This window comes from Rhinolophus ferrumequinum, chromosome 14 (genome assembly GCF_004115265.2).
Source record: "Rhinolophus ferrumequinum isolate MPI-CBG mRhiFer1 chromosome 14, mRhiFer1_v1.p, whole genome shotgun sequence".
Taxonomy (NCBI): Eukaryota; Metazoa; Chordata; class Mammalia; order Chiroptera; family Rhinolophidae; genus Rhinolophus; species Rhinolophus ferrumequinum.
In genome coordinates this window covers 69671699-69743787 of record NC_046297.1, presented here as the reverse complement: position 1 = coordinate 69743787, position 72089 = coordinate 69671699, and positions in this window count along the sequence as shown.

The window sequence follows — 72089 nt, the reverse complement described above, 5'->3', positions numbered from 1 at the left end:
ACACAATTACTTCTGGTCGGAGGACTTTGTGTGATGCCACTTATTTCACAGTGGTTGACTCTGGCTTTAAGATCCAGAATGGGGTGAGAGTCTGTGTGGGTTTTTTGTTTTATATATGTATGTATATATTATATTTTGCTAATTATTAACAAAACTGTGATCTCCAAACGTTGGGGCAGGGTTCTCTGTGTCCATTCAATCTGGCTTCTTTATTCTGTGATTCAAATCTCATCCATCTTCATCAAATTATGTGTGCTTCACATAATAAATAATTGAGAAATATATGTCAAAATTTTCGACTATGATCGGTGTTTCTTTATTTTGTCTGTCTCCAGTACCACATACAGAGGGTGCCAAAAAGTGTATACACATTTTAAGAAAGGAAAAAAAAACTATTAAAATTGTCATACTCAATATACACCAAAAACAAAAGCTGAATACAAGTCACGTTTGACTTCTGCAATTACAGGAATTGCTCAAAGTGGTTCCCATCAGCGTCCAGACACTTCTGATGACGGTGAACTACTGCTTGAGCAACACTGACCAAAGTGTCCACTTGGAAACACTTTTTGGCACCCCCAGTATTTTGAGGCTATTTTATCAGGACCGTATAAGTATGGGATTGTATTTAACCATCTGTGTTCCTAACTCTTCTTCTGGTCTTAAAGCATATTTTGTATGACATTTAAAAACTAAGTCAGCCTTATTTTAGTAATTATTTGTGTGGTATATCTTTTTTCACATTTTTACATTTAGTATGTCTAGATTATATTTCTTGTAAACAAAACATAGCTGTGGTTATTTTTTAATCCATTTGAAAATGTTTTAATTAAAATGTTGGTCTATTTATATTATTTAGAGTATCTTGACTGATTTTTGTAATTTTCATTTTGTTTATAATTCTCCTACTATTTTAAATTGAGCTTTGTCTTTCCCTGTTTTGAACTGATTAGTTGTATTTGTTTTCTTATTTATTTTATTTTATTTTTTTCAGTGACAGTTGACATTCAGTATTGTTTTATATTAGTTTCAGGTGTACAGCTAGGGTTAGACATTTATATAATTATTTTATTGGTTTTTAAATTATATTTTATTCATTCTCTTTCAAGTGTTGCCATTGGATTTTTACACCATGTCATTAATCTCACTCTTCCTAACAAGAAAATATTTTATTACTCCCATCATTATTTACACATGATAGTTGTTCAGAATTTTATTTTGACTCATTTTATCAACCACAAATTTAACAGTATGGCCATTGTTATTAGTATTACTTTATTCAGACAGTGCTTGTTTATATTTACTCATGTCTGCAAAAATTTTTGCTTAAGAGCTAGGATCTCGCTTCTTAGATCTTTCTTTCAGGTTTTTAAAAAATGTTTTCCAAAATAAATAATTTACTAACATGTTATTAAGGCTAAACTCTCTGTATTCATTTGTCCTTTTGCTTGAAAATACCTTTATTTATAGAGTTTTGTTGAATACCTAATTTTAAGTTGACAGTCATTTTCTCTTAGTGCTTTGAAGATGCTCTTTAATCATGTTTTCTGGCTTTTCTTTGTCTTCTTATTTCTTCCTGTTCTATTATTTTTCTTTTTCTTTTTTCTTTTTTTTTTTTTTTTTTGGCTATTGAGAAGTTGCTATGACTCTAATTATCATTCCTTCAGAAATGATCTATCTTTTCTCTCTGGCTACTTGTAAGGTTGCCAGTTGGATTGTGGTAGTCTGCTATTTCATGGCAACGTGTCCAGGGTTGGATTTCTTTTTATTTATCCTACTCAGTAAGCCTCGTGTTTTTTGTATTTATGGTTTCATGGTATTCAAAGGTAGAAAAAAGTCAGCAATGATAACCATAAAAGCTACATCTTTGTTGTTCAATTTCTGCTTCTAGGATCACGATTAGATATAAGCTGTTATTAGTTATTCAGTTATTCATATGAATAGATGTTATTCATATTCTATCCTTAATGTCTTTTAATTCTTTACTCTTTTCATCTCCTCATCTCATTAAGCATTCTTGAGAATTTCTTCAGGTCCACACGCTAGATACGGACTCCAGCTTCTACTGTGTGTGTTTCATCTGTTCCTTAGCCGCCTTCTGCTGTGTCCTCTGCATTTTCTCACTCATCCTCTTGTCACCTGACTGAAAACGTACAATAGCAAAAGACTATACTTAAAAAGTTAAAATGAGGGTCCTACCTACTTTTGCATGAGATTGGAAAAGAGGAACTGAGGTGGGGTCCTGGTTGTTGCTGCAGGCAAGCAGGACCATGGAAACATGAGGATAACGTGTGACATTTTACTGTCCTTCTTCCATCTTCCTGAGTGCTGACAACCAGTGGCAATGGTGTGATAAGCCTGCCGGAGGTGATATTGGGTTAGAGTCCTTGGGGAGTTACTGTATGCTTTCTCTCCTGGGTAGGACCTTTTCTCAAAGCTTCAAGAATGATAGCGTAGTGTCTTCTTTTTGTCAACTACCCATATTTGTCCTTGAATGGTTCATATCTTTGTTTTGGAAGTCGAAATGGGGATCAAGGGCCAATGATAACTTCTTTTGAGAGAGCTGTGCTTCAGACGGGGTGTTTCCCCCCCCCCCCCCCAGGAAACTGCTCACACCTTCAGACCTTGCTCTTTCACATATGGACGATCTGGGCTGTGCTCTGAGAGTCCTTCAGCCAGGTAGGCTGGTGGTTACCTACTTATCCCTTCATTCAGATATTGGTTGACGCACAGGTTGCCCCAAATCCTCTTTCAAAGTAAAGCAAATTATATTGATTGAGAAATCATTCTTAACTTTTAAAGTTTATAATGTGGCACTTATATAACGATACATGATGCTTTGTTGTCGAATTTTGTTTCCTTTTTATTTCCCTGAGTTGGAGAGGGTGTGGTTGGAAACACGATTGTGCTGTGCTTATGAAAAGGGTTGACAGCTGTTGAAATTTCCCCAGAGAGATGCTTATATTATAAAGAGGACGATGCCAGGGAGAGAGAAATGAAGAGAACGATAGAAACCAAAGGGTAACAAGAAAGATTTGCTGATATGTGCAATATGAATAGAAAAGTCACCTATTTCACAAAGTGTCTTTGGGTAAAATTTGGGAAACAGACATGTACAAGTAAAATCTGCCCACCCCGTTACTTATTAACCTACTAGATATAGAATACCCTCTACAATGCCAACATGTGGAACTAATGGATAAAATATACAGTATGTAGATCACCTTAGAAGTTCAGCATTCCTCAGTGAGAAGGATCATTTGATACCATCTCTGAACACACTTCTATAAATCAAGTAGTTGATACCAGCAGCATCAAGGCTGTCCTGGATTTGAGGAACCCAGAGTCCCAGAGTGGGGGTCAGCTGGGTTACACACGACATCAAAGTGCCACATGATGACAGATGGCTTCAAATAAAATATAAATACTTATTAAGATAACAATGTATCTTAGTTGTTATCAAACCCTAATTCCAACTCACATAGACAGTATGTATAATTTAGAGAAAGGATAAACAGTGTAAATACCTAGACTCCTGTCTCATTAGAAATTCTAAGTCACCACATAATCAAACTCCAGTTTTCTCCAGGTTAATTCTACTCCAAATCTCTCAACTTGGAAGTAGAGCGTCCTAGCCCACGAAGCCGTATAATGCGGAGGTTTGAGAAATGAAATCTGCTTATTATGTGTTAAGGACAAGTATAGATCTAGGAGATAAAGCTATGTGTCTCTAGGATCAGCTGGATAGCAGCTGCTTTCTTCTTTCAGAAAATGTGTTTCTTCTAGTGGAAACATTGTAAAAGGATTCATGAGTTGGATTCTCTGAGCTTGGGTACAAAAATGCCTTGGTTTTATTTTACAACCTCCCAAGTCTCTGCCCTAAACCCAGTTCCCTCCATATCTCTTTCATCTCTGATAGCCCATTAGATTTTCTCTATTCATGTAATTTTCATTCCTTAGAACAAAGTACAGTTGGTTCAGGAGAAAATGTGTTGAGAAAGTAGCTTGCCTATAAATCCATTTGCTGCACAATAATTAACTTGAACAAACTCCAAAAATATGCTTTAATAACTTCTCAGATCCCAATTAGGGCCAAATAAATGGCTTCCATTTATGGCAGAGCCAATCTGATTAGGTTTCATGTTTGGTGAGCTACAAGCATGCAAAATACCCACCCTGAGGGGCACCAAGCAAAGTCCAAATCATCAGATTTATTTAACCACATATGCATATTTATAAATTGCAACAGACTTTTCTAATTAATTTTGCATCATGCTAATGATTTTTTTTGTAACAACTGATTATATCAGGGAGAATCACAGCCAAATGGAGGGCCATTTGCAGTCACTGTTAGTTTGGAGAGAAATGAAAGGAAACAATAAAGAAAACAACTTTCAGGGACATGGCTCCTGAGAGGTAATTACTGATTTCACCAAATGTCTACTGAAACAATCGAATCAATAACCATCGTTGAGCGAGACCCACAGCATTGGCCATTGAACGGCTGTGTTCACTTGCAACTGAAATGCCTTCTGCTGAAGAAAATGATTGCCTCAAGGTCTGTGTCAAGGATAGACATCCAAGAGAATGAAATGGCCCTACATTTTGAGAAAGGAAAACTATAAAGGCAGATGATCAGGCATGAGGTGTTGTGGACAGGGCACTGGGTTTACAGGGAGGGGACCTGGGTCTTGGTACATTCTGCCTCTTACCAGGAGTGATTCTTAACTGGCCAACTGGATGTACTGACCTAGGTCCAAGAAAGATGAGGTGGGGCTCACAGGAAAGGACAGCATTGGATGGAGGAAGTTGATGTTCATTCTTAGCAAAGGTAGACGTGAGTCATTAGAGAGTTGAGTCAAAATAGGATGGTGTTAAACGGAAGATCTGCTGAAGATAAGGGCATGGAGATGTGCATGTGGAGAATAGAGGCAGGTCAGAGCTTCCACTGGAGTCTACTAGTCATACTTTTATGTTAGACAAGGGGCTGTAAGAAGCTCCTGCAAGGCCTGGCGTTTATCCTTTTAGTCAAGTTGTTCAAGGAGGTACATAAGTGGTACCCAAAGCCTTCCTGCCTGAGCAGCTCCATGTGTCTTCATATCCGTAGCTAAGACAGCCCAAGGGTCGGCAGCTCACCGAGAAGATGTTAAATTCTCCGGCCACAACTCCTCACAGTTGATGTAGAGCATTCAATCAGTGACGCTTTTGTGCTTCTCTTGGTTCTACAAAAAGATATGGGCCAGACCTCCCATTAGAAAAACTTCCCGACTGCTCAGTGAGAGCAGAAGGCTCCGGCGTCCAAGCTGTATTTTCCAAAGCTCCTCTAACCAAATGCCAGGACCTGGGAACCCAGAATGTTCGCAACTGTGTCCCTAGAGGGCGCTGCAGAGCAGGACCTAACAGGAGTTAAGCGCAGTCATTCAGGCTGCGAAACGGATGTAAGTGGGATATGTTCCCCAAGTCACGTGTTTCTCAGGACCCAGTCTCATCAAGAGGGCTTTCCCTAGAGGCTGAGGAGGAAACGGTGAAAAGGCAGAGACACAAACTTGAAGATGGGTTTGGTGAATGTGTACGTTAACATTTCTTGGCTGCCTGCTGTAGTAACCCGCTTCAGTTTGTGTAAGATCTAAAGAGAACCGATTCGAGAGGGAAAGGCGATGTGTCACGGTTTGCAAGGGCAGGGCTGTCGCTGGGCCTGGGGCACGGGCTGAGTGAGGGACCTGTGCCGTGTTGGGTTTTAGTCTCTTCTCTCAGATCAGCACCCCCACTGCCATGTTCTCCAATCAACACGGCAGGGAGTAGCTGCCCGTCACTCATCAGCCGCCAATATCCACTCAGCAGGGCATTGAGAGCGGCTGAAGTCTTTCAGTCCTGATTTCTGATTGATTGTCTTTGGAGCCCGTCCTGGATTATCCAGTGTGGGGTGTGGGGAGGAAGCAGGGCCACACTCTTTGTGTGTGTGTGTTGGGGGGGCTCAATAACCACGGAGGACCATGGAGGAGATCAAGTGGGGTGAGGGCAGGCCTGCTAAACAACTGGTTTTCACTACGCGTAGAGTTAATAACACTAGAAGGGGTGCTTATTAACCAGAAAAATAGATAAAAAGACACAGGGCATAACCAACGCTAGTGGAAGAGAAAAACAACTGGACACGTGCAGGTGAGCCCCTCCGCGGCAGTGAGGGGCGGCTCTGAGCAGCTCGGCTGTCTCATCGTGGACACCTCCCAAGCGTTCTGCAGAGTTCCAACTGGAACTGCTTGGGGCCCAGTGGATGCACGTGGCATGAATGTATGAATTATCGGAAAGTGGAGGTAGCTTGAGGCTGCTGCTCGAAGGAAAACTTTCTCAATGGAAGGGTGATTAGTTTATTTGTAGAGCAGCATTTCAGGAAGGCTAACTAAGTATGGAGACGCCCCCGGGGAAGCCCCCGTCTACCCTGATTGGATGTGAAGCAGGCCAGGTGCTCTGTTTAAGTAGCAAGAGGGTGTCTGACGCTTGAATCAGCACCCAACCCCAGGCCTGGGGAAGAACTTGGATCTGTAATTGTGGACTTGGCAGACCCATCTGGTAACAAGGGTCATTTTCTTTTCTGAGATGCGTTCTCCCTATTCAATCCCTTCTTTAGTTCAGTGTAAGTTTTCTGCACCTGTTTTACTTGGTCGGATTGTTGGGTCTCAGGTCACATCAGTTGTTTTCAATTACCGTCTGGTGATTCCTAGAATTGCTGTGGGTGAACTAGCTTGCTTGTGTATTTATTTATTTATGTAAATGTACATTTGCTGTTTCATGTGTTTTCACCTTGGTCAGCATTCGTGTGTACTGCATTCTTTGAAGGGCTATATACATTAGTAGGGACCATGCTGATGGCAAAACATACTACCAGATATCAAGGGGGCGGGACTAGGGGAAGGGAGAGAAGGACAGAGGAACTACTGTGAGATTCCCACACCTCCTGTTCTTTCCATGCACAGCTGCTCCTGGACTCAAGATTGAGACGGCAGGTGTCTCCTGCACGCCATTTTCAGTTCTGATTTGAATTGTCAACCATTTAATGAATGTTCCTTTTGAGTACCTATGTAGTAGGTACCAGCCACTGTTTAGTCATCTTGGGGGGCCGGGAAGGGTTGTCACTATCATCTGCCCTTGGCAGAGGAGCAAGTGAAGACTCAGAGAGGCTAAGTAATCTAGTCAGGTCATCAAGCTATCTGAGGAAGCGCTGATACCCGGCTTTGTGAAAGCCGAGCTCTACCTCCACATCGCGGACCGACACTTAAAATGAGTACTCACCTTCCACCGAGTGGTTCCCAGAACTAGCTGATGCTAGAAACTTCTCTTTGTGGAGTGGTTCCTTCACCTCCTCGCTGTAATGGCAACCTGGTTCTCCTCAGAACTGAGTTTTTTGTTCTAGCATCTCAAGTACTGGGACTCTTACACTCCATACACACAGGTGTAGGGGGGTGTCTGTACCCTGCCTGCTCCCCATAGCTGCTTTCAATGACCTTTTTTTCTCCCTCCCTAAAACAGAATAAAGCAATCCATCAAGCAAGTGAACAAACAAAAGAGACACTCTGTAGAACAGATACAAATGATGCCCATCTCGTGAATTAAGGTATTAAATTAGTTGATGTAAGTTAAGTGCTTACCAGGGATTATCACAGTATTAGCTAGTATTAGCAGTATTAAAAGTATTTTTGTCAACTATAGATCTTAAAAGTAATACAGCCGATAAGCCTGGTCATATCAAAGAGCCACAGTGCTTTTGGGAAATAAACAAAACAGTTGCTTCAATGTGCGTCATACATTTGGAGTAATTCTTATTCAGGCAAGCTGGTTTTATATTCATGACAAGCATTTTAGGTTTTAATATGTTTGCTTACATGAGATGCAGATTGTAATTTAATGGCAGCCTGTTTAATTATGCCTCCATTTGTATAAATTGTAATGTTGCTGCTGAATAAATGAAATAAAAATCTCCTTAATTTCCTTCTCAATATTTAATTTAAATCAATGATAAACAGCGGCCGTCGCTTTGAAACAATGTTAATTAATATTCAGAAGACTACATTTGTTTTTGGATGTATGGTATGTGTGGCATAATTGAACTGGAAAGAAGATTGATAGAGTTAAATAACCGCTAAAGAGAGGAAAAAATACTGTACAATTCTGCTCAATCCATTTCTACCAATGGAAAAATGTGCAGTATGGGCTTTATGTTTTCAAACTGTTCATATACTTGTTATCCAATATGTAATGGAAGGTTTAGCTTTAGAAATATGTTACACATGTACCGCATAATTATTCAGATGTTGAAGCTTTATTTTTCTTTCAAGTTGATCTGGGCCATTTGTATCTCCTACTGAAAAATAAATAAGGTGGAGAGAGGAGTAAGGACAGCAATTTTGCTGAGACTCTGAGAATCAGACACGATCTAGTACCAGGAATATGAAGATGAATAAAACCCAAAGGTGGTCCTCAGGGAATTTATAATATAATGCAAAGGTCCAGAAAAGTTCAGTTTTAATACTTACACAATGGTGAGTGCCTTCACTATCATGGCAGGCGTGAACACAGGGTACAACCATCGTTGTCAGCGGGAGTGACATCCACACCATCACCTTTCTTATTGCTAATAATTGAATATCGAGTCTCCACTACATGACAATGTCCTGGGTGGTTCCTATGAGCTCGTTTCCTCCTTATAATCCACCTGCATGAAAACTGAAGCCCAGAGATATTCAATCATTTCTCCAAGAAGTCAGAGCTAGTAAACAGCAGCCAAGGTATCCGACCTCGTCTATCCTAAGTCCATGTGACTCTCTCCCATCAGGTGGTCAAGTTCACGACGTAAGTGCATGGGGATGTCCAGAGAGCCAGGACAGGTTAAGCTGATGGGTTTGGGATGGGCAAAGCAGTCTGTTATGGGTTCCCATTCTGGTAAGAGCAGCTGGACAGGCCAACACATACACCAGAGGTAGGAACGACCAGCATAGCTGTGACATTATCGGCACCGTAAGATTGTATCCCTGGGTGACCAGAGATGAGAGGGAATTAAGGAAAGGAGCCCCTGTGACGCTGTAAACCGGAAGACACCAAAGGGCCACAGGGCACTGGAAGAATCTGCCCATTTTCAGAGGAACCGTCACTGGTAGGTCGAGAACAGAGGAGTCAGAGCCCCAGTCAAGGAGGGGAGCTGGCACACGCCCAGCCACTGCAGGGCTTGGAGTCAGCAGGTCGGTAGTTAGCAGGGGCTTAGTCTTACTGAGAGCGGTCAAAGCAAACCCAGCCTGAGAGGCAGGATCTTCCAGGCAGGGGGTGGCAGAGGTGTTGGAAGTGTTCAAGCATCACTCCCATGTGAGAATCAGGGTATTGTCGGCAGAGGAGACCTAAGTGAGCAGCCGTATGACCCAGCAGCGGTGACTCAGTCTTTCTCAGCGTCAGGGAATGTGACGACTGTCATTTTAGGTCTAAGAACTTTTCACAAGACCATCTCAGAAGGGAAGGTAGGCTCTAGTCTGTAGCTGAGGACGGGACCACGCCTCTCTGATTCCAGTAGCAGAGAATGGCATCGCCAGAGAAAGGGCCCTTGCTTGTACCCCCACCACCTTGCTTGTACCTTAATTGGCCAAGGGGACAGTGACATGCTGCAGCTAACCAGCCTTGAGAGACAGTGCCCTGTGTTCCCCCTGGGACAGGAGAGGATAGGAGCCTTGTCAGCACGTGCTGCCGAGCCGTCTCCTCTTCACCTCCCTGTCTCCCCGGGAGGTTGTCGTAGGCCAGTTGCTCACGGCCTTGTGGGTCCTCAGGAAGTGTGAGGCCTTCTGCTCCACGGCCTCGAAATACAGCTTCAGAATACAAAACTGCTCAGCCGCAGGCTGGAATGGGCGCCTTAGAAAGGGGGTGCATTCATTTTTTAGGGCTAACACAACAAATTCCTACAAACTTGGTGGTTTGAGACGACAGGAATTCATCCTCCTGCAGTTCCGGAAGCCAGGGTTCTGAAATTAGGGTGTCGGCAGGCCACACTCCTTCCACGGGCTCGTGGGAGGGTCCTTCTCACCACTGTCAGCTTCTGGGAGCCCCGGTGTTCCCCGGCCTGTGGCCGCACCACTCAGATCTGACTCCTTGTTCACATGGACTTTTCCTCTGTGTGTATCTGTGTCTTATCTTCTGAAATCCATGGCAATTTCATCTCAAGATGGTGAACTCATTACATCCACAAAGACCCCCCTTCTCAATGAGGTCATGATCTCAGGTTCTGAACGGACGTGAGTTTTGGGGGACACCACCCAGGCCACTGCGCGGGGCATCCCACAACTCGTGTGGCAGGCATGTAGCTCCTTCTGTTTGGTGGTGTCTTTTGTCGGTGTGTGGGACAAGGCCCGCAGGGAGCCGTGCCTTTGGCTGATCTTGTCACAGTGTAAGTGATGAACTGTCTGATGCTAAAAGTGACCGGTGTGGTTTCACTGGTCCGTCCAGTCGGGTCTCTGTCCTCCTTTGTCTTGCGTGTGTGCATGGCGGTCACCCAGCCAGGAAGTCCAGCTCCACCCCCAAGCCACGCTGTGCTCCCCCACCTTCCGCGAGCGCCCTGTTGGAGACACTCAGCCCTTCCTGCTAGTTCTGTCACTCGGCCGGCTCTTGAATTGAGTCCCTGCTGTTGATCACCACTCTTCTTTCATTGTCCGCCATCATTTCCTGCCTGGATTAGTGCCACTTCTTCCTAACTGCCTTTTCTGCCTCTTGTCTTACCCCATCCTAATAAGCCACACACAATTGCTAAACTGATCATTCAGAATTTTAAAACGCATCACCACACTCCTGGGTTTACATCCTTTAATGATTCTCTCTTGCCCACAGGTTAAGGCCAGATTTCTTATGGCACAGGGCACAGACCCCATGTAAGCTGGTGCCTACCTGCGGACCTGGGCAGCTTTCCCGTAGCCCAAACCCCGGACCCTCTGTCTGAGGACCAGCTGACCCACAAAAGTGTGCATTTCGTTTATGCAGAGTCAGTCTTCATAGTGGTTTATTTTGTTGCCGTCGTATCTTCCTGCACATTTTTGTGTCCCCACAGAGTGCTGACAATTGTACCTCCCTTACGAGATTTTCTGACGACGAGAAGTGCAAAGTACTATTTTCTTCTGGTCATTGTGTCTGACCCAGCCACATACCTTGTCTGTAGTTGATGTTCATTATGTTTGTAGGTCAGTTGTTGAAACAATCAAGATCTCTATATCCTTTTGGGAGCAATCACCGTACAGTAGCTTTATAATTCGCAGAAAGCTGAATGCCAACAGTAAGTTTATTCTATTTTTTCTCCTCTAATTTTCCCTTAACTTTTTCCTATGTGGAGAGTACTTTCCGCCATTTCTCTCCTCCCTGGAATACTGGATAGCCTGCTGCCCTTCCCGAAGTTGCCTCCTTGTTTTCGTACACCTGCACCCCATCCTTTGTCCCCACTTGATGAGCAAGTCACAAGGGATCCTATAGGCCATCAGATACCACCTCCCACCCCGAGCAGGGGTCCCCTCTCAGAAAAACGTGATGTTGCATCCTTCTGAACATTCATTTCACAAGCGCATGTGTAGAGCCTCCAATGGCTGGGTGCTGGGGTTGGGTGCTCTGTGTAGAGGAAGGAGTGGTGGGATTCAGGGTGGTCTGGCCCCACCCTGGGCCTTTGCTCCTGCCGTTCTCTCCGTCATGTATGCCTTCCAGAACTATGTGAATAATTCTGGACTCTCCCTTTTTCTTCCTTAAGAATGATTTAATCCCCTAAAGTATCATTATGTGTCCGTTGCGTGTGGTACCACCCCAGCAGAATGACTCACGCCCTCCTGGGTTTCCCACCTTGGGCATGCCTGTCTAGAGAGCACCCCCTGAATTTAATTCATGCTCACCATGCACACATTGAGCTCTGTAGCCTGCGCTACTTTCAAGAATGCCCCACTTTCAAGGATGATTTGTGGTCTCCCTCTCTCATCAGAGCTGCTCACAGAGGGTAACCTTAAACTTGAAGAGGTGTGGCATTCATTTCTCTGCTGACCTGACAATAAAAGTGAACAAGAACTTCTAGAGTCACTGTAAAAGCTGCAGAAACTTCTTACAAGAGAGATACCTGCCCTCAAAGTGGCACATCGCCCACTCTGAGACAGATCATTCATTCAACCTGGAGGACTTCTTAAGTGTCTCTCTCATGATAAGGAGGCGAGGTCTGATGTCAGTGTCAGGAAGAGACTAGACTTGTGCAGAGTATGGGCTCTCAGGATGGGAAAAGGTCAATACCCTTAACACTAGCTTTGAGAAGCCATGCTGGGGAATTCCTGTATGATTTTAGCTGGTATGATATTAGGTTTATTTCTGTGTATTCTGCACCTGGTAAATGTCATACAATGATTTTACTGTTGATCTCCAATTTCAAAGCATTGTGCTCGAGAATATGCGTGGTATGATTTAAAGCTTAAGTTTGCTGCGGCTCATTTTGAGCCCATACATAGAGTCTGTCCTTGAGAAAGTTCCATGTGCAGTAGAAAAGAATGTATAGTCTGGGGTTCTAGGATGAAAGGCTTTGTAAATGTCGGTTATGTCCATTGGGTCTAATGTGTCATTTAAGACTGATATTTCCGTATTGATTTTGTGTTTGGACGATCTATTCATAGTTGTCAATGACATATTTAGGTCCTCTACTGTAATTGTGTTTTTGTCAGTTTCTCCCTTTAGTTCTGTTAGTAGTTGCTTTATGTATTTTGGTGTTCCCTGATTGGGATCATGTTATGTCATCTTGTATTATTCCCTTTATCATTATAAAACGTCCATCTTTGTCTCTTGCTACCTTTTTTATCCTGAAGTCTGTTTCGTTAGATACAAGTATGACGGCACTCACTTTTCTCTGCATGCCATTTGCTTGGAGTATAGTTTTCTACCCTTTAGCTTTGAGTCTATATTTGGCCTTGCAACTGAGATGTGTCTTTTAGAGGCTTAAAAAAATATAGCCATATTTTGGTTGTGTGGGTGGGCATGAATGGCAGCCATCTCTGGGTAATTGCTGTGCTCATATTCATGGTCACCAGTTAATGAAGGCACGACTCAAGCAGTATCCATTCAATGCAAGCAGGACCCCTGCCAGAAAGTGGAAGAAGAGAAAAGAGAAGCCAAACCTGGGGAAGGGGCTGACAGGAGCCCAGTCAGGTTAAGGTGAAAGAAAGAAAGAAGAAAGGAGTTTACCAATATCAACAATGCTCATACTTTCATTTGATTGATTGGTTGATTGACTGATTTTTACATCCTGCTACTTAAGAAGGAGGGTCATCTCTGAAAACAAATAGTGCTTTGAGTTAGAAAGTCTTGAGATAAAATATCAGCTAGTCATTAGCTGAATAACCATATCAAAGTCACAGCTTCTCAGATTCTCCCTTTTTTAATATGTAAATTGGAGATAAGAATAGCTACCTTACAGAAGAGTGTGAGGATTTGATGCAGAATTCAAAGGTAGACACAACTCTAGAGTGTCCAGGGCCTGGTAGTTACACAGAGAATGTGAATTTGCTTCCCTCTTTCTTTCATCCTTCCTTCTATTTGTTACGACAGCCATGTCTGAAACAAGAGTGGTTGTTGAATTATGAAACACAACCACTGATTCCGGTGTGATTCTAACGGAGAGGCTGACGATTGTCTTCTTAAAAGACATACGGTGATATTATAGGCTGTGTGGGCCACTCTAGCAACTACCCAGCTTTGCTACTTCACACAAAAGCAGCTCTGGAAAATACAGAAATCACTGCATTTGGTTGTGTTTTAATAAAACTTTATTTATAAAAGCCATAGCTTGCTGACCCCTGTTCTAAAGCACTGCTGAAGTGTTATTATGACTGTTACTCAAAACACCAGAAAACTTGATTGGAAGAGCATTTCCTGTAATTTGCAGGAGACTATGATTAGTTTCCTGCACATGAAGCTTTAATTGGACCCACTTCGAACTGATGAGCAGATTCGGGAAAGCTCTTGTGCCTCACAGGTGGATTTGGTCACACTTGGGTAAAGAGTACAGCTTAGTTTACGGCTCAGCATTTTCCGTACTAAACGCTGTCAGAGAGTAGAGGATCTGGAGGGAAGCATTTTTCTGTTTCCTAATTTAAGGGCAAACCCCCTCAAATCACTCAAAGTGTAAAAGGCATGTCATTCATTGTCCTTCAGTTATTCATCCCTTTGCGGATGATATGGACTAAAAGTGTCACTTCCTGCTTCCAATAAACCATTTCCCTTTAAGCAACCAAATAAAAATACTAAGTGACACTGTAGAATTGATCCGAATGAAAACATACCAATTTGAAGAACATCGTTCAGTTCAACAAAAATTTATTGAGTCTCAGTGTCAGGCACTGTGATCTATATACACGATCCTAAGAATAACTGAGACAGCCCCTACTCTCAAGAAGTTCACAGTCTAGTAGGAAAGAATGAGATGAACAAAATGATTTTTAAAAGTGGGATAAGTGTGGCACCAAGTACCGAGTGTCTAAGCACTAATAGTGTCTACGAAACATCTGGCTGCTTGCGGCCACGTACAGATGGCTTCCTCATGGAGGACGCCCAGGCCATGGGTGACTGTAGGATGTCACCCAGTGCCAGCTACCCAGGTCAAGCCATGGGTCCTGGCACCAGTTTTAGTTCCAGGTACTAGGAGAAAGGGGCATATCTTTCTCTCTTCACAAAGACTAATTATATTCATCCAGGCTCTTATTGTGCAGAAAAGAAAAGAAGGAGAAGGGAGAAATGAAGAAGGCCAAAAAAGTTTTAAAAATCTTAGTGGCAGGAGATAGAAGAGAGGGATTATAAAGACAAAAAGAGAGGAGATAGAGAAGGATCGTCACACAAGTCAGAGCTGGAAGGGTCCTCATGTAGTCCACGGTTGACAAACTTTTCCTGTAAAATGCCAGACAGTAAATCTTTTTGGTGTGGAGGCTCACGTGGTTTCTAAAACAACCACACACTGGCCATTGCAGTAGATGGTGTGGAAGTAAATGGGCTCGGCTGCATTTCAACCTGCTGTTTGCTTACAAGAGCAGGCAGCTGGCCTGCGGGCTAGAGTCTGCTGAGCCCTAAATTCTAACCCGTAGCTGTCGGCCATACAGCTGCCACCTCCTCAGCCAGGGTCCTGGGAATTTCACATGCCTCGTCTCACGTAATTCTCACAAACGTCCCTGTGAAGGAGGCCCTGTTTTGCTCATTTGCCAAGGAAGGAATTGAGATGTGCAGGCGTTTACTGGAACAGGCTTCCTCAGTAAGAGTCACTGGGTCTTCGGGAATGTTGTGTTTCTATTTTTAGCCACCATAATGTTTCTCAACTTTCTGGAATATGTCAGTCCCTCAGTTCTGCAGTGTGGGAAGTGGGAGTCGGGGAGAAGTGAAACGACTTCCTCAGGGCTGTCAGTAGTCGGGTGCCACGCGTGGGGGCTAGAGCACAGGTGTCCCGCATCGATTCCTGTCGTTTGTCCAAAGCTCTGGCAGCTCCATCCCGCCTCAGTGTGTCCACGGGAGGCACCTTTCCCAGACAGCCTGGCTTCTTCCTGAATTTGCCTGGCCTTGGTATTAGTATTTAAAATGTGAAGTTTTAATCCAACTTTTTTTTAAACTAAGAAAAAACCATATTTTTCCCTGAGCTGTTGAAATGAAATGATTGCCTTGAATATTGCGAGAAGTTGGCCGAGTGCCAGGGAGAACAATGTAATTCTAATTTGATGGGTTTTCAAGTTTTCTCCTATAGATCACTGGAGGGAGGTGGGGGATGCTGTATTTTCTTTTCTTTTCAAGCATGAATGGAATATTTGCAACCTGAGATGACAGTTTTAGCAATTTGAGATGAGGTCATCTCCAAATAAACCTAATTTTCAGTGTCATCTAACAGCCACAATCCATTTGTTCTGACCATTGAGACAAATACCAGGGAAGATGAGCTTCCCAGAGCAGCAGGAATACAGGCAATCCTTGGACTGATCAGAAGGGGGCGCTGCCGCCCGCAACGGGGTCTCGTGTCTCCACTGTGTGAGGGCTTAGAGGCTGGAAGGGAATGAGGCAGAGTCAGCAGGACGTGCAGAAAGGCTGCAGGTCAAGAAGGAAGTAGGTGCAGTGTTCAGAGAAGCCTTGTTTTCTATCCCAACCCGTTCATATCCCTTCACATCCCATCCCATCCTGTCATTTAAATTCAATATTGTTCTGCCCTCGGCATGGGGGGGTCGCTGTGCGAATTCAGTGGGTTCACATAAACTACCTGTCACCGAATTTGACACTTATTACATCTCTACCCCTTCTTGCTCTAGAAACCAATAAAACAAGATTTGTAGCTTCATCGTGCTGTCTTGTGGATGCCTGATGTGGGCACAGTTAAACTTCTTACCTCTATTAATATGACTAATAACTTACTATAACAGTAATAATAATGTTAATGATAATGGCGATAAAATTATAATGAAAGATTTAATCAAATTTGTATTTCCCTATGGAATTACAAATATTTCCATTGGCTATGACGCAACATTTCTTTAAAAGTCAGTATATAGGAAATGCTATAATGATCATAATAGCCAATACTTTTTAAAATTAAATTTATTGCAGTGACATTGGTTAGTAAAATTATATAGGATGCAAGTGTACATTTCTATAATACATCACCGTATATTTGATCCCACTTTCCCTCATCTCCCACCCCCCTCGCCTCTTATTCTCTGGTAACCACTAAACCATTGTCTGTGTCTACGAGTTTTTGTTTCTTTGTTGGTCTTGTTCCTTTGTTGTTTTCAGTTTTATATCCCACACATGAGTGAAGTCATATGGTTCTTGACTTCTTCTGTCTGGCTTGTTTTGCAAAGCATGATAATCTCAAGATCCATCCATGTTGTCACAAATGGCAGTGTTTCATCTTTTCTTCTGGCCGAGTAATAGTCCATTGTTTACATGTCCCACATCTTTATTTAATCATGTATCGAAGGGCACTTTGGTTGTTTCCATGTCTTGGTCACCATGAATAATGTTGCAATGAACACAGGGGTACATATATCTTTACAGATAAATGTTTTAAAATTTTGGGGGTGTATACCCAGGAGAGGGATTGCTGGATCATATGGCAATTCTAGTCTTAATTTTTTGAAGGACCTCCACACTGTTTTCCATAGTATAGTAGCCAATACTTAATAGGATTGTTTATATGCCTAGGATTATGTTAAACAGCATATAATTAATTTCTCCCTCACAACAAAACTCTATGACTTACGTTCAATATTTTCCTGATTTAACAGTTGCTGAAAGTGAGGCACAGAGAAAGTAGGTAGCTTGTTCAAAGTCACAGATAGTTTAATTGTCAGAGTCACTATTTGGCATGAGGATGTCTGGCTGCAGACCCTGTCTCAAATTTCCACAGCGTGCCCGAATGGAAAGGAGGGGTTAGCCCTTGTTTTGTTTACTGTATGTATGGGCAGTCTTCAGCTAAATGTTCTAAGCTGCCACATGCCTCTTATTCACTTATTCCTTCGTTCATGTATTATACATTCTTGGCTCACAAGACCCGGATATCGCAACATTGAGAGAATGTGTCTTATCAATAGAGAATTCTGATCTGGTATCTCCTGGTCTGAGCAAAACCAGTTGCTTTCATTTTTCATAGCACAGTAGATAATATATACACTAAATACGTTTCTCGTCACCAATGCTTAGTAATTTATGACACCGAATGTTTCAAAGTTTTCCTTTTCTCTCAAATGAAAGGTATCTATAGTGTACAAATGGAGGAAACAGTTATCTGCATGTGAAGATACGCAAAGCTCACTTTCCTTGCAATATCATTATTATTTAACTTATTTAACAGATAGTTGGTAAGAAATTAGGGCTTAAAAAAGCAATTGTTTTGTTTAATTCAGGATACTTTGGATCAGTCTGGCAATTCCTCTGGCCTGGGCTTTTATTCTCCACATGTATAGTTAAATTGCAAATAATTTAACATATGTTACAAAAGTGTAATACAAACCATTAGACTTTTGGTGAGTCTGAGGAGAGAGAGAACCAGAAATCGTTCACATGGGAGAGATGTCTGTGGAGAACCAAAGAGAACTGAACGGGCCCTTTCTTCTCTCACAGCATGGACTTGAAACTTTTGTGCAGTACGGGTAAGTCTGTGTGGACCAGTCTTCCCCACCACATGGGGTGGGGGGCAGAATATGTACCTGCTTACAGACTCTTGTCATCCCATACGCAGCTGTACTTCTTGTAGCTTCATAAAGGTCTTACAAGAATAAGCAAAAATGAGTTTGAAGTACGTTACACTATCTTCAATAAATTGTTCATCTTTTGTCTCTTGTGGGAGAAAAAGGATCTCCCAGCATAAGCCCAGAGTTGGGGTGCTTCCCCTATGACCGTTGCTTTTGGTCCTTTAACCATCTTGCAGTTCTGTGCAGTGAGTGCCCCACAGCTGTTTCTCCCTGTTTTGTTTTTTTTTCCTTCTCATGTTCAAATTGAAGTTTCAGTATCTGTGAGGTTTGAAGTCACGCAATTCTGCATCTGAAGGCAGTGATGCTAATATATTTGGTCAAGGAGACACAGTACTTTTTTCAATCCTGAGACTCAGCATTCCAGAAAATTAGACATGAACTCAATACACAGAAATAACTCCATGACTCCACTCTGGACAGAGACGGACCTCCAGCCCTTGTGAAGGATTCTGCTGCTATTTTTTATTTATTTGACAGATTGAATCATTGCAAAGACAGCCACACTGCTCCTCTCTAACCCTCCAAAACTGTCATTTTCAATCAAGGGCAAGGGCTAGCCATGAAATTAAGAAATGCTAAGGAGACAGAAGAGCTGGAGGAAAGAAGGGAAGTCTTTCGGAATATAAATGGCTGGGATGAGTTCTGTTGCTGTTGGAATAATTGCCTGAAAAATGGGCAAGTCATCTCTCTTTATCCCTTCTGGGATATGTCTATGTGTCTGTGGAAGAAGGAAGAGAAGGAGTAAAAGGAGGGAGAGGAGGAAAGGGAAGGAGAAGAGAGGAGGGGAAGGAAAAGGAGAGGGAGAAAAGGAGGGGAGCTGAGGGGAGGGGAGGGGGAAAAGAGAAGAGAGGGAAAGAATATGGAATGAGATGGTGGGAGGGGCTGTTGCCTCCCAGGTCCAGAAGATTTTTACCTTCCATTCTAAAGTCTTCCACCTCACGGCATTTTCTAGATGGGTGTTCTTATGCCAAGCTGAACTTTTTGGTTCCCAGTTAAATTTTTGTAAAGTGGGATCATTTCTGCAAGTTGTCTTTTCCCTACTGAGTGACAGCTGTCCCTGCCCCAAGTGGAATAACTTGTACTCTGTTTATGTCAGGTATATTTCAGGTTCTTACTATGTTTTAGTTGAATGAATGATTGAATGAATAGGACATTCAAAGGGATTGAGTACCGAGCTTGGAATTCTTTGTTAAAATCATGCTCAAATATTTGCTTGTTTTTTTTTTTTTTTTTTTTTTTTTTTTGCACCTTTTTGGGGGATGTGACTCTATTGTTACCTGGATGAAACGTGGCACATAGGAACATGCCACTGCCCTGGAAAGAGAGTCAGCGTCCTTTAGCAACAGGTTACAGGTGGTCACCCTGCACAGCCTACGTAATGTTCTGCCAAGAAACCAGGTGCCCATCAGCAGTTATTCAAACACTATGGGTTCGATGAGGTCATGCTGTATCACACTGACTATATTGCCTGCAAAGTTATCTTCCATGTTAGTGTAAGTGGACCTTTCTGCTACACATGGCATAAATTTTACTTTGTGGTATAAAGAAGGAATTCCCAGGCCCCGTTCAGTAAGTTCTCCACACTGGAAAAGTCAGTGCTCTCTCTCTCTCTTTTTTTTTTTTTTTGGTTTTTCAATCATACTTATTTTTTAGCAGATAATATATTTACATGGTTCAACGTATACATCTAGCCACAAAGATACTGAAGTGGGGGCAGAATATGCCACCCCAGAGTGTGACACTTTTGTGTGTGGATTATTTGGAGCAGAAGACAGTTGGGGTCCCGCAGACTTAAGAATAAACACACACACACACAAGAGTATATTACTTATACTGCCTAAAAGAATTTAATAGGGCATCTGTACCAGGGAGACAGCTATGACCAGAAACAACATTTTATTTGGTTGGTGCAAAAGGAATTGCAGTCTTTGCAATTTTTTAACCTTTTAAACCGCAGTTACTTTTACACCATCCTAATACATCACAAACACTGTGGCATGCTGTGGCAAACACTGATTTACCAAATATTTGTTCTTCCTGTCTTCCTGGGAATTGTCTTCCTCCCCTTTGGCAACCCCAGACCCCTCCCCCCTTCTCCTTAACTCAGGATGGCACATAAGCCTCTTATTTTTGGGGTCTTCCTTACTTGTAAAATTTATTTTTCTCCTGTTAATCTAATGTCAATTTAATTATGAGACCAGCCAAAGAACCTAGAAAGGAAGAAGGGAAAAGTTGTCCACTCCTACAGTTTAAACACAGAGTCCATTTTTCATAGCACCCCCTCCTACCTGGCTCACCCTTTTCTTCAGCTTTATTGAGGTACCGTCGATACACAAAAAAACTGCACACATTTAACGCATGAATTGGGTGAGTGTAGACCTAAGAATACACCTGTGTTACCATCAGCACAATCAAGGGACTCAACATGTCCATTGCCTTGAAACTTAATTTCCTTGTATCCGTGTGTGTGTTAGATGAACTGTAGCCTCTATATTTTAAAGTGCATCATCCGTGTGGTGAAGGATAGCTATGTTGCACAGATGATCTCTAAAACGTGCTCCTTTTGCTTAGATGAAATTGATGTCCTTTGATTAGAAACTCGCCATGTCCTCCTCCCCCAGCTCAGAGCAGCCACCATTCTATTTTCTGCCTCTATGAGTTTGACGGTTTTAGGTATCTCTTATAAACGGAATCATACATTATTTGTCCTTCTGTGACTGGCTTATTTCACTTAGTATAATGTCCTCGTGGTTCATCCATGTTGTCACATTTCCTTCTTTCTAAGGCTGAATAATATCCGATCGTATCTACATACTATCTTTATCCATCCGTCTGTCGGTGGATATTTGGGAGATGTCCTCCTCTCGGCTGTTGTGGAGAACACTACAATGAACACGGGGGTGTAGGTATCTTTGGGGAATTCAGTCGTCTTTGGACTTATTTCACTCCTATACTTGTGCTAGTTGTGCCAAGATTGTTTTTTACTCCGGCCATTTTTCAAGGTCATCTATGCAACTGTAACCTTGAAAGATGAAGGAGTATTTTCTCTTGGACACATAGCAGTCTATGTTGATCTCTGTAGGTTCTTTACATCCTTCCTTTTTACTTCTCATAGATGTGTTGTGTCATATATAATCTTCTTCTAAGCTTTATGTACTTCCTTTTTTCTTTATTTACTGTTAATATTTTCTGTTGATACTTTTTTGCTTTGCTTTTCCAATTTAAAAAAATAATCCATATTTCCTTTATGCATTCTTATTTTTCACTCTCTATAATTTTGTAACTTGCCTTGTAGTATCTTTTATTTACCTTTTTAGTTTTAGTCTGTGTTTCCACTGATTTGGCATTGTTTGCATACTCATCGCGATGACATCCAGGCGTCCTGAAGAACAAGAAGTCATCCCCCAACATGCTGAGGCCGCAGACTTGAGAGCTGAGGATGAGCTGTGTGCCCTGCCTGCCTGGGCACAGACCCAACCTGTAAGCACAAACATGCTGCAGGTGAAGGCGGGCAGCCAGCGTCACTGGTCATCCTCCCTCCTTAAGTAAAGAATGGGCCATGGGGCTTGTTTCTCCCTTCACCACACTGTTTTCTACGCGAGGCGTTTTAGGAAAATAGACCTTCTGCTTGCCCTAAATAAACTTCTCCTGTCAGCTGCCACTCCTGCTGCTTTAAAAAAAAAAAAAAAAAGAAAGAAAGAAAGTAAAGGAATCCCGTATCAGAAGATGGAGTGTTTTCTTTCACACTGAACCCGAGGTGTCTAATGCATTTATCCCTGTGACAGGCATGTGCCCACTGAGATAAACGCAGGCTGAGTGGGGAATAAGTGATTATCAGACCCATTTTACAGGTGGCTGTTGGGGGGAAGGGCAGGACGCTTCAAAGTTTAGGATTCACAAAACAGAGGAAACCTTGGGAAAGCAAAGGGATTTGCTTTCCCAGGAGCCGAAGGCAACCCAGCACCCTGCCTGGAGGCGCAGATGTGTCCTTTCTGGTTGTGGCTACTTTCCTGGAGAGAGAGCTGCAAAGTTGACGTGGGCCATCAATACACTTCATGCTTCACTTGTGAAAATTGGTTACAACCTCTATCTACTTGAACACATACTTTTAAGGACATAATATGGGGAATCCAGTAGTAATAAAGGAAAACTAAAGCAAGCAAACTAACATAACAAAGGGAAATCGCTGCCTTCATGGAGTAATATTCTCGTTTGGGGATGAGAAAACATACACAGAGGATTGCATATTATGTTGTCACAGGGAAAGCTGTATAAACTTCATTGTCATTTGGTAATCAGTTACTATGTTGTCCCAGCGACGATGAGGAGTGAGATATTCAGATAGAGTGACGTGCAGTAGATGGGAACGGTGCTCTTCTCACAGGATGATGGCCAGAGAAACTTTCTGATGTGGTGACGCTCGACAGCCACCTGAAGGGACAGAGAGAATGATCCATATCTGTGTCTGTGTGGGGGGCAGGGGAGGAGGGTGGAGAATTCCCAGGACGAGGGTACAAAGTCGAGAGCCTTGTGACAGAACCCCCAGACAGTCAGGGACTCAGTGCTGCTGGAGCGGAAGACACAGGGTGGTTGGAGGACGAGAGGTAGGACGGTGGCATGGAGCTGCCCTTACAGAGATGCAGCACTTGCCTCGGCTGCCTCCAGAGGGATCTGCCGGAATTGGGAGGCGAAGGCAACCTTTGCTGTCCTGGGCTCAGCAAAACCCAGCTGGAACTACGTGTGACAGAGGCAGCGTAAATAGCATCTGGGGATTCAGTGCTAGCCCTGCCTCTTCGTTGGGGCCGTCAAAACCCCAATCCGATTTCTGGCAGCTTTGTGATCGTCTTGTCTGACTTGAAGGGCAAGTTTAGAAGCAGCCACGTCCCCACGATTTGAAGTACAATGTGTAGGATTTCCTTCAGTCCTACAACCCAGGCTGTTTTGCTTCTTTTCGTTATTTCATATTGTTCTTTTTAGCAGGAGGAGGGGGAAGGAATCGGGAAAAGGACTAAGAGCTTAAGACTCTTAGGTGGAAAGAGACTGTTAACCCCGGGCTGATGGTTTCTGGTCCCGCTAGGACTCCGACGACCTTGTGGTCTCGGGCACATTCTCAAATCCTCAACTGGGTCCAAATTTCTGGAACATGACATGTGCTTCTGGAGCAGATGCTCTCTCCGCTCCTGTCTGAGTCTGATATTCTAGGATCTAAAGGAGACGTGCCCAGATGCTACTGAGAAATGCGAACATATGGATGGATGTCTGACCTACTGGCATATAAGCTGCTTTCTTAGTTACCAGGCAGAAGGAGCTCGTTACCGAGGACCCCACAGATGTCTCAGGTCTTCATTAGGCAAACTGTTTGCATCACAAATCCTTCACAGCTTTTCAAAATACGTTTTGCTTTGTCTGTCCTTTGATTCCTTCAGTTCTCAGTGGCAGAGGGGCAAAATTAAGGAGGGGGGGAGAAATTTACCACCATCACTTTTTAAGAAAACAGTACGGCCTTATGTCTAGAAACGCTTGCAAAGGGATTAAGTTGAGGTAATGACACATTTAGAATTGTCTGCTAGGTGATTAGCTCCATACCAGAAGTTGGGGTGATAAAGGTTAGTAACACACGAGCTCCAGCCCCCAGGAGCTTATCATCTGCTATGGGAGAGGGGCACCAACAGATTGTGGCCTGGTAACGTATTAAGAGAAAGGAAAATACATTCTGTGGGGTTTTCAAATGGTCCTTAGCCTGGTGTGGGGGCGGACATGTCTGCTCCGAGCATCTCCCGTGGTTTCTTTGTGGATCTGATGAGGTCGGATGCACAGACCTGCTCTGCAAATGTGTGCCGAGGAACACATCTTAATTCATTGTTACAATATCAATTTCTTGCAAGTTTTCTATGTGGACAGGTTGCTAAGGCTCTTCCAAAATCTTGCTGTAGAGTTCAAGCTTCAGTTACCTGGTCCCAGGTAACCACTCTAAGAGCCTTAGGAAAAGCATCTCAGGACCTCCATTCAAGAGAACATGTGGGAAAACCTTTATTCATTCATCACTGTATTAGTCTGCTCGGGCTGCAATCACAGAATATCACGCACTGGGGGACTTCAACAACAGACCTGTACTTCTCACAGTTCTGGAGGCTGGGAGGCCAAGGTCAAGGTGCCAACTGTTTTGGTTCCTGGCAAGACCCCTCTTCCTGGTTTGCAGATGGCTTTCTGCTTGTTATGTCCTCAAATGGCAGAGAGAGAGCTAGATCTTATGTCACTTTTTATCAGGGCACTAATCTCCACAGGTGGCCCCGCCCTCATGACTTCATCTAAACTTAATTACTTCCAAAAGTCTCACCCCTGAATACGCCCCATGGGAGTTAGGGCTGCGACAAGTAAATTTGTATGTGTCTGTGTGTGGGGAGGGGGCACAAACATTCACTTCATAATAGCTCCCATTCATCCTTGCTTACACTTTCACTCATTGGGATGCTAACTATCCTGCATTTCCAACTTGTGCGTAGATAAGCCTCCAGTGGACCCCTGGGATGGGTCTTTGGAGTAGCGGCCACAGAGACGTCCCAGGAGATAAGACTGGCAAGAATCCCAGTCGGGGCAGTGGCAGGAGACACTGGTAGGCCACTGCAGTGGTGGCCGGAATAAGGGACAGGCAATGCTGACAGCGTGTGAAATGTTACACAAGATGGACTCCATACCAGCACTTCTGAGTATTAATGTTCAAAAAACAAAGGTGCTAGAATCACCCAGGGCTGACTAAGTGTTAGCTCCCTTCTCTACCTCCTCTTTTCTCCGCTTACTTTTCTCATTTCATTCAATTAAGGTCAAACTCCATGAGAACAGCAGCCCTTAGAACCAATCTTGAACTAGTATTTACAGATTCTGGCGCTAAAGAGTTCAATGTCACGACAAGACCTATGCAGTTTATCTTTCTATAAAAGGTGTTCTTCATCAGTGAAACATTTTCTGAGTCTTAATAGCTTTTCAATAACTGTCACCCTAGGGTCCCATATGAAAGCCCTATCTCTGTGGGCCCACCCCGCTGAATGCTCTCCACCTCGAAGAGAATGCCTCCAATGCAACCAGCCTGCACAATTTAATCTGTTCAGTGCAAATCACTGGGGCTTAATTGAATTCAGTTAGACACAAATCAATAGAAATCAGTTCCAAGTGATTAACCTCCATCTTCATCAATACAATGAAATTAAAATGAATTTAGAGAAGATTAACGTAAATGGCTGATATGTTTCTAAAATGTACTGCAGCTGACTGTGGTACAAGTTTGTTGGTGGGAGTTGTGGGGTTTGAGTACTAATTCCTAATGGGCTGATGTCACTTGTGGAACTGGGGACGTGCACATGAAAAAAAAATGCAGCATACACTCTGCGTTTTTAAAGAACTTTACAAACAGGTCGTTCATCTTTCCAACACCTGGGAAAAGTCGGTCGGACTAAGTTTATCTTCAACAGTCAGCGTGCCTCTGAGTGATGTAGGGTGACTTCCTTACAGAGCCCCAAAATGCGAGGGTGTAGATATCCGTCTCAGGATGTGTGGATGCCTTTACTTCCAGTGAACCCTCATCTCTCACTGGCACCAGTGGAAACTATTTGCAACCGGTCTCACTGCTTCTGCTTTTGTTCTCCCGCTGTCCACTGTTGGACACCCAGAGTGATCTTTTCTACAACCTAATTGTGGTAACCAATTTTATGGATTGCATGCCATGTGCCAGTGTGAAACAGATAATCCTCAGATCAGATTTCAAGAAATTTGGACCCACTCACTGTGAGAATTCCCTCTGCCTCATTCGTGGTGGACTTCTTTCAGTGATATCAGGTTAACTATCTGACGCCTTTGGCATCCCCAGGCTTCCATTTTGTGCCTTGATTCTTGGAGTGAAGTCTAAAATTCCACACCATGTACTGTCAGTCTGCTGCTCTGCTACCTTGCAGCTGGAAGCTTTCCTAACTGATTTATTTCAGAGTTCTATTGGGGGTTAGAATAGAAAATGGGCATCAGGGCACAAGGAATGGATGAATCCGTGGGTCGTGAAAAACTGCTTCATGTAAGGGTTTGAGAGGTGGGTATTTATGATCATACTTGTGAAAGCAGCCTATTTTTAACTTGGAACGTTATAACTTTTGAACACCCTTCTTCAGTAAGTCCTTTGTTCACTCGTTGAAAGGACTCAGGAGACAATGAAATATGAGACTTGGTCTAGATAAGGCAGAGTGGGCAACGATTAAGTAGTTTCCGTGTAACGTACACTTGCTGTCCTAATTTAGCTTCTAGAGCTATGGGAATTATATAGAATTTATTTCCTAGAAATTGTTCAAATGCTTAAAGGCAAATTGTTCAAATACTTAAATACTTAAAGGCAAATTCCATTTTCTCTCCTGTAGTTGAGAAGTCGGCAGACTTTTACCCCCCTCTTCATGTGACAGTTTCCACACTCCTTACCATAATCACCAGTCCCCTCAGATTTACACTTAGCTAGTAGCCCCCAGGTGAGCTCCACTCCTAAGGTACAGGTTGCACACAGGAGGAGGGGAACCAGGTCTTTGCATGGGACACTGCCGAAATTAATCAGATCCCCTCCAAGCATCAACCAGGGAGTTTGGGTTGGAATGCAGAAGACAGCTGGAATGTTAATTATTTTCCAATATTGGTAGGACTGCCATAAGGAAGTGGAGAAAAGATTTAACTAGAAGTTAGAAAAGCATGTTCAAGTAATAGCTTTGTCTTTATTCTGAAACATGACCTTGGGAAAGCCACATAACCCATCCATCTGGGTCTTTGTCATTGGTGATATTAATAATACATATTTCTCAGTGTCAGGTGAGGACTGAAATACATATTTTGTGGTTTGTAAAGTGACACGTGCTGTATGCATGTTACCCTCGGGGATAAGGAATTATAGGTGGTAGGATTGGAAGAAGAAAGACCAGTTAGGAGACCACTGATACCCCTATGAGGAGATGATATGATGGCTAGGGCGGTAGCAGTGGTGGAGAGAAGACAAAAGAGATGATTTTTTTTAAGTTATTATTTTCCTGTTAATTTTGAAGCTTTGGAGTCCTGGAAAGGAAACATTAAAGATGCTACTGGGTGATAGTTTTTAGGTCAACGTAACAATGAACTTTTTACTATCTGACTGGCTAGACCATATCGCTAAAAAGCAAGCATCTCATCATAGAGAATGTATAAAAAGAGCCTAGAGAAATTTGTCTGGATTCACATATTGTAACCGTGATTTTATACTGGTCACAATTTTGCAATATACATTGTCAAGTTGGTTTCATGCTGGCTTTTCCTCCCATTATACGATACATTTAAGAAGTGGGCAACAATTAAGTATTTTAATGAGAAAACTTGGTTTTTAAAACATGCTAAGTTGAATATGTTGCGGAGAGATAATGGGGATTTTTCAAATGCATTAAACTCAAAATGTTGATACCCACAAAATGGGGTTACTGGTTTCAAGGGCTGCTAAATGGGGTTACTTTACTCGCGACTTCAGTTTCCTCATCTGTAAAACTGGAATTCCACTAGCATTTGCTTGAAAAGATTGATGTAGTTTAAAAGCATTTAGCTCAGGTCTTGGCACATGATAAACACTCAAAAATGTTATCTAAATAAATGAAAACAACAATGATATCAACAACAATACTAACAAAACTGAATCCCAGGTGGTATAACCGCCCTCTTGAGTTTTATTTCAACAAGAACATGTTTCTTTCATCTTTCTATAAAACCGTGCAGCAGCAAAAGATTAGCATTTGCAGATGACTTCAGAGTTCATAGAGACTTTTGCACTTTTGTGTACAGTTCATTTATCAGAGCAACTTCGTGGGATGTTATTAATTTCCTCACTTTAGAAATGAAGTAACTAAGGCCAAGAGAAAGGAAGTGACTCGCTTACGGATGAATGGAGAACACTTATCTAAGCCAAAAATTCTTATCCGCTGTGCTGTTTCCCCCACGAAGGAACTCAAGATAGAGATGACGGGTATGGAATATGACAGAGATGCAGACACTGCTCATCCCTACCATCCACTTTGGACGTCGTTGCACATTCGGATATCCAGTGGCAGCCCACATGCTTTCCCCCTGGACACGCTCAGGCATAGAGCGTAGAAGGAGTTCTACAAAGGACTTCACATACGATTTAATGCAATCCATTTACAGATGGGGAAAAAAATCGAAAGACTTTCTCAAGGTCACTTAGCAAGACACTGACTTCCCTTCTCAGAGGCAACTGTTTTCTTTATAGTTTTGTGACTGTGTCATGCTTCTTTCATCAGAATTGACCTGTCTTGATTTTAACTATATCCTGTCCCAGTTTATAGAGGGTGACTTAAGTTTAGACGCAAAATACATTTGCTTATGCTTAATAAGCAAGCAGTGACATCCCTGTAACTGAAGCACCATAATGCCTTGTTTCACAGAATTTAACTCGTCTGTATTGACCACTGCACTGCCAGCTCCCATCTCTGTTCATAAGCTAACGGGAGCCGAAGGCAAGTTAAAGCTAGCTTAGTTTGATATTTTCTTTATTTTCTAGTCGGTGGTTTGTTCATTTTATAAACATCTATTGAGTCCCTGCCTACCTGGTCCCCGGGATCGTTCTAAGCCGTATGAATACAACTGTAAACACGCCAGACATGACTGCTGTTCCCATCAGTCGTACGTGTGGGGGGAGGAGACAGTAACTACAGAAACAATCGTTTCAGGCGACACTAAATTTTAAGAAGGAAATATATGTGTATGTGTGTTGGTGTTACTTGATACACAGAAAGCATCTATGTAAAGGTGAAACTGGAGTTCAGGTTTGAAAAATGATAAAGACAGCTATTTGATGAGCCAGAACAAAAGAAGCTCGGGCATAGGGCAGAACCATCGCAATGTTCCTGACAAAGGAATTACCTTTGTATATTCACGTAACAGAAAGGCAGCAAGGTGTCTGGGTCATCGTGAGAAAGTAAGGGAGTACTTAGAGCCGGGCAGGACCAAGGGCAGGGCTGGGTCACATGGGATTTTATAGGCATGGGAGGAGTTGGGATTTTATTCTAAGGATCAAAGAAAGCCACTGGAGAGCTTTCATCAAAACAGTACCGGGACCCAAATTTTGTTTATAAAAGATCACTCTGGGCGATAAGGAATTGCAGGTGGTAGGACTGGAAGACCGGCCAGTGAGGAAACCACTGATAGCCTCCATGAGGAGACGGTCATAATTTCAGCTAGAGGAGTAGCAATGGCGGAGAGAAGGCAATGGAATCAACACATATTTGGGCTGAGAACCTTCAGGATGCCCCAGTGGGATGGATGTTGGGGGAGAAGAAAGTGGAGGGATTGAGGGTGATTCTTAGGTTTCTTTTTTAAGCAACTGGCAGAGAAATGGATCCATTTACTACAATAAGCAAGCTGTGGAAGATAAAGAAGGTAGTGGGGGTAGAATGGCATAAAGGGCTGAGAGACAGAGTTTTAGTGGAGCGGAGGAAGTGAAAACCATATTGGAGGGAGTTGAAATGCATAAGTTGCTAGGGTTTTGAACATAAACACCCTTGTAAGAAAATTTGCTATGTTATGTTACCGATACCATTCTAGCAATGAGCTAGAAACTGACAGTATTGGAGAAAGAGGGAAGTTCTTGACTGGGTTATTGGAGCTGTAATACAGAATGCTCACACTCAAGTTGATTTAGGGGCCTTGGATAAATGTTATGTGTGAATTTATATATTTATTTATTTATATTCTATATCTAGATCATATATATCGTATATACGCTGATTCATATGTATCTGCTTTTCAGTTTGTATATTTTTTACTGTTTTATCTTTAAATTCACTTATATTTTTCCTGTTGTCTCCAACCTGCTGTTAATCCAAGCCAGTGAATTCCAGATTTGTATTTAATACTTCTATTAACGGGCTTCTGCTTAATAAATTCCATTTGTTTTGAGATTTTCCATTTGGTTATTCATCGTAACTATATTGGATTTTTCAGGGCCCTTAAACATGTTTGTTATCAAGATTTTAACCTCCTTGTCCACCCATCTCAACGTCGGGGTCATCTCGGTGGGTTTTTATTGACGAATACCCAGAATATACCGATGGGGTATGTTCTGAGAAGGGCGTCGTTAGGCGATTTCCTTGTGTGCGAACATCACAGAGGACATCTAGACACATCTGGATGGTCTAGCCCTCCACACACCTGGGCTATGTGGTGTAGCCTACTGCTCCTCGGCTCCACGCCTGTATGGCACGTTCCTGTCCTGACAACACGGGATTAAGTCAAGCACAATAGAAAAGCATGCCATCAACAGAGGCAGGGATCGTGATCACGACACGCGTGAGGCTGCTGCCTGCGTAACACAGCGTATTGTTTTACAAGTAGAAGGAACATACTCTAAAGTAACAAGTACAGTACAGTAAATACATCAACCGTAACAGAGTTGTTTATTATCACCGTCAGGATTATGTGCCATACGTTATTGTGTGGGGGGCACTTTTGCACAACGGGCAGTGCGGGAGGTTCGTTGACACCAGCATCCCCACGCACACGTGAGTAATCTTGTGTGCTGCGATAGACATTTTTCAGCTCCTTTATCATCTTACAGGACCACCGTCCTCTCTGGGGTCCGTTGTGAACCAAAAGGTTGCTGTGTAGCACAAGACTGTACAAATAGCTTCTACATCAGTGGGGGGAGCTTGATAAAATAATTGCTAATGATAGGAGCTGATGATTTATGGGCGTGTAAATGACAGACACTTGGCATAGTGAAAAATGCACTAGGAATCAAGACATACAAATGCAGACAACCATAAGACACAATTTTCAACCCATTAGATGGGGGATTTAAAACATAAATAAACCAAAACGATCACCTTTTGGTGGTGTAATATGTTCATTAATGCAAGAAGATAGGAGTACACATTTCAGAAGTGCTTTTAGAAAATAATGTGGCAGCATTTATTGAATTCAAAATGTGCTTACCTTTTGATCTATAGGCTTCTTTTCATAATAGCTACGCCTGACCACATTCAGCTGTTTCTCTCCACCTTTTCCTCCCCCTCACCTTACCCTCAAGGGAGAAGAGAGCTAAGGAAAAACAGATTGAAAGGGGTTTCTAGTTTTCTTCGAAGGGGAAAAACTCATTCCTGTGAAAATGGTTGTTACGATGCACCAATTGTAATCCTTACTCCAAATGGCAGGGAAATGCATCCAGGTCTGTCTCCGTCTTTTCTGTTGATTTCCACTTGTCTGAGGTGTGCCGAGTCACTGGTAATAGATATTGTGGGCTGTTCCTCTAAAGAATTCTGTACAACCTGCTGCCTCGCTCCAATCTGTCGCTGGAATACATAACGCTACCTATTAAGCGAATTAGCTGTGCTCCTTTGGTATAATTAATAAGCAATAACCATAGTGTTGTTTGAGGATGCTCCAATTTTAATGTCCTCTTGTTGTCTGCTCACTTGAATACTGAAGAACATAATGGTTCCACAGAGTCATAAAGTAGCCAGGACCCTTTTTAGCTTTATTGTTATTGCCAACTCTAGCCTGGTTTTGACTGTGGTATTGAACCATTTCAGATAATTGAGATAGTTACAGGCGCCGGGTAAGAAATACTTATGCTACGAATGCGGATACGAGGTGATTACATTTATTGCTCATGTCTTCACAATTAGAATGGGGGATTTAGGGTAAGGAATCGTCCTTCCTTCACACTTTTGCTGGTTGTTCACAAAGTGAATTTGGTAGTCAGGAAACACGGAAGTTTTGTTTTCGTGTTTGATAGTCAACAGATGAGTTCAGGGCACCTGCCCGGGAGCTGGGGCCTGGGTCTGGGATGAATCAGAGGTCCAATCACTCATTCTGTGTTTTGATTGACTCCCAGCCCTGGGCTGGACTCTGTCCTAAGAACAGAGGGCACAGGCTCTACCTTCTCGGGGCTTTCAGATTAAACCATCGGTTCTCAAAGTTGGAGCTTAGTATTAACTGGTGTCTAGCTCAGCTCCTCATTGAATGCTTTGCGTAGCATATCCAACAACCTCATTTCATGGCTTTCCAGCTGGGGATTGGCCATGTCAAGTGTTGGAGAACTTGTTACCTCTATGTCAGTCCATTCCATCCTTTGCACAATGTGGATCCTTAAAAACTATTTGACGAACTCTGCTTTATTTGAGCATATGCTTTTCTTTGAGGCATTATAAGAAGTCTGCCTGCTCTTTCGCAGGCAAATGTTCAGCTATGATGTCAATGTGATTTTCCACTTGCCTGTCTAGTCTTCCCTTTCTGACACAGTCTGATTATGACTCCCTTCAAGATTCTTACTATTTGAATCTGTATGTTCTCCTGTGGGTCTGTATGATTGCTGGACTCGAATGCGTAAAATGGAATTCAGTTGCTTTGGCAGGATCTTGTCAGTAGAGAGAGTCACTGTTACCTCAATTATTCTAGATATATTTTTTAAATTCATGTTAACCAAGTTCGCATTTGAATAATAATAATAATAAACCCCACCATATATAGACATCTGACATGAAAACTAGTCTTGGAAAGGAATTGCCTGAGTTGTACCATGGAGATATTCACCTAGAGTGTCACTGATGCTGAAACAGGGAGAAGGGGACATTTTGAGGGTATTGGGATTGCCTTCCCAGAGGAGTACAGTGTAACTGGGCCTGAACAATGGGGCTTGATAGACCACAAAAAGATATTTTAGTGAGTGGGGAACTTTTGAAAATGTCTGATACTAAAGATAGAGGTAGAAACGCCACTTTGAGTTGTCCAAAAATTAACTGATCAAAATCAGAATGCATTTATCCACCTGAGACAGTGTTGGTTCACAAATCTGTCCCTGTCCTCAGAGGGCAAGGAGAGGAGGAAGGAAGAGGCAGGCCACTCCCGCTTGGTGGGTGGCAGGTTTAATAATAAGCGAGGGAACTTACTTATGAAGCTTGTCTTAAGCAGCTGCAAGATGTGTTGATCTCTGCGCCCACCCACCAGAATTTAAAAGTTTTTATAGAGGCCTTAACGGGATTCAGGTGGTCTCACACCACATCACTCGCTCAGATTCCACTTGTCCCAGCAAGACTGTAGCCTGCTGGGATGAAGATGGATCGCTGTTTAGTTGAAACAAAGAACTGACACAGGTCATTATTACTAGTTGCTCTTCCGGCCACACTGATTTAAAGGTAGTTCTCCCTGGTGAGAACTGGGCATGGCTTCCCAGGTAAAGGAAACACTGCCAATAAAAAATTAGATAAAAATCCATGGTGCACTGATCTTTTGCTGGCATTGTGCTAAGAGCAATGCCTGCTGTGTCTTACTCTCTGCACAGACACTAATGGATAGGTAATTTCACTATGTCTATGTTATAGGTAAAGGAATCACAGGTTCAGGGGGCATATAGCTTGCCAGGGTCCCATAAGTAGCGAGTGGCACAGCAAACTGTGAACCCAGGTGGCTTGGCTCAAGAGCTCCAGTCACTACCACGTGACACTGATCCTGTGTTACGCACCGCCAATCAATGACCAGTGATTTCTGGGATTGTCATTCATGTTCAATTGACCTGAATGAGTTTTGACACTGAATTATGACTCTAGGCTGACTGGGGTGTTTCTGTCAACAGAAAACAAAATTCCTCCAGAAGTTGATAAAGTACTCTTGTGTCCACTCCAGATTCCAATGTGTCATGGAGCCTTGCCCCTCAGTGCGGTCTGCATATGAGAAGTGTCAGCATTGCCTGGGGCTTGTGAGAAATGCAGAGGCTGGGGCCCCACCCTGGACACACCGAATCAGATCCCTAGCCATTTTGTCACAGTTACTTTTACTGTCTGAGGGTCATGTCCCAGTCCCACACAGTGGGCTAGAGTACAGGGATGAACCAGACCTTCTCCCTCTCATCGCCGTGTGCATGGACGGACGGCAGCACGGAGGACTGTAGCTCTTGTTTTGCTTATTCTTTCCAAAGATACAGAATGAGTGTGATTGGAACAGAGAGAAGGGAACACTCAGTTCTCCCTATGGGCATCAGAAATGGTTTCATACAGGTGTCATTTGAACTTCATTTTGAAGGATGAGAGGAAGCATCAGTGATGGTGACTCCTACATGTCAGTGGATTCCTAGCCCTCCTGGACGTCAGGAGCTTGTACATTTTCTCCCCTCCCTCGCCTCTCTTCCCTCCCCTCCCTCCCTTTTCCTTCCCTTCTCTTCCCTCCCTGCCTTACTGGAACTCTCCACTGACACACTTCACCCATCTGCACGTACCTTGCCATAAAATAGAACATTATTGCCTATGATGGCAAAGCCTTCAGCCCCTGGGCAGCTGCTTACCTACAGGGCTGACTTGCTGTAGGGCTGTACAAATGTTTTCCTCCAGACCTACTATGTGCCAGACTTTATGAGCCCTAAGGATACTGCCAAGGGTACAGACAAGCTCCCTGCATGTAGGACGTTATCGTGATATGAACAGAAATATGACAACACAGAGAAAGAGTTGTGGGGATGTATTCAGAGGTGTAGACTGGTACCAGATACCGTCAGGGATTTCCTCCATGAGGAGTCTGCGTCCTGGAGAAGAATGACGCCCAAGTATACTGACTTGATTTCCAAGAGAATATTTGTCCTAATTTTGCGTTACTGACCTGAGGCTGTGTGAGGCAGTGAGATTATAAAGTTCTGTAGGGCACTCTGACTGTGATCTATGAATGACTAAATAACATAACAGTAATCATTCACCCGGATTTTTCTCAATCGCTTAACCTTGCTAAGAATTTCCACAAAGGCATCATGTCGACCATATGTGCATCCCAGAGGACTGGAGCTCTCGTCCCCTGGGATGCACGTATGGTCGATATGACTGGTATACCTGTTAGACTGACGACTCATTGATGCCACGAGACATCATGGAACACGGGAAGTCACGTTAAGTGCTTCTTACAGAGATGATGTATAAGCAACCCTTGGGCTGCCCCGTGCCTCCTTGGTCACCCCTCCTCCATGACCCTGGCAGACACCGCTAATTCATCTTGGCATTTGTCTGCTGAGCCCAGATGCCCCTTCTGCATTTATATATATAACCCCTCAGGCAAGATCATGACCAATAAATGAATGGCGTTGGGCATACAAGTCAAAATGTGTCTGCTATCTATCCTTGGACTGTTATGCATTTGCTGTTGTCTAGTGTTTTATATACACCGTGTTATTGAGACCTTTTAACCGTTAAGTGAGGGGCAAAACCAGCATTCGTGCCCCTTGCTCATGGAACACGTGTTTTCTTCTGAAGAGTAGCGAGGACAAAGCTAGAATGCAGCTGTCTGCTCCTTGAGGGAACACAAACTTTGGCTAATGCGAAAAGGCCCTCTTAACCTTACTTCATAATTCTCATGTGGAGTTTGAAAAAATAATAAAACATTAGAAAGAAAATAATGATACTGTATGATGTATCAAATGTGCCTCATTCCTGCTTAAATTAATATACTTAAATTCACATACTTTCTCAATGTGCATGATTCTTAGTAATCATACGGGACACGGCATATGGGACTGCAGGTGTTTTGTGTTTGTGTTTTTAGACTTGGGGTACAGTGATCCTCCAAGCTAAGGTCCAGCAGATTTTAGAGGGTGACCAGGAATCCGTGATGATGCAGGTACAGCCCAATGAGGCGTGCTGTCCCGGAACACTCACACAGAGAGGCATCCCCAAGGCAGCCAGGACCTCTGGCTCCCCAGAGACATACTACAGACCTCCCAGGTGGGCTCTGCATTGGGTTGAAGCAGCCTAGGTTGCTTGGCAATGCAGCTCTCGACCTTTCTCCATCTCGGGGCCTGTGGAGGTCAAAGGCAAGGGTAACACATAACACACATTGGACACTGACTGCGTACCAGCCGCCATGTCGCTGCTTGGGGGCAAAGAGCAGGTCCACACTGATCCACCTCCCAGGGCCGAAGGGTAGACGGGTTCGAAAGGACACATAAGTACACAACGCATCCATCGCAGATTTCCTCGGCTTGAGCCTGTGCCGCAGTGTGAGATGTGCTGCTGTTACTTACAGAGAAGGACAGCAGACAGTGACTATGTAACAGTCCTTCTAACGCAGGCTTTGGGTATCACAGCAGCGTTTCTTGCCTCTCAGGGAAGAGAGGCTTTGTTTCGCTTCCGTGTATGTTGGGCAGGTTGATTGTGAAACAGTATTTTCCTTTGCACACAGTATTTGGAAACCATGCTCATAACTTATTTTCTTCACTGCGTCTCTCTGTGTAAATAAAACAGAGATTCACCCCGACCAGCGCAGTATATCTCTGATCTCATTGAACCCCTTTGAAACTTCCCCGCTTTCCCTCTTAGCTCACCCGTTTCGCATTGCCCTGGTTCTTCAGCCCTCACAGCAGTCATATTCAGGTCACAACATTATTCACTAATTTTTCATGAAAAATGTCCCATTATGCTTTCTAAGGGCGGCTTGCATGCCTGCTTATTAACCTTCATAATAATATAATTTTCCACTTATTTGTATGGTTATTGATTATCTTATGAACTGGCTGCCTTCCTTGCTATTATATAACTTTCACAAGAGCAGCAGAAATCTATTTCTGTGCACCTCCCCCCCCCAAATATCCAGTAATCTTGGTTTTAAGAACAAATAATTGATAAAACCATGTGCCACTTTTCCAGCTAAGAAAATGGGCTTGATACTATCACCCAACATGTTACCTGTCACAGAATTTATAAATGGCACAGACTGACTTAGAACCCATCATTTGCATGACTCCAAAAGCCCATGTTTCCCCCATATAATTGTATGTGCCCTCACTGTTAAGAGAGAGCACAGCTCTATCAGGACCTGTGTGTCATATTAGGGGGAAAAGAAAAAGACACTATCTGGTCCTTTGTTCCTCGCTGGTGATTTGCAGAGAAGGTGTCTTTTTGGCGGGCGTGAAGCTGACATTTCCAGCCTCTTGCAGTGAGGCTGGGGCCAGGAGACTGAGTGCTGTCCAGTGGACAGCATGTTCTCCACGTCCAGGCGGGGCCCCTCCCGTCCCCTGCTCACTGTCCCCTTTTCTCTCCTGCATCTGTGGTACCGGGGGCACGTCACTCTAAGATGGCAACAGTGCTGGATGGAAGGAGACCCGAATCCCGTGTCACCAGTCACAGCACAGCTCCCTCAGAGGCTGTCTGAGTGCAGCGGCACGTGATGATCAAGCTGTTCCATTTAGAAAGCCCTCAGGATGGAATCTATCCCATCGTAAAACTTACGAAGCACTAGCACACGTTAAACGGAACCGATGCCGTTTTTAGGTTCCCTCTTTGCAAACGGGAGATGCGTGTCAGCGTCTCACTCAGCTGTGATGTTTAATCCAAGGGGGAGTAACCATGACAACACAGATGAGGTCTTGAACAGAGACTGTCACATAGTGAGTCAAAGATGGGTCGCTATGATTTGGATGTTGTTGCAGGCCAAGTAACAGAGCCTGACATTCAGAGATTGCTTTAATTTTCTCTCATAATTATTCTATTGTGAATCCTGAACAATTAAATGTATTTTCCCTTGAGACAGTGTGGATGGATTTAATTTCAATTCAAGGCCAACATCACTTTCCAAATCCCCCAAAGCAGATAGTAGTGGGATCAGGGTAGATGTGAACGATGGCAGATGCTAAAATGTCACTCGCGAGCTCTTTGCGTCCTTTTGGTTATTTCCCGGAAGGTGCAGTAGCGACTAAGACGGAGTGTTCCGTCTTTGGAAAGTTTCAGGCTTGATCTCCCCTTCTTTTTCCAGGAGTTCCTCATTTGATAAAATGCTAATAAAGTACTTAACATTTCTGGCCATAAAAATGAAAGAGGGAATCACATTTTAAAAAGTGCTTTGAATGTCTCAGGGAGCTCCACTAACATTTGCTGAAACCCCTTATCTTTCTAGCGTAAGCATTCAGTGGTTATTAGGAAAGGAGTATAATTAAGGATTTCTCATTGACATTGAAACACCTAAAGAAATACTTGCAAGCAGCCACCCACATGCTCTCCGATCTGGGAACTTCCTCCCTCAACTCACCCAAGGCTTTCTTTACACGTATTCTTCTCTGCACAGCTAAAGCCAACAAGTATTAACTAGACGCTCACAGTGGAACAGGGTGTGGCAGGAAGAGCATGCAGGCTGAGGCCACAAGAGCTGCAGTCAGACCCTTCTGTGCTCCGACTCCGAGCCTGGGAAATGACTTCCAGGGCTGTGGTGACAACTGACGGCAACTTACGGACAGAGCACAGCTGAGTCTGTGGCATGCAAGGCACTCAGTCTGTGATAACTAATTTTATAAGCGCTTTTGACTTCTATCTATCCACATTCTTATTTCTCTAGTTAGAGGACTGCCTGAACTAAGCTTTCCCCTGACACTATTATTTAGCTTCCTGCCCACTTCCAGTTTTCTTGTCTCCACTTTTTACTGCCAACCACCGTCACTTTCAATCCCCTGTAACTCGATTTCTAAGTGCTTTTCAGATCTTTATGATTTAAGTCAGATGTTTCTTTATACATGCGTAATTCCTGGAATCTTCTATGCTTCTCCAAGATAAACACACACACATACATATGTATGCAAATATCTCTGTATACATGTATCACGTACAGATATACATGCACATACATGTGTGTGCACACGCGTACATGTATGCACACATATACACATACATGTATATGTATACACACATGCAAGCACAAACACACATATAACTGTTAGAAACTGTATTTTAGCTTGCTGCTTTGTTAATTCATTTATTCCGTATTTACTAAATATTTGTTATATAAGATATTGGAGACAGTCGTAAACAAGAACTACAGATTCTATCTTCATAAGACATTAAGAATAATAGAGGTAGCTATTAAGCAAACATTTATTCAAATGATTAATTAGCTAAAATTGTGAGAAGTACTAGTAGAAGTACAGGATGCCAGTGGAATATTAAACACAACCCAGGCGGTCTGCAACGGATATTTCATTTTAGATCTAAAGGACATCTAGGAGTCTGCTTCCTGGAGGTCTGTGTTCAATGCCCAAGAGGTGCCAGGTACCCCAAAGGACAGGACCCAACAGTGGACTTGAATCAGAGGGCCCCAAACTGTGCGTGTGTGTGTATGTGTGTGTGTGTGTGTGTGTGTGTGTGTGTGTCCACGGCATGGGGAGTGTGGTGGGGAAAGTAGCATGCAAACAGCCTGGAGGTGTGGGAAAGCGCAGGGCCAGGGGATTCTGGGCAATAGTAGATATTTTGAATTTTATTTTGAAAGCAACGGAAAACCATTGACAGTTTGTTAGAAAGGCCTTTCTGGAGGTGAGATGGGTGACAGCAGTTCAGGAAACGTGGGGTGTTGGGGGATAGGGAATGGGGTGAGACGGGAAGTGGATGTAGGAGATGAACATGCATTGGGTGAGCTGAGACCTTCGCAAAGCAGTTTCCTTGGAAATACGTACAAGTTAGATTGGAAGAAAATGTAAGAATTAACAGGACTTGGTTATTGCTGTGACGTGAAGGTACGGGACAGGGTAGCGTAAATAAAGGATGACCTCTGGGTTGTGGTCATGAGGAGCTTGCCAGGTCATGGTACCACTTCCTGAGATTAGAAACATGGCACAGAGAGGAGGTTTGGGAGAAAGTTGACGGATGTGATTTCATCGCGTTGAGTTTGAGGTCTTGAGTTGTTCATGAGGCCTTGACACGACCAGTTGGTTACACAGAACTGTAGCCCAGAGAAAGTTTTGAATGTTAAGGGGCAAAAAAACTGAAAACCTGAGCGAAGAACTAAAAGTCTTGCCAGCAATCTGTGGTAGGCATTCTTAGCACTTCCAATATTTCCTCCATGCACGGAAGACTCCTTTCTCATGCCCTTTCTTTAAGGTTGGTTCCAGGTCCATAGTTCCTGGTGATGTTTGCAGCAGGCAGTGATTTGTCCCGCGTCTGGCTGCAGCGCTTACGGGTGGTGCCGCATTCTCCTCCTTCCTTTCTCTCGCTGAAGCACTCAGGAAAGGATGATTGGGATGGGAGAGCCCCCGATTTGCCACATCCCTTCCCACAGAGTCACCACCTGTAGGAAACTTGAATACAAGTTGGCTGGACCTGCAGCCGAGATTACGAGAACACGGGATGAGTTTCGTTGTGTTAGATCATTAGGGCTTGGTGGCATCTGTTGTAACATGGTATGCTAGCCTCCTCCTAATTGATACGACATCTTTGCAATTAGTCCATGAGATATCAGGGACTTCAAAAATAAGCACTGACCCAGTGTGCACTGTTACGGGAAGGCGTGACATCAGCGTCCGTGCTGTGCTGTGTTTGGTACAAACCCGTGGGATGACAGCAGCTTCACAAGTGAGCAGGAGGGAAGAATGTGTGTAGCTATTTATGGTGACTAAAATACGCTGAGCAGGGATTAAACACCCTGGGGGATCCCTAGCGCTTGTCTGCTTTCCACAGAGGGGGTTGCTGTCAAGTAGGATTATAATGTTTAGAAATTTTTCTTATGCAACCAAATATTTGATGCGGCAGAATCCTTGGGGTGGTGAGTGGGAGGAATAGTGACTTTTGAGTACGACAATGGCTTGAAAAGAAAGGATGCCCCTGTGAGAACTTCTTCGGTAGATAATTAATATGTGGCTATATCGAGGTTTGAATATTGTGATTTAAATTTGGTTTTCAGAGCACAATTTAACATTTTTAATCTTTTTCTTTTAAGTTTCTTTAGCTTCCATTGTACCTGCATCATGGCACTTAATGTCCTGGGGACTTTGCCCTGATTTTTTTTTTTTTTTAAATTCCTACGTTGGTGAACTCCTTTATACAGAAACTGTAATGACCTTTTGAGGCGTTCCCTTTAAACGCTAAGAGAAGCTGAGCCCTAAGCCAGTGGCCTCCCCTCCTTTTCTTCTAGACCATATTCTGTTCTTTCTTACAAAGGCATATCATTTGCTGCCAGAGGTCCTATCTATCCGTGGGTTTTGTATGCTGTGTTGTTAGGCTAATCACACCTGAGTGTCAAAGGCAGCACAGAACCAGTCCGATATTTACACTGTATTCTGGGATTTCCGTCTTCTTTGAAGTTCTTAAGTCTCTCCTGGTGACCACAACTGTATGGAGACCTTAGAAAGCTCCATCAGCCATCTCTCCATGAGTGTGGATGAAAGCTGCCTTCGGGGCTCCTCCCCAGCCCCACCCGACACGGTCCCTCTCCCCATGCCTTCCTCGGCTAAGTCATTTCTAGCGGAAGTTCTGCAAATTAAGCGCTTCTTCCTTCCTGTTTTCTTTACGCCCTCCCTTTCCCTTTCTCCCTCCATTCTTTCCTTTCTTCCCTCCTCCCATCTTCCTTGCACTAGTATTTTTCTGAGTGGTTATCATGTGTCTGTCACTATTACAGATAGTAGAAATTGGGCAGTGAAGAAGTTGGATTAATTTCTATCATAGTTACTTTATTCTAGGGAGGGAACCAGGGATAAGCCCACGAGGACACTACCCAAGGGTAAAGTCATTTAGTCATGGAAGTTCCTTTTCAGGAGGTGGCACTGAGCTAGAACCTGGAGTGTGAGAACAGGGAGCCATGCCAAGATCTGAGGAAAATCAGGTTTATCTTCCTTTACAAAAGAAAAGAAAATAGGAAGCTGAAAGAACTCTTTGCTAATGTTTTTTTATCTGCTAGAAAAGGTTTTGTCTCCTCTAACCAAGGGCAGGTTTAGGAACAAAGGAAAAAGTCTTACCAGCAAGGATGTGTCCTTGACATGGGGACACGGGCTTCTGTTTTGGAGGCTGTCACAGCGAAGGAAGGTGCTGAGCGGGGAGGCCAGTCACGGACACTGATTCATTCATGGGAAGGAGCCCAGTGGTCTGACTGCGGGTGACCCAGTGGCACTGTAGCCGACTCTAATTGCAGTATTTACCTGCAAACTAACTCTGATGGGGGAAGGCCCGGTTAATTTGATATGATTTCACTGATGCCTAATGTAACCTGTTCCAAAATCTATTAAGTAAAAAAAAAAAAAAAAAAAAAAAAAAATCGCAAAAATATAAACGTAGTTATCTGGTAGGTATTCTCTTCATTCTGCTTTAGTTGATTTTCAAATTTTTATCCCTTATGGAAAATGTTTCAGAACTTCAGGCACATATTTACATAACACATGTAAAGAAACCTTGAAAAACAATGACAACAACAATAAAAAAAACCTTAATAAAAATTCACTAAGGTTAAAAGTTCTTAAGGGTAAGAACGAGTTAGACCGGAAAGGAAGGAATACATCCAGTTGTCCTCAAGTACCGGAAAAGGATACATTAATTCACAAAAGCAAAGGTTAGAGTCATTCACAGAGAACCGTGAACCCAGGGAACTTAGGTAAAAATGAGACAAAATCTAAAGGAAGAAAGGATCTTTCAGAATCCAGTGTTGGAATGTGCCGTAGAGCTAAGAAAAAAAGGGTTAATATTAGAACTATCAATAATAATAATAATAGTAATAAGAATACTAATAATAGAGTGACTAATGAGTTCAGGTATATTCGCATTTTAATATAATTCAACAAATATTTGATAGGGAAATACTATGTTCTAGATTTGCTCTCTCTGTACATATAAATGTAATACTTTCATCTCTACAGTGATCCAAAATGGCTGATGCGTTATCACTACCATTTGAAGGTGAGGAAGCTGAGTTAGCGGGAAGTTAACTGATTGAAAAGGAACTAGCCTTATCCTGAGAATACTGGTCAATAACTAGGAAAGTGAAACATCGTTAAATTGGCAGTCTCATGCAAGCATCATCAGCAGGAAACATACTAAGAGTCCAAAGAAATGCGGTACTCACTGCGGTCTAGGAAGGTCAGAGAGCTTCATGGAGCAGGTGGAAACCAGGGTTGACCTCAAAGGACAGAGTGGGGTTCATTAGATGGAGGGATGTGGAAGGCTGCTGTGACGAAGGCACGTAGGAAATTCCAGGGCTCATGGTCTGGCTCAGACGCCATGGTGGTGCATCTGGAATGAGAAGGGCATGGAAAGCCTATTGACCACTTCACAGTATTTCTGGGCTCACTCAGGTCTCAAGCAAAATAGATTAATGGGTGAGAGTGTTCTGAGTATGGCACGGAGGGTTAGCACAATGACAATCATTCACAGTGTTGTGTGTGCGTGTGTGCGCGTGCGTCTGCGTGTGTGTGCGTGTGTATCATTATATGCATACCCTTTGTAATATGCATACACACATGCGCATATTAATACATTATATGATAAAATATATACACAACATATAATAGCTATATGATTAAAATATATTTCACATATGAAAACATACATTGAAGTAATCTATGTGTGTGTATATTTACATCTATCTATGTTGATAGAGATAGTTTCTTTCTACGGTGAACGTGAAATAAGTAGCAAAATGTGTTTTGGAAGAAATATATTGTACACCGTCTGCAGGGCTTACAGAGTTTGGGCACACGTGTATTTACACAACTCGTGTGGCCTCCACACTACTTTGCGGAGGGGAGATTCAGCCTGGGTTGCGCTGTGGCCACACAGGGTGTGGGTGTGGGACTGAGAAGGCAGCGGGCCCAGCCCTGTGGGCTCCTGCCCGTGAAGAGTCAGCCCTGCCCGCTGAACCAGCCGTGTGGGCGGGGCGGGCTTTCCTCCCCGCGTGACTCCACAGCTGCCCTTGCCGTGACAATCTGATAACCTCTATTCCGCTCAAGTGCAGAGTAGCGGGGACTCGCAGGATCAGATAGGAGAAAATGGATTCTGACAAGGCGTTTTCAGGTTTTCGAAAGGCAGGTCTTCATCCCTGCCTGATGTTTCATCTGGATTTATAATCTTCCCATTATGAGAAAATCAAAAGAGGTCATTTGGAGAGGTTTTTATCTTCCTCTTCTTCCGGGGAGGCCTTATGAAACATTTATGAGTTTTCTGACGATATCAAACCAGGCTTTCTGTGCTGATCCTTCTTCCCACGCTGTGTCCTTCAGAGGGGCCTGGCTCACTCGGGTCGCTGGTCTCTGTTCTCAGCGCTGTTCCTCCGGGCGTTGAACTCGTTAATGACGATGCTTTTCCTTCCGCGAATCTCCGGAGGCATGCTACTACTCCCCAACTCCGGAAATAACTCGTGCTCCATTAGTCACATGCAGAGGCTTCATTTTGGATGGTACTTTCGTATGGTGATTGCCTAGTTTGAAGTTCACCCCAAATCTGATACAGCGCTGGGGTATAAACCGCGTTTTAAATTGCATGCTATTTCTCTAGACCAGGATGAGACTTTCTTGATCTCAGCTTCTTTATGTGTATACTGGACATAAGATTAGAGCTCACAGACCTATGTACTACAATATGAAAATAAAATGTTGCCAAGTAGTTTGTAAATACTTAAGAGCTCTAGGCTATTTAAATATGAAAAGAGGTTATCAATATTAATAACTTAATTTTCCAAACTTTTAGTATTTAATGCATATCAAGCCCCTTGCATCTGCCATGCTACGATTCCAAAGATGAATGTGGTTACAAATATTTCAGATCTCAGATGTGAAATGTTGGGATAACATGTTAAATATTAAAATAACTCAAAGGGACAAATGTCAATAGAAAACTACCCACTGGTGTAACAGGGAAGAAAAGTCTCTCAGAAACTAACTGAGCATCTACTATGTGCCAGGAAATTCAAGTATCATTTATTTCATATGATTATTCAGTCCAGTTGATTTTGTTATTTCCGTTTTACAGAAAAAGAAATCTGGTGCTTAGCAAAAGATTAAACAACCTGCCTGAAATGTCACAATTCATAGGTGTAAGAACAGAATTTAAATAATTTATGAGTATGTCCCACTCTAAACCTATTCTTTTCCCAGCAAACTGTACTTCTTGGTTGTTTTATCTATTTTATGTATTAATAATATGCAATCAAAAAGCTCTCTCTCTGTTCATATCATATCATATCATATATGGAGGCTATATGTGTACATACACATATAGCCTCCTCCTTGCATACACGCACACACACACACACACACAAAACCTCCATTATTTTAATATAAATAAAATAAAAGATCTGACTAAACAATTACAGACTAAAAACTGAAAAACCAATGTGCTCAATTCAGTTTGTATTCAGCTCCAGAATCAATCAAATGGACTCTTAATAGTTTCCTCCAAAATTCTCTTAATTACTTTTAATTACAAAAATGCCTTGCATTTTACTTTACAATTTTGTGTGGGTGGTTTTGTGTTTTTGTTTTTTTAAATTTAATTGTTCCACACTCATATTAAAATTTGTGCTTTAAATTTTTTTGAAAGGTTTTATACTTCCTATTTCCTTACGAAGAAAGAAATACAAAAGAACTATGGAAGTTCTGAACAATGTGTTAAGTTTTTAATGTAAGCATCCATGAAGACTTTTGTGTAAAACTTGGAAGGAAACAAAACAGCAATTTAAAAGTGCTAAGTTTTAAAAATACTAAGTTTAAGTCTTAAATGAACCCTGTGGTAGCAGATTGTCTTTTCCAAAGAAAACTCTGAACTATGTCCCTCCCACATGCTATTTTACAAACTTACCACTACCATAGATGGAGGCTATGTCCACTTCCTTTAAGCCTGGGTGGACACTGTAAATGACTTGGCCAAAACAGTAGGGCAGAAGGGACCCTATAGGACATCCACAGCAAGGTAAGAATATGCCCTACACTGCCCCCTAGCTTTTGGGGGGCGCTGTTGTCTTCAAATCCAGCCAGCAGGCTGTGAGAGATCCCCAGAAGCCCTTTGAGGGGCGTGCCTGCCGGGCTCGTGGGCCATTTGCCCAGCTTTGTGGGAACACCAGCTTTCTGAAAGGGGGTCCTTCATCCTCTGGCTGGTGTTCTGTGGAGCAGAGATAAGTTTCCCCACCAAACCATGTCTAAATTACAGATGTGTAGGTAACTTAAATCGTCTTCCCTGCTTCAGGCCTGCTGGTTTGTTACATAACAATGGATAACGATTTAAGACCTCCCTTATTTCCCCCAAAATAAGACTTAACCAGAAAATAAGCCCTAGCATGATTTTTCAGGGTGACATCCCCTGAACATGTGTCTTTTGGAGCAAAAATTAATATTAGACCCGGTCTTATTTTCAGGGCAACACAGTAAGAGAAGCGCTTTGCAGATACTCTGTAACTGCAGTATGGTCAATTTTGTTTTATTCGCTATTAACTGATTCTATTTACATGTTTTATTTTCTGTATGTGATCTTGCTGTAGATACATATTTGAATCGTGGTTTTTATTGTATTTTTTATTTTTCAATTACTGTTGACATTCAATAATAGACTAGTTTCCAACGTATAGCAACGTGGTTAGACATTTATGTAACTTATAAAGTGATCCCCTTGATAAGTCTAGTACCCACCTGGCACCATATATAGTATAGTTATTACAATATTATTGACTATATTCTCTATGCTGTACTTTACATCCCCGTGACTGGGTACAAAAAAGGTGAAGGGATTAAGGAGTACAAATGGGCAGTTACAAAATATTTATATGCTTCATAAGGCAGGGATATGGCTTATTCTGGGTGAATCCCAGGATCTAACATTGAGTTCTGGAGGTGTGTTCAAAGACTGACACATGTCTGCTCTCGCCAAATTCCGTACTGGGAAACATGAGTTCTAGAAAAGATTGCCAGTTCTTAGGAAACAAGGGGTTCAGTTGTCTCCACGATTTAGGAAAGACTTGGAATCAAAACACATTCACTGATGGTAACCAATGAGAGTCCTACAAGGCAAGACTTTCTTTAATTAAAATTTAATTTTTGTTTCATATTTAAATGAATATATTTGACTCGGAATTTTGAGTTTTCTTGTATACTTTTAGGACAGTTTTGTTGAGAAATAGTTGATGAACACAAACTGCACATATTTAAATTGTACAGTTTGGTAAGTTTTGTTATACGAGCAGAAGCTACACCATCAGGAATGACGCCAGTGAACAGACACCCTATATCACTGTCACTGCGTGTCCTGGGCGTGGACAGGGCAGGTGACACCCAGTGCCAGACCAAGGATCCTGCAGCTCAGTCCATCACCCCAGTTATGGGGGAAGAAGCTGCCTTTTCTCACCAGAAGAGATGCTGTAGAGTGTCTAAGATATGAGTCAAGGTCCAGCTCAGGTGCAAATGCTGAATCTTAGGTGCTCAGGCGCAGGAGAAAACCAAAAGGTGACTCCTTGCATAGTTAAAGGTAGTTTCTGCCTTGTGCTGAAACTCACAAAGTATGGAATTCAATCCTACAAGGGAGGGGGTTGGCATGCTGGACAGATGTCAAATGACAAAGGCCCAAATGACAATTGTTCACCACTAATCCCATTGTGATGTCAAGTGGCAGGGATCTAATGTAGGGTGTGCTCTTTGGAGAGTAAAGGGTTAAACTGGTTCCTGACGCTTCTGTATGGTTCAACACAAGTAACTGGCACAGGAGGCAAAATAGGATTGAGACCTGGAAGCTTTGCAATGAATAGAGAGTGTGTATTGGCCTGGAGGGCGCCTTCGGCATAGGTGACACATATGCACCTGAGACGTCACATCAGCCACGATAGGCTGCTATACTCGGATTAGTGTTGGTATTGAGAAAGCCAGTCCCCAGATTCTGGCTGTCTCTACACTTGGTAATTATTTTAGAATCTTACTGCTAAGAAAGATGAAGCACAGTGACATGGGCAGCTAATAATCTAAGGATTCTAATATTAGAACGCAAGCAATCTGGCTTCAAACTGGAATGGGAAAAGGACATTAGGTAAAACTAAGTAAAACAGTCCTTAGTTACAGTAGTGTATTGATATGGGCTCGCTAGTTTTACAGATGTAACCTCTGAGACGTAACAATCGGGAAAACTGGCTATGGAGTACATGTGGACTCGCTGTATTATCTTTGAAATGTTTTCTGTAAATCTAAAACTCTTCTTAGATTAAACATTTGCTTAAATAAAAAAGGGAAAAAGCAATGAGAAGAATAATACAGACAACATAACTTTTGTGTTAAAAACTATTTGTACTTGTAATATATACGAACATGTATACAAATGCATAGAAACTAGCCCCCAAGTATACACACCTAAGAGTTGAACAACGTACACACAAAGTATACACATCTAAGGGTTAGAGTTTAACTCTAAGGAAGGAACTGCATATATTTTTATAGTGTTCAAATGTTTTACATTTGAATATTTTCTTGCATGTCATATTGATTGTTTTTAGCTTTTGGAAGTAAAATAACAAAGGGACCATATTTAAAGATGTACAGAGCGGAGTAAGAGAACATTTGGGTTAGTGAGAACTTGGTAAGAAAAAGGTCAAAGCATATAATGTGACTTAACCCAAAGTCTCCTCTAGAAAAGCAGTGAGATACAGTGGAAACTACATAAATACAAAGTGACTGTTTTGTGCCTACAAATGGCTCATGGTCTATTAGTGAATCTCCATCTCACTTCCATCCCCGTCAACGTGTACCAGGTGGCCTGACACCTGGTGTGCTTACACCGGGTACGCAGCTGCTCCACTGACGTGTGGGTGGGGGTGAGGGATTGAAATCAAAGCATCCGTTACCTTGGCCAACGGCAAGTGGTCTTGGATATTGAGCAAATGGAAAAGCGTCTTCCAACGGTTGCTTTTTCCAGAGTCTTCAATTATACCTGAGATGTTGCTGTAAAAACTGGCATTTGAGCGATAACAAGTCTTTGCACTTCTCTCTTTAGGATTGGAAACTCATGAATTATGCATGTCTGTGCAGGTTTTTCACCTGTGACAGGTGTAGTATGGGCAATTGCCCTGACATATTAAGGAAACCAGTAATGGATATAAATGAGATGTTGCCGTCAGTTTATTTAACCATTGCTGTGTGTGGGAGAAAGCTGTGGCATGGGTCTCGGTGACTGGTGGGGGTCCTGCAGATAGCAGCCCTTGACGGTGGGGTTCTTACTGAAGAGATGGACAAGCCATGGCTGGTTACTGCTTTGTTTATTTATCTGTTTTTCTGCTGGGCCATACCACCTGAGTCGTGGCATATCCCATCTGAAAAACCCAGCTGGCCAGCTCAGCAGAGCATTTTCCTCAGAGCTCAGACAGATGTCAAAAAGGGGAAAACAATGTATCTGTAACCAGGACCCCCTCTGGATGCACTGGCGAGGTGTTATTGCTTGAAACGCTTTGGCTTCCAGGCAGATGGGTCCCATAATGCCCTGTTCTCCAAGGCCCCTCATGTTCTATAATCCCTTTGACCTGGCAAAAATCCTGAGCAAATTGCATTCAAAGAAATCAGATACTGCTTTAGGTACCCCATGTAAACTATGCTTGCTAATGATGAAGAAAATGTCCAAAAGGATTGGCATATTATCACCACCATTTGCAAATGAGGGAGTTGAGTCAGAGGGATGTGAATTCATTTGCATAGTCACACACATAGTGATAGGAGAGCTGTGAGTTGGATCCAGCTAGAGCCTGTGCTTTTAACTGCCACGTCACCCGGGCTTTCTCTGCATGTGTCCTATGATGAGTGGAGTGTGTTTTGTCAGGGGAATGTAGGACCGCTCACTCAAGACTTATGGTAATTCATACACGAGACACGTTGAGCTGAAATAGATCATTTCTGTGTGCTCACCCCATCATCCAAAACAGAGGTCCTAGAGACTTAGCTTTACCCAAACATAGCTCGCTCACAAAATCAAGCAGAATCAAGCAAAATACTCTGACCTGGTCTGTTCTTTTCATTCAATTTCAGAAAGCAGGGATTCAGTTGAAAGCCTTGCTTTTTCTTATGGTTGTTTGTATGTTTTGGGGTCAGCTCTATCCAATCCAAGATCGTATCCTGTCTTTGCCACTTATTATCCACGAAACTCTGGGAAAAATCACTTCTCGGTTTCTCAGATGGCACCAGAGTAAATGGGGACTATTTTATTCTGTTACGGAGTTAAGAGGATTACATGAGCCAACATTTGTAACGCGCCTAGAAGGACACCTGGTACACGACAGAGGCTGTATATGTGTTTTATTTTATCTCGTCTGAGGCTGAACTGTAAGCTTATCTTCTCTGCATGTCATGTCTCATCAAATGCCTGTTATCTTTTTCCTTAATGAAAGGTGTGTGTGTGTGGGGGGGGTTGTCATGGAGAAGTCATGTGACCTGACTTCCCCGAGGAGGGGTGCAGCTGGTCAATTCTAGATCACGTCTTTTTCTATAAAACTGAAAGTTAAAGTGATGGAATCAGATGGACTTAAATGAGGATAATATCCCGTAAGACATATGGACATTTAAAACTTTTGCCACTGTATAATTATCTAGGGGAGAGAGAGAGAGAGAGAGAGAGAGAGAGAGAGAGAGAGATGCTGGTTTTCCTGGATTTGTTTGCATTTTCAGAAGCAATTCCTGAGACAAGGGTTTAAGACAAGTGGTTTATTTGGAAAGCAATCCTGGAAACACTAGGGGTGAGGGAGTGAAGCCAGGTAGGCCAGCTAGAGGTGGAAGCCCACACCGGGGTTGTGCTCACGGGCAGGCTCTTGCTTTTGGCTGCAGAAACTCAGTCCTGTTGGAAGGTGTGGGCGACGGTTTCAAACATGCTTCGGTATCATCCCAGCTTGTTAGGAGTGGCCGAGGGCTGTCCTGGGAGCTTCGCTCTCTGCCACTTCCAGACTGCCTGGCACAGGGCGAGAGAAAGGCCACAGGTGGAAAGTTAAAGGTACTTAGAGTAGGACATTGTCGAAAGGTTTGGGGAGATCGGGCTGGGTCTTCACAGCCGCTGCCACAATAGAGACATAGATACATTGTAGAAATATAGACAGAATCTGCTGAAATGTTACGCTGTGTATAGCTACATATTGGAGGCCACACTTAAATGAATTAAAGTTGTTTGCAGCCTCGGTTTGTCGTTCTGCTCGTGTTAGCCTGACCATGAGCGATTGCGTGAGAAGCCCTCTGCTTGTTGGTCTCCAAATCTCCCCTTTGGGCCTCGTGCTCCTCTCCCGGCTCATCTCATGACCAGCACAGAAAAGCACAGTGTTGCCTTGTTGCCTCTTTGCTCACCAAGCCCGACCTGTTCTCCCTCCACTGTTACTGTTATATATCTTTTCAGACACCCAGGGGGCCAATCACTTCGGTCAATTAATCGTAATGGGTCTTACCCAATAATTTTATTGTATGGAAGTTGCGCTGTGGGAAAAGCAGCTAAAATGAGATCATGTGAAAGACCAAACGGGGCTATTTTTAAATTCCAGTAAGAGACGAAAAAAAGAAAAAGAAATATTAGTGATCCATCGACAAATGGATATGATTTAAAGCCCTTGGGTTAATTTCTGCAACCATACGTTTTGGGACCTCACTGTAATTCAGCTCTCAGAGAAAGTCGGTAATAGGCTCTATTTATGATGGGGGCAGAGTCATAATTGGAAGATGGCTGTGAAATGCCATGGGGTCTGCGATGAATTACCTTTCACAGATGTACCTGGGGCCCCACTGGGTTACGAACACTGTAATTAGAGCTACCCAGATAGTTTTATAGAAGTGATCATTTTAATTTGAAAGGGAAACGCTTATTCCTTTTAGGAAACAATAAACTGTATAACACCAGGTAAACCCATTCCTTCTTTTAGGCGCCTTTGCTTTTTTCCGCTTGGCTGCCACCAGCAGGGGACTTGGTGCCGTTTTCTGGCTGGAGGAGTCTGTGGCCAGGCCCAGTGACTGCTGACAGACAGACAGGGTTCCAAGAAGAATTTCATTGAGTATGCCTGTCATCCCGACACCTGGGCACACTTCTGGGGACTTGTGTGGGCCTGTGTAAGTCACGGGGAGACCCCCAGTTCCTCAGTTCTGAGGACATTGGGAGGAAATGTGTGTTGACACTTTTCTAACTTGAAGAAATCTTCTCTAGGGACTTGGTCCAATCCTTATTCTCTGTATCTCAAAGTTTATCAGATGTTGCAAATATAGGATGCCTGCAAATTGTAATTTTATATAGATATGTAAAGATACACACAAAAAATGTAAATGATATGTAAAATGATACACACAAAAGATACACACAAAAAATAGGTACATGTGCGTATGTGCATTAGATATGCATGCACACACATAGATTTCTATTTAGCACACGTATGTTCCATGCAATATCGGGGACACCAAAGTTATTTGTTGCTTATCTGAAATTCAGTTTTCTTGTCTTCTGCTGTCCTTTATTTGATCTGGCACCAAATCCTGGCTCCTGCTACCCTGGCAGGTAACCTGTTCAGGCCCGTGCACCCTCACTCCAGTCTTGGCTGGCGCTGCTCCCCAGGGAGAATGGGACCTGCTGTATGACAGCCCCGAGTAGCATCCTCAGGACCTCAGGCCTTTTGTCCTCTAACGGTCATGGGGGTCAGGCCCTTGGTCCCACCCCTCTGCTGACCTCATTCCAGAACATCGTGAAACATGGGAGACCCTGAGAAACAGACTTTACACCACGCGTTCCTTCCCTCATTCGTATCCTTATTCAGACATCACGATTTGAGGGCCTGGGCCTTCAGCTCCCTTAGAGTCTGGCCCCTCACAAATTTGTAGGGGCCTTCCGAGGGCTGTGTACATTTCCCCCATTTGTCTTAGCAAAAATATCTGCCCAGCGTAGAATCAATTCCACTAGCTTTTATTCTGTCTCCGAGTACTCCTTTTGCTGAGGATACGCTCTGAGCACAGGCTGTTCCATTAGCTTCCCTTCTCTGGGGTCTTTGTTACTCCCATTTGCTCTGACATTGTTAAGGGGGAGTCTTAATTGTCACCATAGTGCTCAGAGCCATTACCCTTGGCAGAAAGACTAAAAACGAAATATGTGTCCACTGCCCCCTCAGGTGTCAAGACTTTTTACTGTGGGATGTTGTCCCTCATCACTACCAGCAATCCTTTGTGTGAGACACTGCATTTGGGCACTCGGGAGTTGTCAGCCAGTGAAGTATTCAGGTCAAAGCTGGGAACATAAGGACGGTGGGGGCTCCTCATGTACTCAGTGCTTTGGGGCACAAAATATAAACTGCAAATAGATAATAAAACATTCATTCTGTCATTGAGGTATTTTGATAACCGGGATGATTTGCCCCTTTAAAAAAGAAACATTGATGGTTGCAAATATGTGGGAGACCTCTCCACACGATGGACTAAGTTTCACTTCACACCATGCATACCTGTGGCCTTGATTCAGCAGAACTCTCAAACTGCAGAAAGTTTCATGATACAGCCCAGGGTTTCGTACCTCAAATTAAGATTCTGTGTCAAAGACGGGCAAGTTGTCCATCAAATCCTTTCCCTTACATCCCTGGGCACAGAGCTCAACTATATTTCCCAGCCTCCCTTGCAGTTAGGTAAGGACACGTGACGGGGTATGTGACAGGCCTGTTGAGAGGAACGTGGGTAGAAGGGATGCATTTCAAAGGCTGACCAGTAATACGCTCCCACGTTGATCTCCAGCTCTTTCCCTAGTGCCTGTAGTTAATAATGCTGGGTTATATACTGAAAATTTTGCTAACTCGTGTGAGGTGACCTGATGTCTCTCTCTCTCTCTCTCTCTCTCTCTCTCTCTCTCTCTCTCTCTCTCTCTCTTCTCTCTCTCTCACACACACACATACACACACACACACACACACACACACAAATAACAATAGATAAGGGGGGGAGGGAACTTTTGGAGGTGATGGTTATGTTTATGACATAGATTGTGGTGACGCTTTTGTGTATATATACTTACCTTCAAACGCATGAAGTATTGGACATTAAATAGGTCTCCCTTTTTGTATGTCGATCATACCTAATTTTGAAAATGAATAAGAATATATCTTATACATCCTGAAGAACATGTACCCACAGAGTTCTCTGGGCATTCCACATTCCTTACTTCTGTTCTGCAGTTTTAGTACATTAAAAATGTTAGTAACATCCAGGGTAAAATACTTCGTGGGCACTAATTGTGCTGTTAAGGGAAAAGTGACTAGATATGCTTTAAGGTTGAATTATTAGAATTAAAGAATTCATTAAAATGGCTACATAAGCCCTGTTGGGAGAAAAAGCACTCTCTTTGCAGTGAGCTCTGTTCAAATCATTCATTGGAGAAATAAAGGAACATTAACTGTTTTATGGTTTCTGTTGTAAACATACCCCTTGAGTGAAATAAACGGTTCCTTAACCCTGTTTTTCGGAATGTATCTCTGTCTGTCCTTCTCTATTTGGAGGCTACAACAGACCATGATTTATTTCCTCTGTGGCTGGTCTGCAGGCACTTCCTGCACCAAGCTTTGCAAAGCATGGGCTCTTTTATTAACGGACATATGAATGCATCCACTCTATGCCAGACCCGCTGCTAGACGTGAGAGGTACCAGACGTCACTGCCTTATCATCCAAAGACATAAACTGCAAAGTAGGAGAATGTAAATGAGAGTGACATTTTAGAGGGAGAAGGAAGTGGACTGAGGAACCTGAGAAAGTTGATGTTCTTTGCTTGACTGTGGGAGTCAAAGTACAGTTATGGCCGGAGGCTGGGGACTACAGAATGGAGTATGCTGTGGCAGTTTGGGACATGTTTGAGTACGACAGGAAACATTGCGATGGATATGTCTCCTAGGCAGTTGTGTACTTGGGTCTGGATTTGGGGGGATGTTAATGATAGAGGGAACATCCTCCACTATGCATATCGAATTCGCAGCCCAGAAGCCATGTCCTTTTGTTCGCCATTACGTAGAAAAGATGACAAAAGTGGAGGCGGAGAGGGATTTAACATGTGCTAAGCATGTTATGTCTAATGTATGTACAGTCTCCGTATGTGCCCACGAACTTACGGCACGCAGGTTAACGTCCGTACTCTAAAGAAGGAACCTGAAGTTCGGGAAGGGAAGGGGCCTGCTGCCGCCAGGACTCCCCTTCAGTCTAGTGTACCCCAAAGCTGCTCCTTCAGCTGTGCTAAGCGGGGGCCATGATGTCTCCCCATGGCGCTGGCTGGCGGAGGCCTGGTGTTCTGTGTACCATTTTCATCTTCCGTTGCACTGCAAATATCTGAGAAGTACGTGACTTTAGAGCACCTCATCTTATACGTGAAAGGGGCTCCAGTGCTTGCTCAGTGGAGCGGTGAAGAGAGAAATTAGTGGTAAAAAAGATTAAGTTTGACATTAAAGAGCCATGTCTGGTTATGGAAACATAGAAAGTGTGAACTCAGCCAGGTCACACTGTCCCCTCAATCGAATGCATCTTGTCAATGGAAGAATAGGGCACGCGCTGTTTAAGATGACCCTCTAGATTCTTCGCAGGCTGGCCTGATATGTTCTTCCAGTTCTTTCCCTACAGTCCTGTTTATTCATGAAGATTCACGTTTTGGGGGCTCCCACCGTCGCCCTTACCTGGTAGCTTTTGTTCATCATTTTGTCTTTTTTTTTTTTTTTTGCCCGGAATATTCTCCCCTAATCATTTAAGATCTAATTCCCATTCTAACCTTCCATGTCCACTATGTAACTTTTCGACCCTCAAGACTTTCCAAACTGAAGTAGACTTAAAAAAAAAAAAAAATCACATCACTCCATGTGAAGCATCTAAAAGGAAAATACGGATCTTGGATATTTTTCCTGTATTTTTAAAGGAAATTTGCATATGTTTTCATGCAAACGCTAGTAAAATAATTGTCAACATTTATAACATGGATATTCCAAATATATTAAAAAATGAGTAATAAAACACAAAAACATGTACTAACTAACCCATTTTTCTCACATCTTAGCATTTTTGCCAAATTTACTCCAGACCTCTTTGTTAGACAAATAAAGCATTGTAGTCAAACTGAATTCCCCTGTTTATTCTACTTAATTTCATTCTCCTCATTCCTTTCTTCCCGTCTCAGAAGTACCCATAATTATGAATTTAGTAGGAAGTTCTCTTAATTGTAATGCATTTGTGTGTAAATGAAATATAATGTTTTCCTCCTTGATCCTATATTTTTATTCAAGGTACGCAGAGTGTAGATACAGGTCAGGGCAAGGATGGAGATAGAGACACAGGGAGAAACATAGAAGGGGAATGCAAATTTACACATATACATCACGCATTAAATATTCACAGTTATTCTCAGGGAGCAGTGGACAGTCACTGCAGCTCCAGGAAGGAGGAGGACTTACGAGACCCATTGAGGCACCAGTTTCCGGGAGAAGGATTGGTAAAGGGCCTTGAATGTGAGTTCAGGCAATGCAGTTCGCAAACTCATCCTAGAAAAAGTGCTACATCCCTCACTGCTAAATATCACTATGATCGCCTTTGAAGTCCTCCCCTTGGGAAGCTATGCACCGACCCCAGCGCCTAGTCCATCCTTCAAAGCAATGTTGGAACTCTTTTTCTGCAATGGCCATCAGAGCTGTCGTCGTATTACCCTTGATGCCCTGAATGTCATCCAAATGTCTTCCTTTCAATATTTCCTTTATCTTTGGGTAAAGAAAGAAGTCATTGGGGGCCAGATCAGGGGAGTAGGGAAGATGTTCCGATACAGTTATTTGTTTCCTGGCTAAAAACTCCCTCACAGACAGTGCTGTGTGAGCTGGTGCATTGTCGTGATGCAAGAGCCATGGATTGTTGGCGAAAAGTTCAGGTCATTTTCGTCCAACTTTTCCATGCAGCCTTTTCAGCGCTTCCAAATAGTAAACTTCATTAATTGTTTGTCCAATTGGTACAAATTCATAATGAATAATCTCTCTGATATCCAAAAAAAGGGCAGCAACATCGTTGCAACAAGTTCACAAACTTAGTTGTCAGACATGGCACATCTAGTTGATGCCACACTGACTGGATCAGAAAGTGGCCACGAGACTGTGACACAGGATATAAAAGATTGCCACCACCCCCAGCTAAGGCCAGGCAAGTTTTGTCCAAAGCGGTATAGTTTCATGGAACAAGCCCCACTTTTTGACTCAGGTCTTAAGCTGGGGTCACAATTTTGGGAAAAAGCAGAGAAAGCATGGGAAATGAGAAGATTTTTTTTTTGTTTGTTTTAAATGAGGGCGGTGATCTGATTTGATATTATTTTCTGGCCAGGGGCTTTGTTCCAATTTCTACTTTCTATGAGAGGGTCCTGTGCTTCTCCTTTTCAGTCAAGAAGGAGGCTATGTAATTCTCTGTGTGTGCGAGGCTGTGAAGTATACCTAGGGAAGCATCAGGAATCAGGACACCCAAGATTTACGTTTGCTCTGCCACTGGCTAGCTCTGTGACCTTGGGTGACCCCTAGTCCTGTCTGAGCCTCTTTTGTAAATGGGAAAACTTTCATAGGCTCTGCCTTACCGGCATGAAAAATAAGTCTTGTACCATGGTCAGGAAAGTGCAGAGACAGTGCTTCACCCACAGCCTGCTTCACGCTTGATGTGAAATCCTATAATCTTCTTCAGACCCTAATCCACTGCACAAATGAGTCGGACAAAAAAGGCTCCTAGCTCCTTAAATGGGGTCCCTTTCAAGAGGAAAAGCATTTTCACACATTAAAACAGGAAACGCAAATGAGTCATTCTCTCCCTGGCGACCAGACTGTTTATTCAGTAAACATTTTCTCCCCAGAAGCCCTTTCTTGGGTCCCTGCTGTGAGATATCATTCCACATCTTATTACATGAAGTCTGAGCAGCTACCACTCTGGACTAATGGGGTTGTAGCCGGTCTATTTTGAGGATGGATTCATTAGATGCTAATTGCACAAAGAGTGTCCAAGTTAATTCCCACCTCTTCTGTTTATATACCCCTGGGCTCCTGATGGGAATAGCTGAAAAATCCATCTATCTCCATGGTAACAGAGGAAGCCATAAAGGACCAATGGAGCTTGACCATGCCAGGGGAGAAAATCTGTGAGTGGGAAGTAATTGCATTTTAAACTGGGTTTTCAGAATAGAAGCTTCATGCTCAGACCAGGAGAAGATGTACGAGGACACTGGACGTTCACCCCAGGGTTTGGGCGCCACTTCAAGGAACCCCAGGTGGATGATTTGGCCAATTATAGGCCAGTCAGGAAAAACAAGCGGTAGGGAGTAAGTTACATCAGAACAGTTGCTGAAATGCAGGAGCTTTCAATAAAGTGAGGAAAAAGTGGCTTGGGTAGCATTCATTCATGCAGTCAGGATTACTATATATTGTCTGTTACTTACCAGGTACAATAATCTACACCCTGGGAAGAAAAAGAAAATAACAAGTAAGACACTCATACACATGTGGTTCCAATCCTCACGAGGCTTGGATTCTTTCAGAGGATAGAAGCAATGAACAAGCTGCCAAGAAGATACAATAAAATAATTATAAATCGCAAGAAGTGTTGCTAAGTATAGGAAACAGGTACAGGCCAGCCCTCTCCTCACTTCTGCCAGCTGAGATGCCAGGGCTGTCATCTGTCGGTGGAACCCCAGGTTGTCATCCCAAAGCATCTCTATGGCCGCGGTCCAGGGAGGGGGCCGGGATGTTCTGTCACTCCCTTCCAGGGGCAGCAAATCCAACATCTCTTGTCATAGTCTGATAACACAGCTCAGCTGCTTTCAGCTGACTGGGGGAGGGTATGGGAGGGAAGAGCAGAAGGGAAAGGGTCTCAGGAAAAGATCTTGATCAGATGTGGTGGTGGTGTGCGTGTGTGTCTGTGTGCGCATGTGTGTGATGGTCAAGATATATAATCTCAGCTAAGAAGCAGACCCTTTGCCTAGAGTTGGCATGCCAGGGGCTTGTTTGTGAGGTGATCTAAAGAAGCCTCAGCAGGGGTGTTGAGAAATGGGACAGGAAAGGAGGCAAGGAGGTAATTAGCAAGGAGCTACTGAGCAGGTTCCCACTCTTCTGGGCTGGTGGGGCTGAGAGTCCCTGGAAGCTCAGGAGATGGTGTAGAACGTGCATTGGAACTGTCCTACCTAAGGTCACTTTTCATTCGTCATCACCTGTGGTGTGGGCTCCTAAGTTGGCAGAGTCAACCCCCAGGCCCCTGCTCCCACCCTGCGTGGTGGGCTGCCAATCTGTGATCATTCAGTACATATGGGTTGTTTTAGGCCACTAAGATTTGTGTAAGGAGTGTCACAGCAGGCATCTGACTGACTCATATAGCAGCCATCAATCTGACTTCAAAAAACAAGAGACTTTCTTTGGTGCAGATACACAGGGCCAAAATTTGAATGAATTAAGTGATGCTTATTAATTTTGTAAAGTATCGGCTTATAAAGTAATGTGATAACTTTTCTAAGAATTTGCCATTTCTACTTTGGGTATTAAATTCCCTTGACTTTTGTCTCTTTTTCGTGGTAAAAATAGATGTTCCTTTATCCTTTCTTCAAATTATTTCTACTTAGAACTATATTTGCAGGCAGGTTCTAAGTAGATCTACAATTCATTTCCTTGGAAAATGCTAATTTGGCTCCTAACCGTTCATTAACAAAAGGGAGGAGCCTTCAAGCTTCGGGAGAAGGTAGAGAAGGTAGGGGACCTCTGGCCAACAATTCAGGAAACCTGTCTTCCTGTCCCAGGTTTTCCACTAGTTCGGTTTGAGATAGTGGGGAATTCATATTCATTTTCTGATTTTAATATTTTCAGTTGTGTTATTGAACGAATAGAGGAGAGCTATGGGTTTTACTCTGCAGCTCATTTGTGACCTGGGCACAGCCAACTGAAAAGGAAAGATGGGGGAAGGGGACGTGATCGCAGGACAACAGTTATGAACACTTTACTCTTGATCCAACCAGATAAAAATCCATTTTTAATACACGTTTTATATTGAGACTACAGGGAATTCGTTAATGAGAGTACTAGCCAAAAACATATTTAAAGTCCATTATCCTAAACGATTTTAAACATTTTTCTAAACTAAAAATCCTCAGATCCAAGTAAAGATATAGTAAGAGCATGAGTTTGCAGGTGAAAATCTCTTCTTTGCTCCTTCATTTTAATTTTAGTTTAAATTTCATTTTGAGCAAAAGGGAGATGTTTATCCTTACAGCGGTCTTTCTCTTTCATTCCATCTTTTGTTTTAGGCTTGTGATAACGCTTCTCCCAGTTTATTATGTCAACAGCACACTGCAGATATGATGTAGACATATTATTGTTTTAGAAAAGTCTGTGAGCAGTTACAATCTACAGTTTATGCCATACCTTAAATGGTAATAACTGCGATTCGTTTTAGAAATGGCGGTTATAATCGAACCATTAAAACTCCATAACAAACTGTTTATTCACAACCATTAAACTGCAACAGTGCGTGGTTTGAATTTTTTTTTTTTTTTTTTTTTTTTTTAAATAGTGAGAACTGTTCTCTTAGCTCTTTGCTTTGTGGAAAGAACATTAAGCCTGTTGGTGATAAGTTCCAACAGAGGCCAGTTTCTGTAAGGCCTGTTGCTTAATCAAACATTTGTTAATGGAAATTAACGACAAGGATATAACTTCCTTAATTCAAAAATTCTTATTGAAGACATAAAGGATGTACCCACATACATGCTATTACTTAAAATAAATTGACCGAAGAGGATTAGACCCAGAAGTTTCAGTCACATGATGCTAGGAGGAGTCCAGACCAGTGGACAGAATTTACACCGTGCAGTGGGCTCCTCAGCACAGGAGACCGAGTGTATGTTCCTTGCATTAAGTTTCCCACTTCACCCTGGGAGAACACTTCATATTTCTGGGTCCTAGGTCTCTCAGCAATACACTGAACTAGGTGGACTCCACATGTGTCTGCTTAACTTTGAACATAAACACTCACCTCCTCACTTAACGTGCGTAGCTTCCCACGCAGTGTGAGCGAATTAAGAAAGGGGGTCTTCGTGTTTGTATACACATCTTTTTAAGAGTCATGAGTGCAGAAAATGGGTCCCTTATATTTTGCAATCTTCAGTTCTCTCATCTAAACATGGGAAAATCATGGTCTGTCTGAAGATTTTTTGCGGAATAAAGTAGATCGTGTGGAATCTCTGGCATGATATACGTACTCAAATATTAGCTGTTTATAATACAATTATATGGTCAACAGTAGAAGAAACTTAACCTCTATATCCATGTATTCACAATCATTGCAGTCCCTAGAGTTATTTAATTGCTTTTCAATAATGTTTACCAGGGCATGTGGTCTGAAGCTGATTTAAAAACAGTTCAAAATGTCTAAATGCAATGACAAATTTGCTAGTGTATATATTAGTGAAGACAATTTGAACAAGAACTCACTGCCCCCTGTCATGACTTAGCCATCTCTCCTCTTGACATCACTCCCTTCATTGGCTTTGTCTTCTCCAACTGCTTTTGCCACTTGGGTGGGACTTGATTACTTCCAGCTCCCACACTCACATCTTAAGTCTTCATAGCTAGAAAGGAATAAAGCTTTCTGGGTACAATTGGAATCATTCTAGAGAAGAACTCAGATCAGCCATGCTTGGGCCTTATATCCATTCCTCAAAAGCCTCACTGTGGTCAAGGAGTAGAAATGCTGATTAACTGGGCTGGAGCCCGATGTCCATGTGCCATTCTTCAATCCAGTGCTGTAACCAAGGAATGCGGGAGCGCCTTATAGCTTAGGCCTTAAGGATGGTGGTGTATGTTTACCTCGCAAATGAAGTTGGCATGGATAAAGCCATTGAGCGAATGGACGTGAGCCCACAAGTACTTCTGTGGTCTCTACCAAGCCTGTTCCACAAGAAGTGACCTATATCTAGGTAGTTCCAAACCCACGCCTGGCAGGTGTTTCTTGTAGCATCAGCCCAGAGAGCCACTGTGATACATTTTTAGCAAAAGTAGTGTGCAGGTTACTTTAGCCTTTTGCAGACAGTGCTGATGGACTGACCATAGGAGCTGAGGTTTCAGAGGGGAGCACGACAGCTGAGCTCTATGGTTCTAGTCCAGGTTTGCCCTCCCCATGGCCTTGGGTCATTTCGCTTTTCTTACTCTTGGTTTCCACATCTATAAAATGAGAAGTCTTCAGTATAGGGCCTTTCCAACTCCATTTTTTCTAAATTTACCTCCATATCTGTCGTCTGAAGCAAAGATACGTATTAAAGCTTTTCATTAAGCTTTATTTTTCTTCCTTTTTAAAAATAATTAAGACATGTATTCTCTCTCTCTCTATTTCCTCTTTTGAAATGAGCTCAATACCTGAGCTAATGTGAAGCCATTGTTGATTACTATTATTTCCTGGGAAAGGCTTTCAATTTTTTTCTCTAAGCTCCTACATGTTGCATGGGATAAATTCACATGATTCCTCTTCAGATTTTATTAATTCACTCTTTATGACCTTCCTTCTTTTCTTCTCTTTGTCCTACTATCTTTTTAAATGGTCTTTAACACGTTTAGTTTTTCAGTAATTGCCCTGGTTTCTATTCTCATAGAAATAACAAAACCACCACGACCACCACCACCACCGAAAAACCATCATCTTCATTATATTCATGGAATCTGCAATTCAGGGCAGTTAACAGTACCTGAGCGATACAGATGGCAGGAGGCTCCTTTGAGATCAGTTCCTGGCATTTCCTGTGCTGCCATGTTTCCCCGAAAATAAGACCTAGCCGGGCAATCAGCACTAATGTGTCTTTTGAAGCTAAAATTAATATAAGACTCGGTCTTATTTTACTATAATATAAGACCGGGTTTTATGTAATATAATATAACATAAGACCGGATCTTATATTAATTTTTGCTCTAAAAGACACATTGGAGCTGATTGTGTGTCTGGGTCTTATTTTTGGGGAAACAGGGTAAGTCAAGCGTCCTTCCTGCGGCACCAAAGTCACCTTGTGAAAAATCCAGGACAATATAAGAACAAGAGAAATGTGCTCCTTCCATGCTAGCAGGGTCCTCACAGCTCCTATGCTATAATTTATTATACCTATAGTTCTTTATGTCTATGCTATCAGGAGGGTTTTAAATCGGCCTAGAACATTGCTTTCTTCCTTGGTGTGGAAACTGCTTCTGTATTTAAAACTTACAAAGCTCAAGTTACAACATTGTTTTTTATTTCAAAGTGAGTTAAAATAATAGGTACAAATGTATTCAAATCAAACTATTTCTATTCTCCTTGTAAAGTTGGGAAATATTTTAATAAGGCATGAAGGGTAAACTGAACCATCACGGAGTGAAGATTTAATTTGCTAGTCACCATGTCAATTTTACCAGCGCGTGTGTTGGAATGAGGATAGGAAATGCCTTTCCGAGACAGACATGTATACTGTAGACATCTTTGGTTGAATTACAATTAACGCTATAAAATGTGGCAGGATGAAAACATTTGGAATAATAACATGTGATAGCTGAACTGACTTCCTTGATATCAAAGGCAGAGAGTGATGGAGCCAAAGAGCGAAAGGAAATCTTATTTTATAGACACTCCTCAAAGTGTCATTGTGTCAATTGCATCATATATCACGTGAATCAAATCCCATTTTAAGATCACCTGCTGAGTTGCTGTTTTGAGTATATCCTAAATTGGAAACTTTCGAGGTATCGCAAAAAAAAAAAAAAAAAAAAAAAAGCACTAACATAAAAATTCAAGAATAAAATGTATAAAACGTAGTGCTTTCAATAAATCCCAAGTCTTAACTGCGTCTGTGAATTACTGATTCCTCTGTGCTTTTCTAAAAGGATTCTTCTTTGCAGCACCAGGCAGGGGTGGGGGGAGGAGTGATTCTTGGCAGAGCTGGTATTTCTGATCCTGACAAACAGCTCCATTCAACAGACCATATACATAGTTTTATAAATAATTCATGGTATGTGATGTGGGAAAACATTGCTTAGTGTTCTTCTTCCAGTGTGTATGTTTTGTTTCGTTATTCCCAAGATGGCGTAAACTGAACTAAGTGTTTTCAAGGCTATTTGAATTGATGGCCATTGAATGCCCCGACTTGGGAGATAACGCCTTTCTTCAGGAGAACTGGGTACTTTATTGAGATCAACTTCTAGGGCTGGCGTTCACGTGACCAGACCAATACAAGTGTGACCGTCACACTTCTGTGGTCGTGTTGCCCTGAATGCCATCAGATGGCCCTTCTAAGACCTCTTTCTGAAGGCCATCATCAGAACGACTCTTTGGCTGGTTTGTCAGTGTGACAGCTATTCACTGGTTGAACGGGATGTTTCATTTCTGAGGAACGGGCACAGCGATGCCACTAAGAATAAACATTTTATTTTAAAAAAATGAAAAGACTGAATAGCTTTCCCCATTTGCAATGAGATGACCTCTCTTAATGTATCCTAGGCTAGTTCATTTTCTTAGGCATGTCAGACAGTAAACACTTGATGGGAGTTGCATAACTCAGTGAGTCTGTGCAGTGCAGCCATTGCATAGACGATGTAAGCGGTGTGTGCAGACAGGGAGCTGGGCTCGGGAGGGCAGGGATAGTGTATCAGGATGTTTGGCTCCTGTGTACGCAATATTAATATACATGGTCTTCTCGTTCCTCTGCTCCACTCAATAATGGTTCCTCATTCTCGATTGATTTTGGAGCAGTTTTTAATTAAAAGTTGATGATAAAATACAAATTCATAATTGAATAAAATTATTTTTATTGGGAACAATATGTATCTATCATCTATTGTAAATCCATTTCAAAATGTTTTAAGTAGCTTTTGAAATGAATACATGCTGCTTATTGCTTTTGATTTTACAATTTCAAAAGGACATAAAATTAAAATTCACAGATGCTTTAACATCTTTCTAAATGTTCCAGATTTTAGCCTTCTTGTCAATGTCTGTGGCCTTTTCAAGCTTGAAATAGGTATAATTGAAAGGCTATATTGTTATTTGCACTTCCCAAAATATGCCATTTCTGAATTCATTCCCTCTCTCTTTCTCTCTCTCTCTCTCTCTCTCCAGTATTATAATAATGATAAATGAAGAAGAGTTTTAAGACTTTTTTGTATCTCTTCTTTTCATCATGATGTGGATCCTTAAAGCATTCATTCTCTTGCTTTGTAAAATAAATGATAATCCCGACAGGCCCAGGGAAGAGGAACTCTTCTTCTATTAGAGTAGCCAATTTAATCTTCGTACAGCTCTGAAAATAAATCTTTAGATATATAGCATTATGTTGACCCATCTCAGATTGTACTCTACAGAAGAGAAACAATTTCTGTTTTGTTCCATAGTTTACAGAAATAATAAACACTAGAAAGCACTAACATATGAGTTGATGAATCTTTAATCTTTCCGACCGAAAACCATGAAGTCTAACATTTCTTCTTTTACGTGTAAGCACTTCTCTTTCCTTAATGGTTAAATTAATACCAGAGTCTATTACTCCAATCAGTTACCTGACCTGTTATTTCTTTTGCCCTGCTTATGAGGTAATGGCATGCAGTGGTTGTTTCAAATTGGGCTTTTCTTCGCATGTTTTCTTGACAGCTATAGAAATCTGTCTTTTGAAGTGTGGTGCTGGCTAAGCAGGGATGCATAGTTTAGGTTGCATGATTTGATAATAAAAATAAAAACTCCCTTTGCCTCTGTATAGTCCTTGTTACTGGGACTTATTCTCCAGCAGTGGCAGCAATTGTCTGTGTTCCGTGATCTGCATGCACTTTTCTCTTCTGGAAACTTTGCAAAGGAAAACGCCTTCAAAATTTCTAAGGTAGTCAGCATACCCTTTCAGGTCCTACATTCTCAATGCTAGATGTCTTTCCTCTGAAATAATAGCAGAATAAAATATGCACTTCTGTTTAGCTTATAATGGATGACACAACTTTCCCCTTTGCACTGAGCAGAAGGGACCATATCATGGCTATGTTTGTTGCTGCTTTTGGCAACCCCGTTCAGCGGCACTCCTGCGGTGATTCACTCACCAGCTCAGCCTTGCCCAGCTCCTGCATTTATCCTAAGGAGGTCTGATGGAGTTTACAGATACTCAGAGGCACCAGCTCAGTAATGGCTCCAGGATTCCTATATGAATGGGGTTCAAGACAGCACATTTGTGTAAGTGTAGAGTTGGGGTGAAGGGTGTAGGAACACTTGTACTGAAAGTCTGTTTGAATAAGCATGGTAATTTGAGGCAAATGTATAGCACTCAAGCTTATATTAAGAAAGAGGAGGGTTGGGGGCAGGGCGAAAAAGGTGAAGGGATTCAGATGTACAAATTGGTTGTTAGTTATGCAATAGTCATGGGGACGTAAAGCATAGGGAATATCGTCAATAACATGCTAATAACTACACATAGTGCCAGGTGGGTGCTAGACTAGTCAGGGGATCACTTCTTAAATTATATGAGTGTCTGAGCACTCTGGTGTACGCCTGAAATTAATATAAAATAACATTGAATGTCAATTGTAATTGAAAACATTTTTTTAAAGGTGGGGGAAGGGTGAAGAGGAATAAAAGTTTCAAATCTCCAGGTATAAAACAAATCAGTCATGGGGATGTAATATACAGCATGGAGAATATAGTCAATAATATTGGAATAGCCTGGGACGGTGTCAGATGGTTGCTGTACTTATGGTGATTATTTTCTTAGGTATATAAATGGTGTACACCTGAAACCAATAAAATATATGTTAGCTATATTTTAGTAAAAATATTTTTAAAAATAAATAAATAAGAAAGAAAGAAAGAAAGAAAGACGAAAGGCTTAATTATTATTGAGTTACCATTCAAATAAAAAAACTTTCAAGTAATAATTCAAAATAGAATGCAAAATAGGAAAAATAAATAATAAGGCTAAAAACAGAAATGAATGATATATGCAAGCCCAGGTTATAAAAGAAAAAAGAACAGAATCAAAATTTTTATTTTTAAAAAGATTAAAGAAATAAATCTCTGTTAAGACTGATGAAGGGAAAAATTAACCGAGCACAAATAAACATAATGGGAACTATGAAACCTCGCCTTAGTACAGATTAGCAAAAATTGAAAAGATAGAAAAATACTATGAACAACTTTCTGCCAATAAATTGGACCATTTCAGTGAACTTGACAATTAAAAAATTATAGCTAATCAAGTAGTGCACCAAAATTATACAATGTAAAAAATATAAATTATACTACTGTAATTAAATTAATTGATGTCATTAGGTAGAGTTCACGTAAATAAAATACGCAAACAAAAGAATCATCACTGCACATAATTTTTCAGGTAAATTTTATTAAACGTTCAATGTCATAAAATAATTTGAGAAAATAACAGACAAGAAGCCATCCCCGCTACCATCATAAGGCTAGCATTACTCTCGTACCAAAAATCGTCAAAGGGAGATGTTTTCTTAAATCTTATTAGCTCCCATCTCCCTGTGATTTTTCACTCACTGCACGATCTACTGTCTGGTACCAGAAAGAAGATGTCAAATTCTTTTTCCAAATTTAGTCCTTTTAAACCTTTGAGGGATATTATTTAGCCTGCCCAAATTATTTCTTCTCAAAACTAGACAACCCTCTGTTAAAATGTATATATGTTGAACCAAAAATATTAATTGTAAGAGAAGTAAGGAAGTAGTGTTCTCACTTCGTAGAGTTTTTTCCTCATAAGAAATTCCTTTCAAAGTGAAGAATTGAGAGATTCCATGGTGCCAATGGGAATTCTAGCTTATATAAAATATGTGACAAAATATTTCTCTCTCTCTCTTCCCACCACAGATTCTTCCTTTAATGCCTCCCTTCTCTGCCTCTATGTCCATCAGTTTTTGTTCTCAGGATTTTCTGCCTCACCTTACTACTCTCATCATTATATCCAATTATAATGTATCTCACAAACAGGGTCCATGTCCTGGAAGATAAAAGATGGCATCTGAGCAGCCATCTCTTCTCATGGGAGTTTTGGCTAATCCATCACCTTAACCCATCATCTTGGAACATGACGGCAGGTGCTCTTGTTACCAGTAGACTGTGTGTGATCACTGGATGTCAACCTGTCTTTGTTTTCGGTCCAGTTCCCAGTTTTCTCAGAAGGATTATTTTCCTGATAAAGTCCTGCATCTACTCCTCCCACACTGTCTCATGTAGAGACAAAGAGATATCTGTGCTCATAGACCGATGTCTACTAAATACATGGAATGATCGCAATGCATATCTTTTAGGAAATTCACATCTTCTTTCCTCGAGCAGACTTAGAGTTAAGGGAAGAAACACAGTGCATGTATGTCATCAACGATGAGGTTTCTTTTTATTTGGTCTCAATGTACCAATAGAAGTTGCCAAAGGTACACTTTTCTTAAATCCTTAGATATCCATATGTCTTCTATTCTCATTTTAGCTGTCTCTGTATACTTGTAAACCCCAGAGTCCCATAATTAGCTGGATTAGCTATGTGTAGGGAATCCAGGAAAGGCTGTGGGAAATACATGTGTTCATAGTAATGAGAATGGATAAAGACTACATTTCTGCTGTCACTGGGTATTCTGCGCCTCAGACATTTATACTGCATTCCAGTCCCGTTAGAATTGTCATTTCTACAAACACTTCTGTTCATCAGAGAGTATCTTTCCTAGTTGAATTCCCTCTAGGCGACTCTCTAATGATCAATAGCTTTGTTATCCAACAGATGTAAGAGGTGGTAATGGCTCCCTTGTGTGTGGCATCATGTAGGTTTCATTTATTACAACGTTGATTCAGGAATTTCTTATTCTTGCTAGTCCCTGGAGTTTGGAACATCTGCCTCTTGCCATCTCCTGACTTTTAATGTCTTCTTATTCAGTTTATTACTATGAGTAGCCTGGTTTCCAGGGAAAGGTAAATATATATACACATATACATGCCACTGATTAAAATAAGTTATTTCTCCATCCTAATGAGTGATACTATACACTCTCCATCCAAGAAACAGAACATGAGCAATACATTAGTTTGGAGTAAAAATCATTCTTATTCTACTGTTCATTCCTTCATTCACGTGTTCATCTTATTTTAATTATGTATTTACCCTGAGGCAGGCCCGGTGCTAGGACTCTAAAGTACTAATAATCAGTTGTGGAACTCAGCCTCCTAAGTGTGAGTGATTATCTGCCTTTACAATTGACATTTGGAGCCCACAGCCTTCATGAACAATTGCATTTCCTAGCAAGCTTGCAAATAGTGTTTTTAAACATTGCCTATTGCACTTTGTTTATGGGGACTGTTACGGAAGAACGGCCACTTATCCCCATTTTACAGCCAATTACCTCTATTATCTTTCTCTCTCTCTATGTATCATCTATCTATCTCTGTCTATCTATCATCTATCTATCATCTGTTTGTCTGTCTATCCGTCTGTCCATCTTTCTATCTGTCTATCTGTCTTGCCTGTCTATCCTAAAGTAGGACTTCAAAGCAGGTCGTTTATTTGGGAGATGATTCCAGGAAGTACAAGAGAAGGAGGGAGAAAGTAAAACAGAGGAAATGAAAAACCTATAACGAGCACATGGATGAGCAGGTGTACCCTTCTGAGTAAGGGGAGCTCAAACCCAAAGACGTCTCTGCAAGAAGTGTTAGCATCTTCTTACCAAATCCGGGGGGCTCAGGCCGTTGATCACTGACTCTCGTCCCCTAGTTGTTAAACGTTAATCCCGGTAGTGTTAGTATCCCTGTACATTCAGGTGGGGTTTGCAGGGCAGAGCGACCTTGTGTGGCCTGAGAAAGCCTTCAAATAAAGATGTCAGGTGACGGAGACACTGTTGTCTTGCTAGTAATTATCTACCAGAGCAGCAGGTGAACGCAACAGTGGTTAAGAGAGTATGGATTGGAGCAGACATTCTTGCTCTACTCTATTTTCTTACATTACATGGAAATCTAGTTATCGCTGCTGGTGGAAGGCACTGATGGTAAGGAGAGAGCAGCGGGGTTGTAATTTGTACCAGATGACACAGAAACTTGTGGGGAGTCAAGGACTAGACGTGAGAAGTCCTGGATTTTGGTCCTTGCTCTTCCTATTATCTAAACTACTATCTTAATATTACCTAAACCACTACTAATATCTACTCTTCGCTGAACTATTACAGTACCGATAAGCTTATCTGCCCTTCTAACCTATAATATCCCCATTCCAATCTGAACTCAAATATGGAGACACAGCCCGGCAGCGTTACATAAACTGGATGGGAAACGGGGCAGAATTGGGGAAATCGAAGTGAGCGTTATGGAAAGGGAAATGGAATTGATTCCACTTGGAGAATAAGACCAAAAAATAAACAATAAAAAATAATAGTTAAACCTCTTCCATCCAAGATGCTGATGGCCGTGCCTCTGCCGTGCACTCACATTAACCCCAAATCCCCGCTAGCCATATGGACCCTGCAAAGATCCGAAATGCCCCTCTGAGAACCAGCTCGCTCTGCACCCCCATTAGATCAATGATCCAGAACGGCAAAGGTCTATGGCGTTGACATTTGATTCATACCAACAATATGCTCAGTATTTCCAACTGTGTTGATATGTTGGTGTTTGACTTTTTGAGGGGAAAAAAATGCTAAAGGATTTTTCTTTTCTTAAAGGGAAAACCAACCCGCTGTTTTCTGATCTGTTAAAAGAAACGATGGTTTTCCCATGACCACCAGATACTTTATGGACCTGGGTTATTCATTGACCCATGGGATCTCAGTTTGGATCCAGCAGGTGGCTGCTCAATGAAGTCTTACATTTTACACAATTTTCCACCTGGACTCACTGGAACATACAAATCTAAACCTGATATAAATGCCAAGTACTCCTTTATGTCAGACTAACTTATTTCCAAACCTTTATAAAAGTGTTAGGCTACCAAGATCCTTTAGATTCGATTCTGGTCCCTTCCCCCACCTTCACCGAATGCTCACCTCACTGTGGGTTCCAGCATCCACCTGAAACTCTAAATAAGGACACAGGTGAGAACCAGGTGACTGGGAGGAGGGCGTGTTGTGCAGGAAGGTAATGATGCCGTCTTCCCAGCCCCCTTTCTTACCTGCCCTCCAGTTCTCACTGTTAAGGTCACTTACGCTCACCTGTGTGTGCAGTGCTACCGAGATCCCTTCAGCTTCTCCTCCGCAGGGAACTCTAAGGGGCCGTGGTGGTCTGGCCACAGGTTCAGAATCTGGTTTTGTGCCTGACACACAATAACCACACATAATGTGATTAAATTGAATAGTCTGGTGTACCTGACCCGACCTCTGTTCAATAGTCTTCCTCTCAACTAGACTAGAAGCTCCTTGAGGACATCAGTGCCTCTGTCTTGTTTATAATGGTAGACACAGTGTTTAGCCGAGTGCCTGGTAGAAAGGTGTAAGATACACTGTGAAATAAATTTACTAGCAGTCCTGGTGTTTTTTTAAAGAGCGTGGCTATGTGTAAAGCTTCCACTTCATTCCCTGTCCTGTGTTCTCCTCTCTTCCTCTAAACCCCTGCTTTTGAATTCTAACCTGTCACTTGTATGAAGCTGACAATTTTCTGGTCCCTTCCTGTCATCCCCATGCTGGGGATCTTTGCCTATTGTTCTGGCTTTTTGCAATGTATCCGGTATGACATCTGGTGAACACAGTATCTGCCCTATGAGACCAAGTGCTTTCCTGATGTGACTCAGTACCACCTCTGGGTTTTACTGTTTCACCTCCTCCTGTCATCAGCTGTTTAACTCTCCTACTCTCATCTCCCTCTTGGTGACTCCAGATCTCAGGCAGTTATAAAGTTTCTTCATTTCCTCTAACCCAGACTTTGCTGAAGTCCATGTGCAATGGCAGGGTACTTGCAAGACATACCTACCAGTGTCAGCTTTCACTCGGGACACAGAGGTCACTGACTGGCTGCCACCCGGAGGTGATAAAGCATGAATGCGATGAAAGCCTCTGGTAACTAAAATCCCAGAACTAAATGGATCCAGAAGCCTGGATGCTGCCTTTCCTTAGCTGTGTGATCTTGCATTGTGTTACTAGCTCTATGTAGACATGAATTTCCTCGTAAGAAAAAAGATAATCATAAT